This window comes from Onychomys torridus, chromosome 14 (assembly GCF_903995425.1).
Source record: "Onychomys torridus chromosome 14, mOncTor1.1, whole genome shotgun sequence".
Classification (NCBI taxonomy): Eukaryota; Metazoa; Chordata; class Mammalia; order Rodentia; family Cricetidae; genus Onychomys; species Onychomys torridus.
The window spans coordinates 14656064-14728152 of record NC_050456.1 but is presented as its reverse complement, the minus strand read 5'-3'; the positions used below and the strand labels follow the sequence as shown (position 1 = coordinate 14728152).

Genomic DNA, 72089 nt, shown 5'->3' with positions numbered 1-72089 from the left:
TCTAACTGAGATTTAGCAATCTGAGCTTTCTCACAATACCCAATAGAGATACCATCGCCCCCTAAACAGCAGGAAGCAATTCTAAGAAAATGACGTCCCTTATCCCTAAGGTTTCATATTTCTCAGGGTTATGGATAATGGTTCTAGGGCTGGGGGTGGAAGAAACTGTTAAACTCAGTACTCTCCTTAAGGAAAGAAAATATGTCACAAAAAAAAGGGAAAAGAAGAAATGGAATGGATATTTATAAGATATTATGATAGACTATCATATACATTAGTAAACAAATTTAGTAGTATAGCAGCCTTTTCACTGTTATGAATTCTTATGTTGATACAAATATATAAACTTTTTATATTCCTATTTAAGATAATTTGTATATTGATACAAATACAGAACTATGTTTCTTATATTGTACACATATTTTTACTCTTATTTGAAATGTTTGTATTTTGATACAAATGTGAATTTATATCTGTCATACTGTATGTATGTTCTACTTCTGTTTAAGATATTCTGTATACTGATATATATTTAGGATTATTATCATATTGCATATTGCACTATACATTCCTACTTCTGTTAAAGATATTTTGTGTATTGTCACAATTTAAAGTCATTGTCCTTTTACTGTACATTTGCTTACTGACTGTTTGCCTTATTAATAGGAAGCCTTATTCCTTAGGTTGTTAAGGTAGATAAGACTTACAGAGTTATTGTCACCTATGCTTGTCATCTCTATAATTATGTTAGGTTATCCAGATTTATAAATACATAGGTCAGATGGACAGGTAATCTTCAAACACTTCATGGACCTAGAGAATATGGCATTTAAATAACTTAGAATTCTGTTGACGTGAGACACAAATGCTCCTAGCAGCACCAATTTGATCCTGAGAGAATGTTGGGCTTCTAAGGCATTTCCATTTGGAAGTTTGTCTTCTTGGCACAAAATGGCCTACTGGGCAAAGAACTGCCCTTGCCTCAACTGCTGACAGTACAAATGCTGTCCTTTATCGACAAGCGGGACACAAGGAAAGTGACCTCTATACTTTGCCAAGACAGGGTAAGATGGTCTTTCAGAATTCCTGCTTCTGAAAATGGTCTGTCAGATACTCTAGGTCTGTAGCCAATTTGAATGCACCAACGATACTGAGAAACATTAGGTGACTGTCCAGGCTGCCAGCTGTCTCTATCTACTCTTGCAAGACTCCCGAAAGTTGCTTGTGTCCTTCTCCCATTTCTCAGGTATTATTATATTCCTTCTCAGGTCTTTGATGAGGTTGAAGATTAGCAGTTATAGTTACAACTTAGTATATATACATATATAATATCTTAGATAGAATATATTAAGTATTAGACTCAGGTTCTTTAGGATAGGACACCTTTTGGAATGATCTTTGTAATATGCCACCTACCCATGCTCTAGACTTCCCTGGATTTTACTATGTGTTTTTTGCTTGATATTGTTTGCACTTACTGTAATTCCAACTTATCTAGGTCATTATTCCTCATTACTCCTGGACAATATTTGATAACCAATTCTTTGTATATAGTCTTGTATTAGGTTGGAACTTTCTTATTTAGACAAAAGGGGGAGATGTAGTGGATAGCCATCCCAGCATTGGCCTGGAAGTTCCAACCCTCATTGAGGCTTTGGTAATTGTCACGCCCACAAGGAGGGGCGGAGGAGGAAGCAGAAGACCCAGGATCGAGAGGAGGGCTCTCTCTCTTGGTTCTGGGACACTGGACGCAGGAGGTAGACCGAGCAGAGTTCTCCACAGAACACCACCAGACTGTGGCATACCTTTGCCAGACCCTACAACCAATCCCTTCATTTGTAAGTTACCCCACAAAATAAACCTCCCTTTTAACTACATTGAGTGGCCTTAATAATTTCACCAATAAGATTCAATATTAATTACATCTTGGATCCATTTCTCCAAGGGTGCTGATCTTGACCTTAATGGCCTAATTATCCTTTTGCATTATTTGTTAGCATTTTCAAAAGCCAGAGATTCAATTATTATCTATCTAGCTTCTGAATTTGATATCACTCTATTTACTGCTGAAGTGCATCTTTGTCAGAAATCAGTGAAGATTTTTTGGGGGCCCTGTGTAACTTTTGTAAATGACTCAATTTTCTTTTGTACTTCTTCAATTCTTTTTAAAGCATTCAAGGCTGCCATGTGGCATAAACCCAGGGTGTGGTCATCATATAAAAACTGCCTTTGTATATTAGCATAATTGCTTTCTCCAAAATGTTGATCTTGGCAAATTTCCATACTGCTAGCTCTACTTCATTGTTCAATGGTCTTAGCCTCATCTTTCTGTTAGGTCCTCCAATGAAATTGGGGACCAGCCTCTAAGACAGCTGTGACCAAATCTCTCTAGTCTTGAGGGGTAATTCTATTACAAGTTGACCATAAATTTAACATCTGCTTCATGAAAGATGTGTGGATGACATATGAGACTATCGCTTCTTTGAATATTCTCAGATCAAACATTTGCACAGGAGTCCAGTCAGCTCTTACAGAGCCTTGAGGATATTTACCATGGGATAGTTCCTGTAAGGTTACTGGATAGATTAAGGTTGGCTGTTTGGAAGCTTTAGGTTTTTTTCTCTGTAATCTTATAATGCAATGTAGAGATTGGTTCTCCTTTCAATTCTTCTGTCTGGGTCTGAATATTTTTATGATCTGTTTTAACAAGTTTTTTTTTTTAAACTTTTATCTTGGCACTCACATTAACCAACTTTTTTAATTTTAACCAAAATTATTCAAACAAATAATGTTTATAATTAATATTACATCTATCCCCTGAACATTAATTGTCCTCTCATTTAATTGTTCCATTTTTAAACCATCAATCATTATCATACTATCAAATAGAGACAAAACTCCAACCATTGTAAAAATGTTTCCCATTTTTTAATGCGGGTGGGGAGGGAAACTTTTTCTTAACTAATTCCTCCCTTTAAGAAATTCCAACTGACTCACCAAATCTGCTGACAGTAATGATTCAGGAGATGGTGTGGCAGCAGCCTGAGAAGGGGGTCTCAAGGAAAGCCAAAACCCACCAGTAGAAGAAAAAAGTAAAAGATCCAGACATCTGCACAGGGTAAGTATATAATAGTGGCTAACTCTTGCAGTTTTTGGAGCCCAAAAATCTATCGAGGTTGCTGCAGAGGGGCTGTAACAAAATCGTAGCCAGTGAGTTAGGGAGTCCAGTCCAGGAGGGGTGATAATTCCAGCCATGTGTAGCTTAGGCCTGAGACAGGGACTGCAAGGCTACAGGCAAGTGGCTTTTTTGTGTATTTGTGCCCCACAAGTTGGAGGCCAGGTGTAACATGAATAGCTAAATGGTGTTTTAAAAACAAACAAACAAACACCCAAAGCCTGATTTGGGGGCAAATGCTGAAAAATTAGAGAGAAAGGAACAAGCCACCTCTTACCTCTAGGACTCCTCAGCCAAAAGACTTCCATTCCTGTTTCCTCATGCCTGATATACCTTTCTCCACAGGCCCATATCATTCCCTGTCTCAACTTTCCTAGTGCTGGCATAAAGGCCTGTGACTCTAAAGTATTGTGTGCCACCACTGCCTGGTTCTGTTTCTCTCCTAGAGTGAGTCAATCTCATGTATTCCAGGGTGGCTTTGAACCCACAGAGATCTAGATGGATCTCTGCCTCCCAAGAACAAGGATTAAAGGTGTGTGCCACCATTGCCTGGCACACAGTGTTTAATCTAGTGGCTTGTTGTGTTCTCTGATCTTCAGGCAAATTTATAGGGTACACAATATATCACTACATTCATCAGGTTGTATTGATATATATTTGTGAATACACATACAAATAACAAATATAATCAAATAAAAATATGCTATCAGTTTGAGAGGAGTGCATGGGAGGGGTTTGAGGGAAGGTAACTGGGAGGAGTTACAGGGAGAATAGGGGTTATGATCTAATTCTTTTTCAATTAAAAACATTTTAAAAATAAATAGAGAACAATAATTTTTTTCTCTAAAATCAGAGTACTATATGGAGAGCTTAAAGAACAATGAAAGCAATTAATTTTGCTTCCCTGAAGTGATTGTTTGCAGGTTAGAAAATGAGATGTCAACAATTGCTGAAAGTAAGAATAACCTCTATCTCACAAGTCTGGGGTCTCATGTGTGCACATTTGTTGTGGGATATTTGCCCACTGTGTGAGGATGAATTGCTATGATTGGTGTAATAAAAAGCTGAATGTCCAATAGCAAGGCATAAAGTATAGGTGAGAATTCAGGACAGAGAGAGCATTCTGAGAAGAAGGCAGAGTCACCAGCCAAACATGGAAGAAGCAGGATGGACAATACATGACAGAGTATAGATTAATATAAACGTGTTAATGTAAGTGGTAAGAGCTAGTTAAAAACAAGCCTAAGCTAATGCCAAGCTTTCATAATCAATAATAAGTTTCTGTGTCATTATTTGGGAACTGGCTGGCTGAACAAAGAGAAAGACCCACTAGCAGCAGAAACTGCAGACATCAAAAGTATCAAAGTAGGAATGCCTGGAGTACCAGGAGTGCACTGATGAAACAAGACTAGACAAAGTGAGAAAAATGATTCCTGGGAGAATATAGCGCATATAACATTTAATGTTGCAGTTCATACCCACTATGATTTGAAAAGTAAGCTAATCTAGCAGGAATGGATAGACTTGATAGGCTTTGCCATAGAAGACAACTGTGGTCTGTGTGGGGAAGAGTTGGCTAAAGTCACAAGAGGCATGTCATCAGAATTAGCTCAAAGGTCAAGGAGAATGAAGAAGATGGAAATATTTGGAATAAATCAATACCCTAGATATTTAGAGGAATTTTAAACCTGGAATACCATGTCAACAGGCAAGGTTTTACTAGAGAAAATACAAGCAAAAATGTCCTGAGAAAGCAGAGGTGGATTTCCTCTACAACCTACCAAGTATGTGCTTCCTAGGGCAGATTTGCAGCTGGCTCTGGGGCTTGGTTTAGTTATGCATAGTCTGCCAGGGGTCATTCTATATAAATGATTGGGATTGCTGCAACAAGTACTTAACAGCTGCTTCCAGTTTGTAAATGATTGAACAAGATTTTCTTGTCACTGCCTGCTTTCCCACGTGGATTCAAGATAGTACACAAACAGTAAAACAAAAAGTGAGACCACTGCAATTTTCTCTGGGTTTATTATCCCAGGAGGCCACGGTAGACTGGAGAATCCTCAAGAGAAAGGTCTGAACCAACATTTCCTCAGGTTGAGGAGATCGGTAATAAATCACTCTGTTATTTCTTTCCAGGGTGGATTAAAATAGTACTTAAGCTCCTGACTATACTGAAGTGTTTGTAGATAAAGTGAAGAGATGTCTGGTAAAATATGAGATATCATACTCACATAGGAGTTGGTATTTTGTAGTAAAGGCAATCTTCTCAAGAAACTCAGGAATAAAGTGTTTTGTGTTGGAGATTATGAATTTTGTATAGAAGCACTCTCAAGAAGTGGGCTGATTCTGATTCTAACTTATATCAGCTATTGCTTCATCAGGATTATCAGTCTATTATTTATTTGGAGTCCTATGTATAATATCTTCCAGTAATATAGCAGTTGGATTAGATCTACCTCTCATCAGGAAGAGCAAGCAGCTACCTTATAATCGATGCTCAGGAAAATAGCTATATTGTACTATATTTCAAAAGAAAAACACCCTAAAATACATTTGTTTGTTTCCCTTTTGTGTTTAAGACAGAAATAAAGTAGAATAGAGTATTTTGATAGTAGAGAGAGATTCCAAAAAGGCAAGATCAACTAATGTGAGAATAAACAGTAGAGGAACCAAAAGGACAGAAAACATGGGACAGAACTATATAAATGGGAATGAGTATAAGACAGTTTTTCATTCAGATATATAAATATTTTGACACACAAACAATATACTTTCTTGGAACTTTATTTTTTACATTATTAATTTTGATATATTGCCTAGCTTTGAATATACCTATATGCATCTATGGTCCCTTAAAAATAGGAATCATTTATATCTCTACAGTTTTACAAAGACTATGTATAGCATACTTTTGGACTTTCCAAGAAAGAAGAAATACTTGTAAAAGGATGGTCTCAAAGTTAATGGGTAGGACACACCTTCTCTATTACTTCCCACCCATACTGTAATAACAACATTTGATTTCTACACCTCTTCACTCTCTTTGGTTTCGTTTATCCATTTTATCATGGTCCTTAAAATGCACATCTCATTTCTTCCTTCAATTTTCATGTGACATGACATCATTTCCTTCATGCCCCTCATTAGATTATTTAACGTGCTCATCTCGTTACACCTTTCCCATCTTGCATCTTATTAGACACCTTAAACATGCACATCTCATTACACAGTCCTTACATATCTCATTACACAATTCCATTTTTGTATCTCATTGTCATTTTATTTCTGCATCTTATTACACTAAAACCTAGTTCCCATTATATCTTACATATTTTGAAAATTTATATACTCTCCTTTCCTTCCTTTATGCATTTAATTAGAATGTTTCTCCTTTATGTGACCAGCTCATTACACTCTCCTTTCACCCATCTCATTTCAGCCTGAAGGATGCCCATCTTACAGGACACTTCCTGAGACATAGCTCATTAAACCATCTCACGTAGTCACCTCATTACAGTTTTTTAACATATACATCTTATTATATAGAACTCTCCATGAATCTCATTAAAATCTTGAAAGACACAAATCTTACTTTTCTTTTCTATCCTATTCATCTTGTCACAGCGTCACAATTGCACTCATTAAAATATTTACTGTTTCAACATAGGCCTTCATTATATATTCCTGACACTTTTCTTGTTAATATTCCAGTACTTTGTTACATTCTCACAATTTACATGTAGCAAGAATAGTCTCATATCTTTAAAAATAGAGTTTTTCCAATATTCAATTTCACATTTCCTTAAGTTATTTTGTTCTTGTATCGATGTTTCTCAAGCTAGTTTCTTGGGTATGTTCATATATATGGAATAAAAAATATTTAAATACATTGGGTTTGGCAAATAAAAGTTTTCAAAGGTTGATAAAGGCTAGTTAAATATCCCCCTGACCAGCTGCAGCTCTGAGGAAAGTGGGCCCTGCTCCTTGTCTGGGCAGTACAGCAGAACTGACAGTTGTTGTAGGTGTGGATGACTCAGCTCCAATGTTGAGAGCTTGAGAGAGTGGTCCCTGTACTTCTCCTGGACAACAGAGTGGAGCTGGCCCTAATGGTGTAGCCCAGGCCCAGAATCAGGATTATGACTTGGTCCAACTCAGTATCCACCCTTATCTATGATCTGCTAGAGCACAGGAAAGGACCTGACTCTCATACCCAAAGCTGCAGGATCTCCACAACACAGGGCAGTAATAAGATATCCAAGTCGAGTCCCAGTGAGGGCCCAGCATCAATAGGGTAGTAGAAACCAGAGGCCTTGAACGAGACCAATGACTCTTTGCAATGAACACTTGCAAATAAAGATATCAACAAAGGGGTTTACTGCATGACTCACTGTGTCACACTGCAGCTCCTAAGACAAGATTTTTTAGTTTTTCCTATTTTATCTAAATTTTGTTTTATTTGGAAGTGGGTGCACTGGTGGAGGGTGGAAGTGAATGAGATCAAAATGCATGATGTGAAAGACACACAGAATAAATAAAAAGAAAGTAAAAGTAAATAGAAACTTAAATTTTTATTTCTGGAATTCTTGGAATTTTTTATATTTTACTGAGAATTATGAATATTTATGAAAGAAGTCAGACCAGCAGCATTTCTCAGATGGGTTGGAAATGCTATATTCATACCCCATACCTTAAACACTTCCTGAACTTTCATCTCATAGAGCACAGTTTGGGGAAGTCTTCATTGAATATTTTATAATCACTTCCAATTAAAATTCTGAATTTATCACCACTTAGCTTGCAACTCTTTATCACCATGTAGAAATAATACCACAAGTGATTCATTGACAAACACTTCATCAAAGTGGCTTTTAAACTTTGGTGTCAGAGATAACCACTTAAAAGATTCAGTGAAAGTACCAAGACCCTAGCCATATGTTTCATTTTAACAGATCTGGCCTTCATGTTCTTTATTTGTTTTCCAGAAAATTCTGAGTACATCAAAGTTTGGGGTAGTGCTTTCTGGATTCCTACTGAATCATGCTCTGTGTGAGAATACAATGAAGGATACATCTGTAAAATGACATCAGCCCCCCAGTCATGAAATCACAATCATTCAATTATAACAGATGCTTGCTTTCTCCTTAGTCACTAAACAAAGATATGCAGATACTTTCTCTCAAGGAGCTGAGCTGCTTATCTGGCAATACACTGGATCTATTCACAGAGTTGGCACCCAAGCCTTGCTATCAGACAAATGTGACTTTGAATTTCTTTTCTATGGATATCTGATTATCTTGGGAAAGGACACTACTGGAGATCTGGGAGTCAGTTTCCTCCACTGTAAAGTGGAGTGATAACACTATCTTACATCATTATTGATAATAACAAAGCAGTTTAGTATATCCACATTCCTTATCATCTCACACAGAGCAACTCCTCACATCACAATGGCTGTTACTGAAAGCATTCCTTTCACCCTCTTACACCACATAAAGATCAGAACGTTTTTTAAATAACTAGTGTGTATCAACTGATCCACAGTTAACAGATGCAGGGAAGTAAGTGAAGACACTCTAAAGTCATGTGACTTTATAGGAGTTGTTTCCCTTCTTGATTGTTTAGCAGCTGTGCAAATGCCACACAGTTAATCCTTGTGACTGTCTGAGGGAGCATCCCATTGAAGCATCCATGTGCAAATACATTACACAAAATAGCTAATCCAAGCCTAAAAAGAGAATTTAGCATTTTTCTGTACTTACCAGAAAAGTTAGCTCCCATGAGAAGCTTGGTTCACTGCACGTGTATTTATAGTATGCCCCCTAGACATCAAACCTGCCCTTTTAACTAATCAAACTTACCATGTGAAGGAATCAGACATAGATCTGTATATTCTGCTTTGTAATACCTTAAATGATGTCAAGAATGATGGTATGTGCCTATATCCCCAAGCATGGGTGGTAGAGGAAGGAAAATCAAGAGTTCAAGCTCATCCCCATCCATATATCAAGTTTGAAGCCAACATGGGCTACTTGAGAGGTTGTCTCTAAAATAAAAAAAAAGAAAAGAAATGAAAGAAACAAAGAAATCCTAATGATGCTAAGACAAGAGTACTTCATAAAAAACAAAGATTCTCTACCCCAAATATGATTAAAGGAAGACTGATATGAAATTCTCTCAAGGAATCATATTCAAACCTGTTTAATCTCCCACAAATGACCCAACATTCATAAGCAAAGCAGACGTAGGAAAAGTGGTAGCTTAATGGTGTCATAGTGACTGTTTGTTGTTTGAATCTTAAATGGTATTTTAATAAAATATATCAGATATCAGAGGGAAAGCTAAAAGATCAGAGAAGCAGAACAGCCAGCCACAAGTTCTTACTTCTATGAAATCCTAAGCCTAAAGAGAGTGAGTTCCTGTTTCCTCAAGCCTAACATACTGCTCAACACCCAGACATCACTTCCTGCGATTAAATGTGTATGTGCTTCCTAGTACTGGGATTAAAGATGTATGCTACCACTGCCTGGCTCTGTTTCTAGTATGGCCTTAAACTCACAGAGATCCAGATGGATCTTTGCCTCCCAAATGATAGGATTCAGGGTGTGTGCCACCACTGCCTGACCTCTATGTCTAATCTAGTGGCTGGATCTGTCCTCTGATCCTCAGGCAAGTTTATTAGGGTATACAATATATTATCACAACCCTTGAACCTACAATTTCCAAATACAGTGACCCTGTGTATTAATGACCCATGCAGTGAGTAGGGCCAGGCATGATTGTAGTCTTTCATTTATTTTCAAGCTCATGATAGGACTGTACTTTGCAACTCATTTGAGAGTTGAGAGGTGAGATTATGTGACACTGATTACAAAAGTATGAACAGAAATAACAATGTCACTCTTGGTGAAGGCTGTAACCTAGTCCACTGTGTACTACTTCGCCACAAAAAATAAATGTGTTAAGGAGGGGTTCCGCACTTGGATCACTAAATAACTACAATGACGAAAGTCCTTAGCCAACCCAGATATACAAAAATGAAACTACATAGCATGTCAATGATGAAGCCAAATGAGCCAAAAATTTACTAAGTGTTCAGATCAGACAGTTTGCAAAAGAAGTACAATTGGCAAAAATTATGCGGCCATTGGGGAAATGTACAATCAAAATTACAGTGATTCCTACTCATGGTGGAGAAAAAGGAACTCTTCCTTCTATGCTATCCCAGAGCAATTCCCTCTTAATTGAACTATTTTCTCCCACTAGTCTGTCCTGGAAGGAGAAGGACTTAAGAGCCTAGAAAACTGAAGTTTACAAGACTTACTAACATCTTCCTAAGATTTTCTGGGGAGATGAGAGTATTCCACCTTTCTAACTGCCTGCAAGTCTTGCAGGAAGCCCAGGAATGCAGCACTCATGTCATCCCCCATGCTGAGTTTTGCATTTTGGTGATGCAGCTGCCCTTGCACCATCTAACCCTTCATTCATAGTCCTGTATTGAACCCCAATCACTTTCTGCTTCTTCCAATTGGACTTTGGTGATACCCTTACTTTGGACTGTTGTTGTTGCTGCATCTGGGTAAGCAGATGTTGTTTGTTTACATCTCTCCAGAAAAAGTAAGATTACACCTGTTCATAGGAAGGTAAATTAGTATAGCTACTTTGGAAAACAGCATGGGAGCTTTCTTCAAATAACCTAATATAGAACCATATAAAAGAGATACTTGCAAACCCACATTTATTGTGGCCTTAGTCACAATATCCAAGACCTGGACCCATCCTAGCTGTCCATCAGCAGATGAATGGATAAAAAGATCTGTTGTATACACACACACACACACACACACACACACACACACACACGTGCATGGGCATACAATGAGTATTATTCAGCCATAAAGAATTTATTTTATTCACAGGAAAACAAAGAATGGAAGATCACCATGATAAATGCAATCATCCAGAAATGTATGCATTGCAGTTTTCCTCCTGTATATGTGTATCTTGGAGGGGAGCAGAAAGCAAAAATATTAAAAGGGAAAGGGAAAAGAAGGCAAGGAAGAAAGAAGAGAAAACTCAGAGGCAAAAGGGAGAGTGGACATGATCAAAGAAGGCTATATGGCTGCACAGGAATTTCATAGTGAAATGTATTGATTTGTACAATTAATAAAAATTAAGCAATGGAAAATAAAAATGTATTGGTTATAAATAAGAAATTGTGATTTGAGGACTATTGTTGATGTTGCTGTAGACTTTTAACTTAGAGTGGAGAAAGTCCTTTCTAGCATTTATAGAGAACAAGAAATAGTGATTGGGAATTATTAGACCATTAGACAGTCCAAAGGTATGGTTGGTGCTGAACCAAAAAAGATACTGGAAAACTACAAACTTAGTCTGATTTTAAGAAGCAGAACACGGTGTAACTGTAGACATTGCGCCATGGGATAATGCTGTTTTGTTTGTTTGGTTTTTTTTTTTTTTTTTTTTTTTTTTTTTGTAATCAACAATCTCCTTTTATTTTGATTCCAGTGAAATTAAAAATAGAGTGATACCACAAAAGTTTCAATACAATACTTGGAAAATTTCTAACTATTTTAGCAAAGCATTCTTAAAAATTCATTGGGTTACTGGTAGCTAGATTGTTTACTTTTTTCTCCTTTTTTATTTATTATATTTGTGTTTTAATTTTACACATCAGCCATGGGTTCCCCTGTCCTCCCCACTTCTTCCCTTGCCCCCACCTTGCCCCCAGTCACTCCCCTCCATTCCCATCTCCTCCAGGGCCAAGACTCCCCTGGGGATTCATTTAAACCTGGTGGATTCAGTACAGGCAGCTCCAGTCCCCTCCTTCCAGGCTGAGCAAAGTGTCCGTGTATAAGCCCAAGGTTCCAAACAGCCAGCTCATGTACTAAGGACAGGTCCTGGTCCCACAGACTGGGTGCCTCCCAAACAGTACAAGCTATTCAATTGTCTTACTTATCCAGAGGGCCTGCTCCACCTGGGTGCTCCATAGCCTTTGGTTCATAATTCATGTGCTTCCATTCATTTGGCTTTTTGTCCCTGTGCTTTTACAATCTTGGTCTCAACAATTCACACTCTTACAGTCCCTCCTCTTTCTTGATATTGGACTCCTGGAGCTCCACCTGGGGCCTGGCCGAGGATCTTTGCCTCCACTTCCAGTTATTGGATAAGAGGTCCAGCATGACCCTTAGGGTGTTTGGCCATCTGACCACCAGACTAGGTCAGATCAGGCTTTCTCTCGATCATTGCCAGCAGTCTACAGAGGACGTATCATTGTGGATTTCTGGGGACCTCTCCAGCACTCTGCCTATTTCTGTTCTCATGTGATCATCATTTATCATGGTCTGTTATTCCTTGTTCTCCACCTTACACCTGTCAGAATGGCTAAGATCAAAAACAGAAGACAGCTGATGCTGGAGAGGATGTGGAGCAAGGGGAACTCTGCTCCACTGATGGTGGGAATGCAAACTTGTGCAGCCACTTTGGAAATCAATATGGCGCTTCCTTAGAAAATTGGGAATCCATCTCCCCCAAGACCCAGCTGTAGCACTCTTGGGCATATACCCAAGAAATGCTCGATTATACCACAAGGGCATTTGCTCAGCTATGTTCATATCAGCATTGTTTGTAATAGCCAGAACCTGGAAACAAGCTAGATGCCCTTCAATTGAAGAATGGATAAAGAAAATATGGTACATATACACAAAGGAGTACTACTCAGCAGAGAAAAACAATGACATCATGAGGTTTGCAGGCAAATGGATGGATCTGGAAAAAATCATCCTGAGTGAGGTAACCCAGAGTCAGAAGGACGAACATGGTATGTACTCACTGATAGTAGGATATTAGATGTAAAACAAAGATGACTAGACTGCTACACAACTCCAGGGAGGCTACCTAGAAAACGGGACCCTAGGAAAGACACAGGGGTCACCCAATGACAGAGAAATGGATGATATCTACATGAACAACCTGGACAACAGTGGGAGTAATGAAGGTCAATGTTCAAGGGAAAGAAAGCTTAGGGGAACAGGAAATCCCAGCTGGATCAAGAAGAGAAAGGGAAAACAAGGGATAATGCTTTTGTACACTGGTTTAATAAAACACTGATTGACCAGTAGCCAGGCAGGAAGTATAGATGGGATAAGCAGACAAGGAGAATTCTGGGAAGAGGAAGGCTGAGTCAGGAGATGCCAGCCTGCTGTCTATGGAGCAGCATATAATGGTACACAGGTAAAGCCATGGAAGATGTGACAACATATAGATTAACAGAAATGGGTTGAGTTTAAATGTAAGAGCTAGTCAGTGGTAGGCCTGAGCTAATGGCCAAGCAGTTTTAATTAGTATAAGCCTTAGTGTGTTTACTTGGGTCTGAGTGGCTGCAGACAGGGTAGGAAACAGTAAGACTTTCAGCTACAACATTATGATTCTACACTGTAACTGAAGCAAAATAAAACATGAAGTGTTAAGATTAAAATATTGTGTTGCATAGGAGTCTCACAGAAACAAAAACAAAAACAAAAACATTGTTTTCTCTTTTGCAAGGATACTACCTATATAATTCTTTGGATTGAAACCAAAGTACTGTTAAAAATGTATAGTCTTTCTGCCTCCTAGAAGCAAGATACTTATGTGTCATGGAAAAGCAAATGGGCCAGGGCCTCTGAAAGAGGCAGAGCAAAAGGAAAGATATAAGAAAAAGTGTACATGTAATGACTTTGGAATCATTCCAAAAGATACAAAAGTGACTGGAGTTAAAGAAAAGAAGGGCAAGTGGAGAGAGAAAAGTGGAGTGCATACAATCAGGAGATGATGTACATGCAGAAAAAACATTAGGAATGCCAAGAAACTAAGTAAGGGAGAAATTAAAGAGATTGTTAAACACCAGCATGCTTTTCTAACAAGCTCAAAGATTTTTATTCTAAGTAGATGAACACAAGTGATATAATGCAATTTGTAAATAACCTGATAACCTACTGCAGCACAAATTGTATTTTCAGCTGACTAGTTCATAATAAATAAATATTCAGCAAAGTGCATGCTACTTGAGATTGGGTCATTTAGAAAGTTCCATTCCATTAAAAGTAAGTTTCATTTGCTTGACAAAGGCCACTAGCTGCAACGTCAATTGCCTGTCTTAATGGATGACACCTGTAAGTAAAATAAACATATTTTTAATGGAATGGATGGTCACAACGACCTTATCTCAAGATAGCATACCCTTTGGTGAATATTTATTGCTGAATTAGCAAGACTCTAATATGAAAAGACGGTGTTCCTCTCCATTACCTTTTCTTGATACATAAAGGCAGACCTTCTTAAGTGCCCAAATTGTTTTCAGAATTTACCATTTATTGAGAAAAAGCTAACACATAATAAACTATATTACTAACCAGAAATCAAACCTCTAGTCTGAATTTTAAGTTTTAATATAATAATATTGCTGATAGTACACATGCAGCTTTTAGCAAAACTTCTTATTTCATTCTATGACTGATACCTTATCAGTATTTATTAAATAAAATACATTTTCACAACATTGTAGTTAGTTTTAAACATATGTTTAAACAATAATAATCAAACCCCAAGATTATTGCTGGTGTGGAAGTAAAATGTCAAGTTGTCTCCTTCAAGTTAAGAATAATCTCAGTGAGATTATGTGTGTTTCAGTCTAAGCTAGAAATTATTTCTACTGGATCTGTGTAGAAGGTCTCAACTGATGACATAAATTAATGACACAAAATATGCTATTTCATGAAATTTAGTGAAAATTACAACAAACCAACAAAGGAAAGGAAATTCCAGATTTTGGAATTTTGAAAAATATATTTAGTTACATTTATGATTCCTAATATTTTCAAATTATGAAGGATTTTTGGATTGAAAGACAACCTAATTTTGAAAAATGTGTTGTCATTCTGCCTCCTGGAAGCTTCTGGGTGAGATGCTTACATGAGTTGGAGAAGCAAATGGGCCAAGGCCACTGGAGAAGGCAGAGCAAAAGAGAATATATAGGGACCAGTATGCATGCCATGACTGTGGACTTATTCCCAGGAGATAAAAGAATATCTAGAATCAGAGAAAGGAAGAGGCATAGAGAGAACACATTGTTCCAGTTTCATGAGTTTACACCACACTGTAAAAGCTCAGAGTTTGACAAGATTCATATCTCATGATGTCTGTAGAACAAGTACCAGATCCTGGGAACAAACTGTAAGGTCTTCCTCCAGGATCTATGCCATGTTGCACAGTACCTACAGATGCCACTTGTACAGAATCACAGCACCTTTCTTCCTGGGCTCATTTTCCAGGGTGGCTACCATCTCATTTTTATTACTAAATCAAGAGTTCTCAAAACACTGTTCTAGCACCCTTGGAGTTCCCAAGACATATGGAAAGAATCTATGGGGTTCAAACCCAATTCATAATAACAGCAAAACATGATCCATCTTTTCTATTTGTAGGACACAGTAGAATGTTCTACTGTTTATAAGACCTGCTATATTATTATCTATCACCAATAAAATCAGATATTAAAGAAATCTGAAAACAATCTAAAAAAATGATTATATTATAACCTATTTTTTGAAAATGTTCTTTGAGAGGTAGAGAGAATGGATGCACAATGGGAGGGAATGTGGGGAGAGACTGGAAGGAATAGAGGGAAGGGAAAGCATAATCGCGTTATATAATGTTAAAAAGGAATCTATTTTCAATAAAAGGGAAAAGACATTTTTGTGCAAATAAAGTATTTAAACATGTCTGTAGTGGTATTTGTTCCACCAGTGACTGGGCTATATGACCCTTGAAGGAGGACATGCTTCTCTATGGAAGTCATAAGTGACCTCTTAAAAGCAGAGGAAAGAGGGTCATGTGTTTTTGTAGTTTGTTGTTATTGTTGTTGTTGTTGTTGTTTTAAACCTGGAATTATTGGACACCTGATGGCCTAAGAATTAAAACCAGGTCCTCTGGAACATCAGTCAGTGCTCTTACCCACTGAGTCACCTCTCTCCTTGAAAAAAAATTACAAAGAGGAGATTCTATTAATTTCTTAGGATATAAGACAGATGTATAAAAACTTAGACCCCAAAAGGTACAACTCAGGAGAGATCAATTGCGGACTCTAAATGATTTTCAAAGATTGTCAGGAAGCATTTCCAACCTACAGACTATCATTGGAACACCTAAAGATAGACTAGTAAATTTGGCCAATAACCTAAAAGGGGACAAGTACTTAAGTAGTCCAAGAGCTGAAGCTGAGAAGGAATTGGATCTAGTAGAAAAGAAAATATGAGAGGCACACGTGGATCCTGTGAATCCAGAACTTAACTGCATTCGGATCATATAACCCTCTAGACATTCCCCTACAGGGATTCTGATGCAGAGGGAATATTGGAATGGATATTTCTGCCATGTAAACTGACTAAGAAGTTAAAGATAAATGTGGAAAAGATCTTAGACTTGATTTTTAAAAGGAAAATTAAGACTTTGTCAGTTGACATGAATGGACCCAGCAGAAACTGTAGTACCTTTAACTAATGAAGAAATTTCCTCTTTATGGAAAGATAACAAATATTGGCAAAGAGCCCGCAGCAATTTTTTGGGAAAGATTAATGATTGTTATCCCCAAACCAAGAGAATAGAATTCATTAAAAAAAAAAAAAAAAAAACCTGAATGGGTCTGTCAAGAAGCACTACTTCCTTCAAGCCATATAGCCCAAGGTCACAGGCAGAGCAAATACCACTACACATGTCTTATCATTTTAGATAAGTTAATAGACATTTTAAAATTTTCAACTTAATCTATATAATCAGTAACAAAGCACACATATGAAAAGACCCTCAACACAATCATGTGTTATAAGAAAGTAAAGTGAACCTGAGAAAAATTATTAGAAGTACCTGTTTTGTTTACAAAAAGCCATGCTTGTTCAAGATGTAAATTGTATCAAGTAAAAAATAAAGATTCTATAAGTGATGGAAATGACAAATAGAAAAGTAATACATAATAAACAAAACCAAGTGTCCCTGTAAAGAACCTCCCATCAGAGGGTGTGTTCTCAGCAAGGCTCATTGTGTAGTCATGCCAAGGGATATTTGGTATGATAATTGTCTATAGATAAATATGATGACCATAAAGAACCAAGGAATTCAAACCAGCAGTGGCAGGGGCCATCTGATTTTCTCTTCTTTTGACTGAAAGCCAGCTAGCTATACGCAGCCTCTCAATTGATTACAATGATGATCAGACCCCCATGCAAATCCCAACAAATCAGATTAGAAGAAACGGCAAGTGCATGAAGATCATATTTCATCATGTCAATTCTGTTGGAAATATTTTCCTCAGATATTGGGTAGTTAATGCCATTTTACTATCCAAAGGAAAACAACCCATAAATAAGGATTTGCACCCAAGCCAAAGCAAACAGCTGTAGTTAAATAGCCATCTTGGCAATTGTACCATATATATTTTAAGTTATCTCCTAAGAAGGACTTCTTTTTGTTAAAACTTAGGTTTTAAAATCAGACAAGACTGCTTCTCCAAGTTTCAACACTGCTAGGTGAACACTGAGGGCCATAGCTTCTGGATCATTTTGTACCTTTAGAAACTGCCTGTCACTTCCCTTAATTCCTCGCTCAGTCATTTAGAACAAAACACAACACAACAAAAATCTCAATCCACTCTGCCAGCTCAACAAAAGGCTTTGTGTGGGTGTGTGCAAGAAAGTAATTATGAGGTTTTTATTTCACTAATTATTCTTCAGCCTTTGAAATGTCAGTGTAGGTCAAAGTAGCAGCCAATGTTTTGAACTAGATCTGAATGAAAATAAGGAAGCCACTGCAGGAATAACAAGGAAAAGAATCAAGACTAAAGTAATTTGACACTATGAATGACAGAAAATGAAGTTCAAGGTCACAGGAACTTCAGAATTTCCATCCAAGAAATTTCAAAACCCCTAATGTCATGCAAAATTTATTGTGTAGTGGTAGTAACATTGACTGCCTTCTATACTCATCATGGTGGTGCTCTAAACATGTATAAGAAGAGAATTAAGTGATAAAATTAATTTAAAATATTTTTTGAATTATAGACAGCATTTTCTTTGAAGTTGCCACTTCTAGGAACTGTGAGTTTATTCCAAATATTGTACAACTTCTTGTAATATGGATAAACTTTCTGAAGAAATTATGTTCTTATGCTAGTTTATGTATTAATTTGAATCTAGGTACTAATATATGATTAAAAAATCATTTTTATACATATTATATTGGGACAAATTTCTAACTTCCACTGAAGATAAGCACACCCTGAGAGGGGAGAATGTGAGTAAAGCAGGTGAATTGATTGATGTGTTCTCTGTTAACTAATATGCATGAATAAGCGGAGTTTCCTTTAATAAATTATCCCAGGAGGTTACTAGACTTAGGTGCAGTTGATTTCCCTGACCCCAAACCTTAGGACCAGCTAAGTTTACACAGTGAAAGCAAACCAGATTGGAGTAAAGTGATTCCATTCATTTCAGTCAGGCCCATGACTGATACCCAGTGTCATGACCAAATTGATCACACAATGGTCTCCATCAATCTTTGCAACAGGAGAATTGAGGAGATTAGTTGTACTGTGGCCTGTTCATTGTACCTTCCATAGATACAGCTCAATCTGAGAGGAGAAAGAAGAGTAAGTTAATTAAGGAGACAGGGTTCCCTCTGATAGCTTCTTTTTCCAAATTTTGATGGGTCTAAACCATCCCACCCCTGTTTCTTTAAGTACATTCCCAAAGCTCACTGCCTTACCAACTAACTCTGACTCTACCCTCAAGACCTCTCCCACCCAGCGTTAATCTATATGTTTGGTAATTTGAGAAGCATTAACCTAGCTACTAACCATTTGGAGTTGAATGAGCTTTCACTATTAAGCAAAGTTGTTTATAAGATCTGAGAGATTCAGATAGTTTGAGAGTGGTACTTAGAAAGAACAGACTGAGGCTTGCAGAAAGTCTGACTTCAACCCTCTTTGAAAGGCTAGCTGTGACTGAAACAAAAGGACTCCTTGAACAGTTACTTCAGTTCTCCTACTTCCTGCTACTCCAGCCCAGGGAGGTTCAAATGTGAGTCACACACTGAGTTTCTACAACAAGAAAGCAAAATAAACAGGAAATGTTTATATTAATACACCTTTTACTAAGTAGTATTCCATTGTGTATATGTACCATATTTTCTTTATCCATTCTTCAGTTGAAGGGCATCTAGGTTGTTTCCAGGTTCTGGCTATTACAAACAATGCTGATATGAACATAGATGAGCAAATGCCTTTGTGGTATGATTGAGCATTCCTTGGGTATATGCCCAAGAGTGCTACAGCTGGGCCTCGGGGGAGATGGATTCCCAATTTTCTAAGGAAGCACCATATTGATTTCCAAAGTGGCTGCACAAGCTTGCATTCCCACCAGCAGTGGAGGAGAGTTCCCCTTGCTCCACATCCTCTCCAGCATAAGCTGTCTTCTGTGTTTTTGCCCTTAGCCATTCTGACAGGTATAAGGTGGTATCTCAGAGTCATTTTGATTTGCATTTCCCGCATAATTAGGGATGTTGAGCAATTCCTTAAATGTCTTTCAGCCATTTGAACTTCCTCTGTGGAGAATTCTCTGTTTAGTTCTATAGCCCATTTCTTAATTGGACTGTTGGGCATTTTTTATGTCTAATTTCTTGAGTTCTTTATATATTCTGGATATCAGCCCTCTGTCAGATGTGGGGTTGATGAGAAAAACAATGACATCATGAGGTTTGCAGGCAAATGGACGGATCTAGAAAAAATCATCCTGAGTGAGGTAACCCAGACTCAGAAGGACAAACATGGTATGTACTCACTCATAGAAGGATACTAAATGTAAAACAAAGATGACTAGACTGCTACACAACTCCAGGGAGGCTACCTAGAAAACAGGACCCTAGGAAAGACACAGGGATCACCCAATGACAGAGAAATGGATGAGATCTACATGAATAACCTGGACGACAGTCGGAGTAATGAAGGGCAAGATTTGAGGGAAAGACAGCTTAGAGGAGCAGGAGATCCTAGCTGGATCAAGAACAGAAAGGGAGAACGAGGAATAACAGACCATGATAAATGAAGACCACAGGAGAACAGGAATAGGCAGAGTGCTTGAGAGGTCCCCAAAAATCCACAATGATATATCCTCTGTAGACTGCTGGCAATGGTCAAGAGAAAGCCTGATCTGACCTAGTCTGGTGATCAGATGACTAAACACCCTAATAATCGTCTTGGAACTCTCATCCAATAACTGATGGAAGTGGATACAGAGATCCTCAGCCAGGCCCCAGGTAGAGCTCCAGGTGTCCAACTGTCGAGAAAGAGGAGGGTCTGCAAGAGCATGAATTGTTGAATCCAAGATTGCAAAAAGCACAGGGACAAATAGCCAATCGAATGGAAGCACATGAATTATGAACCAACGGCTGAGGAGCCCCAGCTAGATCAGGCCCTCTGGATAAGTGAGACAATTGTATAGCTTGATCTGTTTGGGAGGCACCCAGTCTGTGGGACCAGGACCTGTCCTTAGTGCATGAGTTGGCTATTTGGAACCTTGGGCTTACACAGGGACACATGCTCAGTCTGGAAGGAGGGGACTGGAGCTGCCTGTACTGAATCCACCAGGTTTAAATGAATCCCCAGGGGTGTCTTGGTCCTGTAGGAGATGGGAATGGAGGGGAGGGGCTGGGGAGAAGGTGGGGGTGGGGGCAGGAGGGGGGAGGACAGGGCAACCCATGGCAGATGTATAAAATTAAAACACAAAATAAATAAATAAATAAATAAATAAATAAATAAATAAATAAATAAAAAAAAATATACAGCTTTTAACCCAATATGAGCAAATCATTCTTCAATATTAAATCAATATAAAATACAAAAAATGGATTATTACTACTCGTGAGCTACTGCTTACTAAGCTTACTAGTTGTATTAAGGCTTCAAGGATTGCATTTAATTCCTTGAGCGTCTATTGGTCAGAATTAGACACAAGTCTAGCACTCAAGAGATATATATAACAGAACACTAGCTCAAGAATGAGGATCATGGCTTAACTCAATCCAGTGTGTGTTAGTCAGGGAATGGTGCATTTTTACCTATTCAACTTGTGTTTTGATACTAGACTCTGATATTTTATTTTATGTCATAATATTAATGTTGCTTTTGTGTGTACGTATATGTGTGTGTCTGTTTATATGTGTGTATGTGTCTGTTTATGTGTGTGTATGTATATGTGTCTATTTATATGTGTGTGTACATGTATGTATCTGTTTATATGTATATATGTGTTTGTATATGTATGTGCATGCATATATGTATATGTGTGTGTGTGTGTGTGTGTGTGTGTGTGTGTGTGTGTGTGTGTATGGGTGAGTGGTGTTTGTGTGTGTGCACATATAGCTATGTGTGTGCATGTACATGTGTATGTTCCAGTTTCAAGCATGTACAGCAGCATACTTACACTCTGTTAACTAAGCTATTCCCAAGTGAGGTCTGTCCCTTCTGGCCTACCACGTGAGGTAAATACTTCCTCTTAGCATATTTTCCAGGATTACCCCTAGATCAAGGAACTTGCCCTGAATCCCACTTGATGACATAAAACTTCTTCTCCAGTCCTCATTTCTTCATCTGAAAAAATTTTTAAAAAGGCAAATAGCAATGATCCTATCACAAAAAAGTTATTATAATAACACACATGATCTAGCCAGTGCCAGGCATGTAAGGGTTCAATAAATGTTTATTATTACTTCCTGTCTCTCTTCCACTTAAATAACAGCTGAAGAGAAAAATAAATCTGCTGAAAACAAAGAAAAGCAAAGAAACAATGATCCATGATTGATTTATAGACACAATTTACAAGAAGATAAGTAAAATGACAAGCTTTCATATTAAGAGTCCCTAATGCCCAACACTAAACAGGATGTCAGACAGCTACTGTCTTTAGAATAAATTTCGGTATTAGCTAAGCTAGAATAGGCAATAGTTATAAATAAATAAATAAACTTAAATTTTAGGAAATGGTTTTTATTTAGCTCATGGGCTGAAGTTAAGAAGTGACTCTCAGGGACCTCCAAAAGATGGATCTGTGATGGAAGTTATCCTGCATCCTTTGGGTGACAAGTTAAATACCTGGCCTCCAAGGTAAATACAATAGGTTAATAAAGCATGGAGCCTATGGAGAAAGTTGGAAATAGATGCAATGTTTCCAGCTGTTTTCCATCAGTCAATATACAGTTAACAGCTACAGTGGAACTCAGTCTTCCTATAAGAAATTGAAAAGGAGAGCATTGTTTAAGGTACCTGCTGAAATTTTGTATGTCTAAGATATATTGTGAGGTATTTTATAAAATCTTTTCTCCCAAGTATCTGACTGTGTTGATGAGTTATAGAATGCCTGGAAAGGACCAACAAAAGGCAGGTGATAACGTAGTGAAGTCACTGATCTCCATGTGTTCCAGGCAAAATTTAAAGGCCAGTAAAAATTGCAGATTTGTTTCATCTAATGCAGCAGTTCTCAACCTTCCTCATGCTATGACCCTTTAATATAGTTCCCCATGTTGTAGTAAACCCCCAACCATAAAATTACTTTCATTGCTACTGCACAACTGTAATTTTGCTATTGTTATGAATAATAAGGTAAATATCTGATATACAGGATTTCTGATATGCAACTCCTGTGAAAGGGTCATTTGACACCCAAAGGAGTCACAACAAACAGGCTGAGAATGGCTGATCTAATATCTAATGTCTTGTTAGGGCAGTATTGTTTTAAAAGTTATAATGTGCTGGCACGGCCATATCTGAATGAAATGGCAGAAGTCATAAATCCAGCACAGCTGTTTGACAAAGATCCAGCAAAACTGAGCTGCATGATGGCTGCCATGCCACCTTTGGTTTTCATCTCTACCTGTTACATACTTGGGGCACTTTTAATATTTGTACAATTTGGGGATGTTGGATTGATGGAAAATTTCTTATGAATCATTTATTCCTTCTTCCAGGAATGCTGCTTCTAAGCTTACCCAGGAAAGTCCCAAACATACTATTCCCCCCACACACATTGAGGGAGGTATCATTTTCTGCTTGAAGGTCTTCCTTATTCCTTGGAGGTTGTGACACATAAAGAAGAAGCCACAGGTCTCTTTATGAGGCTATGAGACATTCTTGAAACATCTGTCCCTGTACTTACACTGGAACAAGATATTCAAAACAAAGTAAATTCAAAAAGGTCAACAAGATTTGGTGGGCTAGAGGAATTGTCCACAGTTCAGATTACAAGCCTCTTCCCACTGTACACTCAGACAATTACGTGGCATATAACTCTGCCATAGAGACATACTGATGAGCAAAGTATGGAGTGGAAAGATGATAAAAGTATGAGATGTACGGACCTTCCTCTCTTAGAAGTTAGCTCATGTAGAGCCACTACAATGTCATATGACCAAGGAACAACAGAATGCCAGGGTTAGACATGTAGACAAATTCTATAAGGATATAAATATGAATATTGATTGCATTATGCCAGAATTTGAATAATAACTACAGCAGCTTTAGCCTGAAAATTTTTTCTGGGCATTCTAACCACTAAGAGTTAATAATACATTGCTTGAAACATGGCAAAATGCCCAGGGTGGTTGAAGATTTTGTTTTGGTCTAGTGTCCTTGAAGCAACCAAAGCAACCAGCCTGAGCACAGGCTGTCATATGCTTCCAGATTCTTAAAAATTGGGTTATGGGGTTAATGAGTAAGAATAACTCTTTATTAATGATGTCAAAACTTGAGAAAAATGATTGGAAATTATAACTCTGTTCTGTCATAGTTTATTAATGATGACTTAAAGATGAACAAAAGGAAGTGAAACACATGTCCAAAAACAAAAAATGATATGATCTATGTTTTTGAATATCATGAATGTATCTCTACTAACTAAATTCTGTATAAATAATGAAACACTCTGGCTGCTAGTCAGTCAGGCTGCAAGATTCTCCCAACCACCATGGCCTGGCTCACTTCCTTCTCCCACCAACTCCTTACACCCTCTGCAGGACCCATCCACTGCAGGGATGGCTCCTAGCAATGTACTTTTAACTTTCTATCTAATTATCATTTAGTACCTTCACAGATCCCAGAGATATCACCCATATGTTTCTATTAAACAGAAAAGTAAGCTGCCTACTGGTAACTGGTGGTGTCAGAGACTGTCTTCCATTGTTTCTAATTCTGGGTGCCACAAGCACTCAAATACAGCCTCTTATGTAGTCCAATCCTGCTCCAGTGCAGTGTGAGGCATTCATCCACACACTCGATGACCTAAGCACAGGTTCAGTCTGCTATGCAGTGAATCCTCTTGTTTACCAGTTCTAGCTACACAGTTTCATGGAGTATTTCTTACTCTGCTTTGAAGACCATAACATAGGAAAAAAATTATCTTTCCTGTAACAAACATTTTGATAAAAAATTGTTAAACCTATATCCCAATCCAGGTTCTTAGATATGTCTTAAATTTTACTGCTTATTCTTTGACCTGGTATTTTTAGTTTGTATGTTATATATAATAATTGAATAAACATTTTAAGAATATCAAATTCAGCCCCTTTCCTCCTATAGGTTTGGTCCTGTACTAAATTTTGTGATTTGTTTGTTGTTTTTAGTTTGGGATTCATGCATTAGTACTGTTTTGTGTCATTTCTACTTCCTTTTCCTCCTCTTCAGTACTTCCTGTGTCCCCCATCACCCTTCTCCAATGCATGACCTCTCCTTTATATTCATCTTTGTTCCCTGTGTCTGTGCACAGGTGCGTAGTTTCCCTCTCTCCCACTGTAATAAATCAACATCCCTCTAGAAACTCAATGCCTATAGTCAGAATTTGTACAGGCATGCCGTCAGAAACTGCAGCTTCTCTCAGTTCCATGGCCCCTGAGCGTCAGCCTTCACCTTCCTCGTTCAAGGCCTCTTTCTCACTCTGCTCCTCAAAATTCAGGACCTCTTTAAAGTAAATCTTCAATAAAATCTCAACTTTAGCATCTATATTATTTTAGATTCCACAAAAGTTGAAACCTAATCACTTAACAAGGCCCCGAACTTTAGAGAAATTCTTCTCATTGAACAGAATCTTGATAAAAATAAAAGCACATATCCTGTATTCAAACATGGAACAACAGAATACCAATGTATGCTTCCTGAAGATAAAAGTAATGTGTCACTCTGGGTTTTGCTCACATGGGGTGGGGAGCATATAAGAAATAGCCATCTATTCAGTCTTGTTGACAATATAAAATTACTTTTAGAAAATAGTGATTTTTTTCTTTAGGGTAGGAAGAAGGCAAAGGGAAACTAAGACCAGTTTTCTTATAATTAAAATGATTTTCTTTTTCAGCTGCTTCTAAAGAAACACCATAAATTATTATTATTATTATTATTATTATTATTATTATTATTATTTGGTTTTTTGAGACAGGGTTTCTCTGTAGCTTTGGAGGCTGTCCTGGTACTCACTTTGTAGACCAGGCTGGCCTTGAACTCACAGAGATCCACTTGCCTCTGCCTCCCGAGTGCTGGGATTACAGGTGTGTGCCAACACCGCCCAGTGAGAAACACCATAAAATTTTTTTAAAAGATATGGTTCCATCTTAAACAGATATATAAATAAATCCTAAATACATACACATCCACAAAAGTTCCCAAAGAGCCAAAACAATGTTAATGAAGAACAAAATTGGATGTATCACATTTTCTTACTTCAAAATATACTGCACAACCACAGCAAAGCAGCTTGAGGATAGCATCAAACAGACGGATTGACTAAAACCCACACACTGCCAGCATATTGATCTTGATAGAGAGGTTAAGAATACACAATGAGGGAAAGGCTAGTCTCTTCTATAAATGATGCTGGAAGAACTGGGCATCTAAATGCAGTGGGATAAAATTGAATCTTTATCATGTGCTATGAATAAAACCCAGTTGGAGTGACACAGAACAACTAAATCCAGAATATTCCCAAAACAGTGCCAGATGTGACTACCAACCCCTTGCATATTATCCAGAAAGCACAGGCAACAAAATCAGAAACAGAAGAGAGGGACCAATAAAAAACAAAAAATAAAAATAAAATAAATTTAAAAATCTCTGTGTGCATATAATTGAGGCATAACCATAAAATGGTAGAAAATAGCCACAAATGATTAGCTGCATGAAAATTAATGTCCATAACATCACTAAGCAGCACAATAGAGACAACCCAGGAAAAGGTGTGAAATACTTGTCACAAAGACTACATACAAATGATTGATAGACCAAGAAAACTCAACATACTAGTCAGCACAAAAGTAAAAATAAATCTCCCTTATGTTTGCTATGATGCCAATTACAAAAGAGATGGACGATCGCTGCTGAGGTACCTTCATAAAGGAATCATAGTACACTGTTAGCACCAAGGGTGATCAGCATAAGAAAACAGTGTAGAGTGGGGGCTCCCCCAAATAGGAATACCTTATAAACCAAAATTTCACTTCTAGAAGCTTACCTGAAAGACTGAAAGTGCTACCTCAAAGACGTCTTTGCATTCTTATCTTCAGGATGCGTTATATATAGTGCAAAGCCATGAGAACACCTGGAAGTCTAATGCAGATAAAGCATATGTATACAATGGTATACTACCCAGACCAAAAGAAGGAAACCCTTACATTTGTGACAGATAATTAAGCTTGAGGAGATATGCTAAACGAACAAGACTTGTATACAGTAATAAATACCACAGGACATCATCTACATTAAGTCTGAGAGTTGAAGTCATAGAAACAGTGTAGAATGGTAGTCCCACTCTGGTTTTGAAAGAAGAAAGAATTAGAGAGGAGTTGGCACAGAGGTCGCTGGTTTCCATGACACAAGACAAGAACAGAGCCTCGCTGCATGCACTTTATTGCAAAGTAAAGTTTTCTTATGCCAAATTTTCTCATCAATTTAAAAGGAGGAAAGAATAAAACGTTAAGAGATAATGGCCAAGTGTGGTGATATATTGTGTATCCTAATAAACAGATTTGAGGATCAAAGGACAGAGCCAGCCACTAGATTAGACATAGAGTCCAGACAGTGGGGGCACACACCCTTAATCCTATCACTTGGAGGCAGAGATCCATCTGGATTTCTCTCTGTGAGTACAAGGCCACACTGGAAACAGAGCTAGACAGTGGTGGCACACACCTTTAATCTCAGCACTTGAGATCTCATGTCTTTGCTTGGGAAGGACACACCTTTAATTCCAGGAAATAATATGGCAGGACACAGGAAGGTATATAAGGCATAAAGAAACAGGAACTCTCCTTTGAGACTGAGGATTTCATAGAGATAAGAACTTATGGCTGGCTTGGTCTGCTTCTCTGATCTTTCTTTCAGCTTTACCCCAGTGTCTGGCTCTGGGTTTTTTAATTAATAAGACCTTTTAAGATTCATGTTACAGTCAAATTTGTGGCATTTATTTATATTGACAGTTTCATCTTTAAATTCATCAAGATATATACATTCCATCCTTATAGTCATTAGTAGGTTAATGACACTTCTATAAGCTATGTTATTGTTAAAAAATCCTAGATGGCAATATATTTATTGAAAACCATTTTTCTTTACTCTTTCAACTTTCAATTAACTGTATCTGTTATTTGCATAAGGAATATACTACTGATTGACACATAGATGATCCTAAAATTCTCTTCTAAATCCAAGTATGTCAAAATTTGATTTTTAAATAAATATTTGCATTCTATTGAAAACTCTTTAAACATGAAGAATAACTCATTCTATTACAGAGAATATCAGCACTCACAAAGTTATTTTTATTTTTCCCCTTTAAAAAAATTCTAGATATTATAAAATTAGAATTGGTAATGTGTTTGAACTAAATCCTTTTCTGTGCTAATGTTATTTTTGGAGTATTTTGTAACATAATATTAAATTACCTTTGCAATTATAGTATTTCATAGCATTGACTATTCCATTATAGGGATAAAAACAGAAAAAGTTTTCTTTTTATTCATTTTTTTTCTTTTTTTGAGACAGGGTTTTTCTGTGTAACAGCCCTGGCTGTCCTGGAACATGTTCTGTAGACCAGGCTGGTCTTGAACTCATAGATATCTCTGCCTGCCCCTGCCTCCCAAGTGCTGGTATTCCAGGTGTGCCCCACCACCGCCAGGTAGAAAAACATTTTTTTTTTACACATGTGGCCGACCTGAATCCATGTGCTTATTTTCCATGTAGCTGTAGAAACCATTAAAGTGTCCAAACACTTTGTTCCAAATGTACCTTGGAAAAGAAGGAACGCGTGCATGGTAGTAGAAACCTTTAGAGACTTTCTTTCAGTTGTTCAATCTCTATTTTAGTTTAGTTTCTACTTACCAAGAATCCAAGACTGTGCCATAAAGGTGATAAACATGGCAATGAAACAGCCATGGTCTGTACTTTCAAGTTCAGGGGTCCAGCAGGGAATCCATCACATAAGTAAATACAAAGCCCTCACGAGACTGTAGGGCAGCCTCTGCAGGGCTGAGCTTTGCACTCAGATGTTGACTTCATTGGACCCAGACGTTAGGAAGCCAACTCTCACACTCCTGTGGATGTGTTCCAACTTGCTAATGGAAAAGGAAGGGCCTGGGCCAGGAGATAGTTCGTCACCTATTCGGTTCTGCAGTACAAACACAACACATGTAAAACACTGGACCAAATGAGGCGTGTGCAGCCTTTAGAGTTAAAACAACCCAAAGGAAGCTGTTTTCAAACCAACTCCACAGCAAGGGCAGCATGGTTCAGTATCTAAGTTGGAAAGGCAGTCAGTCCCACACCAGGTTATTATTAGAGTATGGAAAAAATAAAAACCAGAATCCAGGAAAGGAGGATAGGGACATACAGAATGCCTCAGAGGAAGGAGACAGAAAGGTCCCTTGCTTCCCAGGAGCTATTCCCCACAACTTAGAACAGAGCCAGTCTTCTCATGAGATGCCTAACTCACCTTCATTGCGAGCATCAGGCAAGCCAAACTGAGTGTGCCAAGTAAAGCATGGATTCCAGTCAAGGACACAGGATCCCCTATTTTCCCAAGTCAGATCCTTTATGACCTTCCAGTTTCATCAGAGCAAGTACTGGAAAGTAGCTAATACCAATTAAAGAAACAAGGAAATGATATTCCCATTTACTGAAATGGTTTTCAAGTAGAATTGGATTTGTGCGGTGAAACATACAGTAGTCTGCTGCTTCAGAAAGGCCCCACTTGATTGAGTTTGTGGCTTGGAGCATGTTGACATACGGGGGCTGGAGAATGATAAACATTAACTACTATAATGGAAGTTTACGTCTGACCTCTTCCTCTGTCTGCAGCAATATTTTATAGGGAAAATAATAAATCTCAAATCTGCTATTAGCTAGAAATTTTGGATTTTCTACTGGTCATGTTAGTAGGCAAATGACTTCAGGGACACCCACAACAACCTGCCAGTCTCCAGAAACCTGGTAGAAAATGTGAGATAGCCCTCCAGCCTCATTAGGTTAGTGAAGATGCCCGGCCTTACATTGGGTTACTACAAACAGGCTATTTCATACCCTGAAATATCAGCCACTGCCCACATTGTTTTTCCAAGTAAATGGTCTGAGGACAATCAGACTTTACACAGCACATTTCATGAAATTTTAAACCCCAGTTCTTGAAAAGAAAACATTCCTGACTTAAAAAAATCTTTAGTTAGCATTTCATTTTCTGCCCCTCAGCACCCAGATTAATTTTTCCTTTCCTTGGTTTCATAATTAGGTGAAATTTCTGCTCTCTCTTAAGGACATTTAAAGAGGTGTGTGTTTCAGGCTTTTTTTTGTGTATACATCTAAAATGCAAAGAGTGTTGTGTTAATGTATTTGATTTTTCCTAAGAGTCAACATTCCCTCCGGCATCTAAATAAGCTGCAAACCAGAGCTCATTCTGAGGGCTTGTTCTGCCTCTGCCTGGCCCTACCTGCCCTCCAAGCACCTCTTCCACAGACCCCGACTTCAGCAAGTGAATAAACAGTGCAGGTTACTTGTAGCACACCTTCTGATTAGAACCTTCTTGATGATTTGCAGGGAAAAATCATGCAACTCCAGACCTTCAGCACAACACAGAGTTCCAATAATGACAGGTTTAGGTCACTGTTGAACTCTGAACAGCTCTGAAATTGCATACACAACAGTCCACACAGCATTATACTAAGAGACAAGCACTTTCTTTGAACTCTAAAATAATTGTCCCCCCAGCTCTGGAACCAAATACCCATGCTTTTTATTAAATATGAAGTTATGGGCTTACAGTTTGAAGCCTGTTGCAGGGAAAATGTGTTGCTTTGATTCTTGCATTTTTAGCTATCACTGTGAAGGACAAGTTTTCTGAGAGAGTCACTGCTGTTCTCTTGCTCACCTGAGTTCATAAGTGTGCTCTTCCAGGACTTATGATCAGAAAGAACAAGGGACTCACCTACATATAGCTAACTGACCTCATTGTGGGCCCTCCCTTCCATGGACCTAACTCCCTTCTCCTCCTATTTGCTTCCCTCTGTGCCCAGCGCTTTCATCTATGTAGAAAGTGTAAAATTGAATGTTTGTGCAGTGATCACATGATGCCTCTCCACTGGGCTGCAGCAAGAGTGCTTTGTCAGGCCAATATTACTATGCAGCTCACAGAACTGCAGACATTTTTCAGCGAGAGAAGAATTAGCAATAACCCTGTAAAGTGGTTTCTAAATTATATTTAAGAAGCAGGATATTTGGCTTAAAGAAAATTCTACACAGCATCATGATACCTGCAGCTTATGGAAGCCAAGCTGTTCTAAGAAACAAAGAAGGGTAAAAAGTCCCTTATCAGCATCCTTCCTCTTACCTTTCAGAAACCCTAGTCTCCTCAAAAAATAGTTCAAACCATATGGTAACTCTAGCCACACCAGAAAGATCAAATACTTTAGCTCAGGTCATATGTCTATTAATTGACAATAACACAATTGAAACCTAGCTTTCTGCATCCAGGATTATAGATAATTTGGGTCTTACCTTTTAAAAAGTGTGACTCTAATGTGGAAGAAAATAAAATCCTTTAGTAAGTAAGGATTTTTTGTGACTACACACACACACATACACACACACACAAACACACTTACTTATCAGTTACACTGTTCTAGGCAGGTACCAGGTATTCCAAATACAAAAAATATTTATTCCTTCCAGGTGCTTAGAGCTCAGTTGAAAAGAACATGTGAAAAGCAGAACACAATGAAGAAATGGTCTTCAATCTCCCTTATACTGTTCGGGACTGCTTAAGGAATGTGATAGCTTTTAGACAATGATGTGGAAGCATGGAAGATGCCAGGAAAGGGACATGAAGGAACAAGATACCGCTTTCACACACATGAAGGACAGAGGCTGTACAGTCACCCAGGAACATGAAGCAGGGAAGTGTGGGACATGGAGAGGATAAGAGGATGGTACACAATGCAGCTGTGCGGTGGAAAGGATGGCAAGCATGGCCTGTGAGACTGCCAGAGAATTCAAGATTTCTAAGTAGGGAAATGACATTCCTAATTAAACAAATAAAGCCTGTATAATGAGGACAACGCAAATTCATACTATGACCTTGAGGATAGCAAGGAAATACAAAGTGAAAAGGACTTAGTTCCATGCTGGGTGTGATTTGTGAAGACAGAGGATAAGGAAGGGCAGAGTTGAGTTTGGACCATCGGGTACAGGATCACTAGGTTCTGAACTGGAGATACAGGAGGAGTTCAGATTTTAGGCTCAGAGTAAAGAAGGATTATTTGGTGTTGGGAGGCTTTTCTGGTCAGAGGCATAGTCTATCATGGCCCAGCCACTTTCTCCAAAAGCTCAGCAACATGGGGACTCCCTCCTCAGTGAGATCTTCCTGCTTTCTACCTGCCCTTTTCTGGAGAATGCCCCTGGGCCCACAGGACTGACCTTATCTGAAAGCTGTCTCTAGGCCTGGATGCCTGATGTATCTTTATCTTGACCCTTGGCATAGTCCCTTGCTGGAAGCCTTTCCCCTGCAGCCCATATGGTAACCAAGACTTGTACTAGGAGCTTTGCTATAGGATCCTGCTGCCACATGTGAAGCCTTGTGATAGGACTGTGCCACTTAATGAAATTAGAGTTTGTCCCCAGGTTCCCCAATCCTATATATTCCTATACCCTGGAAGAAAGCTGAGCTGATTTCACTGAAGTCATCTCCCAGAGGGCTGTCTCCATCGTACCCACAGCCATCCAAACCCTGTTCCCTGCTTCTGCTTACTCCACCCTCATGAACCAATACACCAATGATCCTAAGGAAGAAGCATAGCCACAGTTTGGGTTTGAATATTCACGGTTGGAAAAGACTTGAGATCCCAATAGAAGCCACGTGTTTTCAGGTAAAACACTAAGAGACCCCAAGTAAAAAATACTTGGAAAGAGAGAAAAGCAGAAGACAGTGGCAGCTTGTATATAGTAATGGAAGCCATGAAAATGAATTTGCTGAAAACAAAGACGGCAGATGAGAAGGCGTTGAGAACAGAATCACCTAAGTGATAAACAGTTTACCTGTCTAACAAGAATGAGAAGGGGCCACAAAGAACTAGACAGATACAAATGGAGAGGGAGAGGAAGAGAGAAATGTCATACAATCAAAGAAGGAAATCAGGGAGAAAAAATAACCAACCAGGTCACACTGGAGAGAATCGGGCAAGTTGAAAATCACAGAGTGTTTTGCAATGGGAGGTGGCATATTGTGTTTGCAGGGTAATGATGTAACAGACAGCAGAAGCCCACCTTTGTTTGAAAAACAATTATAAAGTGAGAAATCTAGTTGTTGTTTTTTTGCCAAGGAATATTGTTAGAAAGGCAAGTGAAAATAAAGTGTTTAGTTCAACAAAAAAGGTGAGATAAAATTAAGACTATTCATCCAGTAGTGGTAACATACACCTGTAATCTCAGCACTGGGGATACTGAGGCAGGAGGATTAATCTGGGCTGTACAGTGAGCTGAATACCAGGCTGGGATGAAAGAGTCTTTGTCTCAAATAAAATAAAATTTAAAAAATAGTGACAAAAACAAAGTAAGAATATCTTTTATGAGAGCCACCATAAAATATTTTTAGAGAACCACCAGTCAGCTATACCTGGGAAGGTAAAAAAGAGAAAGGAACAGAGCCAAGAGGAATCATAAGTCACCCTCAGTCCCAGGAGACAATTGCAGTGTTGATCAGGTGGAAGATGGTTCCAAACTGAGAGGATGGAGTCAGCCAGTACACTTAGTCAACAATGAGATGCTGTGAGATGAGAGGTACAGGGCAGGGCAGCATCTGGAGACTTCCCTGGATGCAAAGTTGAAGGACAGGAACCTGCTCACTGGAGCTTGTGTTGAAATGGCCCATTGGTGTGGCAGTGTGGTAGAGCTTAGAGGCATGGGTTTCTGGTTAATTTTGGGTTCCAAAAGAATGTCCACTCTTCATTCTGCCCTTGTGGTTAGGGGGGATGTCAAGAGGGTTAGGCGTTGAAGCAGCTTGGACCTGGGTGCAGAAGTGAAGGAAAGTGTGCTTCCTGGGAGTTTCCAAAGTTACAAACTTCTCTCCTCTCCCTAAACACCTCCCACCCCATGCCCTTTGGACAGGGAGAAGCTACATTTTTCTTCTGCTTCCAGGCACATAATCTCACTACTCTGAACCTCTTTTCTATCTAGTTTACTGTGTCCTTAAGACTAGCAACAACAACAGCAGATACTTCTTGTATATGGAATGACTGTGTCCACAGAGGCCATTTGCAGTACATCAGAAGGCAGGTATGTTATCTCCATTCTGGGAAGATTATGCAGTATACATAATCACCAACACTCCCTATCTCTTTATGGTCAGTTAATAACGATCTGTCTTCCCAAGGACCTCAAGGAATCCAGGAGCCATTGCCTCCACAGTATTTTCACAACTGAAATTGCCCTTAGAGACAGTAAAGGGAAAGATCAAATTAAGCCATTTCCCTCCCACCCTTTCGCTACCTGCTTGGAAATCATTAGTACAAATGATAGTTAGCCCAGCCACAGCAAAGCAATCAAAACAACCCCATCCATCTCAGTGAGCCATGTCCCAGCTTCAGTATTCCAATGGCTACTAATTAACAGTGACACACATTAATGGCCCCAGCAGCAGGGTCAGCAGCACAGCACTGGTAGTGTCTTAATGCCAACAGAAATGATAGATATTAAAGTTTTTTTTTTCCCCTAGCCTCTAGAAATGGGGAGGGTGGATCTGGAAATCACTTGACAACAAGAGATACCCCAAGGAAACAGCCTTTACAGCAGCAGCCTTTTTGACCCCAGAGAAAGAGGAAGTGTCATCCACAAAGAAGTCTCTGCATTTGGCTCTCTGGAAGAATTTATAATTAGTTCAACAGAACATGAAGTTTGTCCTGAACAAATAGGGGTATCACCACATAGGGTTAGCAAGAAGCTCTGGATTATCAATATTTGTATTCTGTAATGTTTCTGGTGGTCTCGAAACTGATTGTTCCATTAATAATGATAACGGTAATAATATAAAGCCCCCCACATTATAGTTTGAAAGGATAAACAATAGCTCTCCAGAAGGAGCCATGGAGGCTTCCCTCCTTACACACGGATCCTTCCAGAGTCTGCTAAGAGGAATGGTGTGAGTTGCCCACGATTCCCTCAAAAGGGCTCTCATCCATGTGCCCCCAGAGCTTCACTGCTGCAGAAAACAGCAGTGCTCATTAAATATTTGTTGGTGAAATGAATAAACACATACCCAATTGTCATTAATTGAGTCTTGCCTGGTGATCAGAGAATAGTTCACACCTATCCTTGAGCAATGTTTAGTTAAACTAAAAGATGAGTTAATGACAGATGGTCTAGAGGGGAAGCAGAGCAATGTGAGGGCCTCAGGCATGTGCCTGGAGAAAAGATGGACCGATAAAGGGTGATGCAGAGACAAAGGTGCCCTGGGGAAGCTCCTAGGGCTACAGGGGAGCCTTTAACCTGCACAGAGCAGCCAAGTCCCAGTGCCTTTCTCCCAAGCATTTCTTCCCTGCCTCCCCTTCCCCAGTCTCCAAGGGAAGCAGCCTGTGTTTATTTGTTATGCACAGCTCTGCGGTACACAAACAGATTGACATAAATTTGTGCCAGCCTTTCTTGTTTAAAACCATGAATTATTCAAGAAATATTACAATATTAATTAGAAATCATTAAAATACGAGTGTTGGGGGAGGGAGGAACGAGATGGTGCATTAGCAGAATTGCGTTTAGCCCAAATATGAAGTGTGCCAAAGCTGCTTAATCATTGTTTTGATAGTCAAAATACCATAACACCAGTTATACAGTGCAGGGAAAGGAAGCCTCTTGAAAGCTGCTGCTTCCCCTTATTATGGGGGGAATTAATTATTTATGGAGCTCCAGCAGTGTATTGGGTGCTCCAGAAGACACAAATAAGGCTTGGATTCTGCCTGGAGGGCAGACGAGTGAAATCAGAGCAGCACAGACTTCTGACTCACTCCCAGTCAGTGATTAATATCTAGAGGAAGAGGCACTTGTGCGCTGACTTTTCAGTTTGCTCAGTGTTTTACATTGGCAATCTTTAGAGGAATCACAAAGTGAATGTTTTTGCTGAAGAATGCCAAAGAAGAAGTAAACCACCAGGAGCCCTACAAATGAGAAAAATATATTAGTCTCAAAGGTCGATGTCACATTCTCCACCTGTGGGAAGCAGCAAGCTGAGATTAGATGCTGAAAGCAGCTGACTGAATTTAGTGATCCAGGTCCAGGGGAGTCACCAATGAGGATGATTATTTACTGCTTATTATGGTATCTGAAGATTACTATGGTTAAACAGTATGCACACATGGTCAAACTTCTGCAGTTGTTAAAGTTTATAGCACTGGTAAAATATGTATCTCATGTACATAAACAGGACACAGGCACTGACTTGGGATAATCAGTTAAAAATCACTGATGATACCTTAGTGCACTATCAAGGACCAGGAAATGCAATGAGTCAGTTTATGACATTTGAAGTGGGGCCATTTTGGCCAGCTGAATTAAGCATTTCTTGGTGGTAGAGCACCATTCTGTTGTTGTTGCCATTAAAGACAAATAGAATTCTTATGACCTAGACTGGTTACAGAAGCTTCCAACTCAGCACCAGCAGATGAGCAAGTGCCTACCACATCCTCCAAAACATGAGCAAGAACAAACAAAAACAGAACTGCCAGCAGCTCCTGTTGGAAGCAATCCATCCTCTTAGCCCATTTAATTTAGTTTATGCCCAGCACAATGAGCACAGTGGATTTAATGTATAGGCAGACCTCGGTTAATGTAGTCCCTCAATTTTTCAGTCAGTTGTGTGTAGCCACATTGTTATGACCTCACATCAAACCAAGGACACACAGGCTTCACTGTGTTCAGCTCATTTAAAATATTAGCTGACGGAGTTGCAAGATAATGGCCCAGGTCTACACTTCTGAGAGACCAGGGACTTGGTCTCTTGGCTCTATACATATCTTTTCTTTGTATTAAGAGGAAGAGATGGAAGGTGAGATTTGAAGCTGGTCTTCAAATATAGAGTCAGTCAGTGTGTCTGAGGTCTAAATAAAGTCATACGGTAGAAAAGCAAAGAGAAATCTATCTAGATGCAAAAGATAGACAATCAAGGAAAAAGAAACCAGAAAAGTACAGGCTCCAACACAAGCCAGGGATGAGCAAGCACTGCAGCTTGAAGTTTTGGGAATGTCAGTCACAAAAGACAAGCTGAGTCAAAACAGGGACACTTTTTTCCCTTCTCATGGCTCTAGTGGCTGTGTCTTTTCCAGGAGTTCCTTAAAGTTCTGACAGATTCATCTGACACCAAGTGTCAAGCTCCACTATGCTTAAATATTATCTTCAGGATGAGTAACTTCATGCTTTTTTTTTAATCGTGTGACTAACCTAAACTTGTACATAGCACATCCTCTTTCATATATCAATTGACCAGGGTTTAAAAGGAGAGCAGACGTAGGCATGGGCAGCAACAACTGGGGCTACATATAAAACTCAAGGCTGAGTCCATCAATTAAAGCATTTCATGGCATGGCTAGCCATCCAAACTAAGTCAACAACCCCCGAACAGTAGCTAGCTTATGATATTTGCATTGGTTCCTAGCACACTGCCCAGTATTGCCATGCTGGAACTGGCACATTCCTTTCTAGTGAATGCAAGGTGAACTTTGCCTTCAATCACTGAGTCCTTTAGAACAGGCACCATCTGCTAACCCACTTTGTTTCTTTTTTTCACGTCCACATTCAGACACACACAACACACAGACACTGAAATATTAACTTTGTCATTACATTTACTTGTTTTCTTTTTTTCTAAAAGAAATGTCTCTTTTAACGTCTAGGAGTGAAAATAGGAGTTATTTTTAAAACTGCAATAATAGGCTGCGATAATAGGCCAGAGAAACAAGCAGCAGAATTAAATAAAGGTACAAATGCATTGGAAAGAAAATACAGTGTAATGAGATACTTGACCCCACAGGCATGACCTCTGTAGCTGATCAAAAGCATTGTGCTTTCCGAATCATCAGGATGCAATTTAATACCATAGAAACTGCCCAGGTTATAAGATCAACTGTCACCATTTGGGTGTGCTTGCGTTCACGTTTACAAGCGCTGAATATCTCTGCAGAATAAAACCCTCCCCAAAGCGTGACTCCACTTGAAGAGTGGAGCTTTCTAGATTCTTCTGTGTCAGCTCACTAACTGACCAGGCATTTAGGCAGAGTTTATATTTGTCCTTCTAAGGCTCTGTTTCTGCTACCAGTGAGAAGTACAGGTCCAGAGGCAGCCATGACGATGATCTTACTTCAGAGGTCATGCTCCACTATACTCAAAGACAAGACCTTCTGCCCTATACTTGTCCTATGGGTATCCTGAAGGCCAAAAAGAAGTGTGACAACTCTCAAAGAGCAAGAGTTTAAGATGAGCAGAAATACACACACACACACACACACACACACACACACACACACACCTCAAGATCAAATTCTTTGTGAATATACATATTCCTCAAGAGTTAGGTGCTAGCTGAAACTGTCAGGAATGTGTGCTCCAGCATAATCCATTGAGATTTTCTGCAGAGGAGAAATATATTCCAAATTATTTACCTAAACATTGAAGCATCTTGACCTAGGGGTTAGCCAGCCTACCTAAATCTGAACCTCCTCAGAACCTCCTTGGAAGTGTGCCTCTGAGAAGAGGTCAATTGCAGAGATCAAAAGAACAAGGGGAAGCCACCTTCTAGCAGCCAGACACTTTTTACTGTGTCTCAGTGGAAACAGAACTCAAACTTAAGAAATCTCCATCTTGCTGAAATACTGTCCACAGCACACCATCAGATGGCTTGTTTTTAGAAAATTATTCCCTTTGCATGGCCAGGAACACAACGACCTCTCCAAACTTCTGGTAGTAATATACTGTGCTGATACCACAATGTAAGGCAGAATTACTGCACTATGAAGAAAATAGTTAATCATCTTCAAGTAATACCTCATTCTGATTTCTCTTGCTACTTCTGTATTAAAAATAATTTATATTAAAAAAAAAAAGATTCCCTCAGGAAATAAGCATCTTGCTCACTGCAAAGGCTCCGATAGAACATGCATGCATGAGAATTAGTATTCAGTTTGGGAGGCCTCAGAACACAAAAGTACAAAGCCTGCATAGAATAAGCCCTTCATACCAGAGAACTACACTCCCCTAAAATTAAAGGCAAGCAACCAGAGCCGAGGAGACAAGTAAATATCCCCTTTCCCTGTGGCACCTCTGGCTAATGGGAACCGGAGCTAATGATCTGAATCGAAAGCAGAGCCGTGTTTTATGGAATGCTCACTCTTTGTTAAGCAAAGCTGTTTGGGCAAAGGACCATTCTATTGATTTAGAAATTGATTTCTTTTTTCCTCCTTCATATAACTAAAACATGACTCACAAATCACAGCTCTTTTATTCTTCTGGTTTCAACCGAGGCTGAATCTTTCCCAACCTACTCACCCAGGAACATGTGATGGGGGTGCAGGAGGAGAGATGGGGACATCGGGACAGAGATTGTTCAAGATTCTATTAAATGTTTCAAGTGGCTTCCTTTGAACAGAGTCCCGTGGTGTAATTATTGTAATTATCATTAATCATCAACTTCCAGACCCAATCGAAACGCAGCACATTAGAAAGGTCAAAGCAGTGGCGAATTCTACTATCCTTCACAGAAGACACGAGGCATTAACATTCTGATGCTCCACCTGTGTGACAACGATTGTAATGGAAACAGAAAATAGCACAAGATTAATGTGTTCTCACGATAAGAATTATCATATGGAAAAGAGAAAGCAGAGCGTACTTAACCCATTCCTGGTACAGCAGCAGAGTGACAGCAAGAGTAAGGCCAATGGAGAAGCAGGGGAGTTCAAGCTTGCCCTACTGAGGATCACTGTGTCTTCTTCTGCCAAACAAACAAACAAAAAGCTAACTGTGGGAGCATGAAGGTCACATTTTGTATCATTCACTGGATCCCTGGTGCACTATTTGTCTAAATAATATAACTCCTAGACTACTGACGTGACCTTTAAACCCATAACATAATGGTCTGTCATGTGCCCGAAGAAAATCCACCTGTATCAACTGAAAGGGAATTCATCCCCACATCCTTAAACCAAGTTCACCTCATTGGCACAAAAGAAGACATTGGTTTTTGTGTTACTCATCTCGGAGAGTCTATTTCTGGTCACTCTAAAGAGAGTGGACAATGACAGACTGGAGAAAGATTCCACCCAAGTCTAGGCTAAGGAACCAGTGATTTGATCCAGGTTATGAGCAGGCACATGGGTGAGGAATTATTTAGAGGAGGGTGGACAACTTAAGATAACTACGGAAACAAAGTCACTACCTCCCAGCAATTGTTAACCTCTTATATACCTTTGGAAAGGAGAGCAGTGGAGCCTCTTGAGACTCAGAGACCTGCTAAGCTCCTTGCAAAGGGAATGCTTATGGGCTTTATCTTCCAAGAGCCTTATAGAAGTAATCGCAGCTGCTCCAATTCAAGACTATAAGCCACATAACATATACAATGTAATAGATCTGAGTGTGTACACCCAGGTTCAAATCCATTTTGTCATGTACTAAGTGATTTTGGGGGAAAACATACATTCTTTTCTGGGCTTCCATAGGTTGCAAGGTATGCAACCTTGAATCTACTCCAAGGTGTTAGTTACATTACAGATAAAACAATATGCTTAAGACTATTGAGTGTACAATGAGTGCCCAACAAATATCAGCTATTTTTAAAATTAAATGTTTACAATTATAAAATTTGCCCAATCATCTCTTAAATGAAAGTAGATAAATATGCAAATGACTCTATATTTATCGATTTCTATCACATTCAGACAAGTAGGAGAGTGCCAAGTCCTGTCAATTTACCTTAAAATCTCTCTCTGTGTCTCTCTGTCTCTGTCTCTGTCTCTCTCTTTCTCTCAATTTCTTTCTCTCTCTTGTTTGTGTGATTATTTGACCACCTGAAGTATGAAAGAGGGCTAGAGTGACAGTTCAGCAATTAGGAACACATACAACTTGACACCAGCCAGGGAAGCAGGTAGACTAAGTGCGGATCTTCTCCTCTCTCTCTTCTCCTGAATATCCAGTCCCCTAGTCTCATCTCCTGCTCTGAAGCAGACTACTTGTTGCCTCTTCTAACACTGTCCATATTTCCAGGAGACTAAGCAGATTCTAATGGAACATCCTGCTTTCCTCCCTCCTGTAGATTCCCAAGTCCACCCCTCAGAGCCCATCCCCATTGCTATGTGTCAGCTCCAAAAACCTTGAAACACATTTTACCCAGAAACACTAATAGCCACACTTATTAGGATCCCAGAAGAATTTCCTACTGGGCAACACACAGCCAGCGCACTCTCCTAAAAAGCAGAAGGCAACAAAAAACAAGAAGCAAACCACATATTCAACAAACAGAAGAACAAATTTCAGTATCTAGAATTACATTCTTCCTAATCCCAGATGTCCACACACCAGTCTAAAAACACAATCAGGATAACAGCCAGGATAATATATCTCCACTAAAGCCTGTCAGCAATTCCATAGTAAGTCAGACATGAGTATCACAACATTGTTGAAACACAAGATGAAGAAATGAGTCCTTATGTTTATTTATAAAATATTTATAAAAAATTTAAAATGTATTATATTATATTTACATAAATATGCAAACACAAGCGTTTTAAATATAAATATATAACAAATATAAATATTATAAAATATTTATTTAAATATTTATAAAATAGCCTTTATGAATATTATATAGGTCCTTAAAGAATAAATGAATAAAATTCCTTAAAGAAATCTATGAAAACACAAACATTGGAAGGAAATTAGCAAAACAGTTCAAAACCCTGTAATTGGAAAAAGAACCAATAAACAAAACCCAAACTAAGGGAAATCTGGGAATGAAAAATTAAGGAACTTAAATAGGAACCTCAGAAGCAAGCCTTACCAACAGAATATAAGAAATGGCAGAGAGAACCTTAGGCACTGAGAACATGAGAAACTGATATGACAGTCAAAATGGATACACTAGGAAACATAAAAAGCAAGGAATAAATAATCCCAGACCAGCAAATCAAAAGGGGCACACACACAGAGAACAGCAACAACAACAATTTAAGCAATATCTCTCTGCAAATCCAGCCATACAGACAGCACAAGAAGGAAAATTCCAACATTAGAGGTTACTCACACCCAAAAATGTACAAAGAATAAATGATCCCAGATCAGCAACCCAAAAGAGGGACACACACAAAAACATGAACAAAAACAACAGGACTCAGTAATTATGAATCATCGATATTTCTTAACATCATATGGTCTCAATTATCCAATAAAAAGATACAGATAACAAAATGGATACAAAAATAGGATTCATCCTTCTACTGTATCCAAGAAACATGATGCATCCAAGAAATATGCATTAGCAACAAGGATAGATATCACCTCATGGTAAAAGAATGGAAAAGGTTAACCCACACAAACGCAGGTAAGAAGCAAGTTAGTGCAGACATTTTTATGTTAGACAAAATAGATTTCAAACCATAAGAGGTAGGAAAGAATACTACATATTCATGAAAGGAAAAATCCTCCAAGAGGACATTGCAATTCTTAATATTTATGCACCAAACACAAGAGCACCCAAGTTCTAAAACAAAACAAACCCAAAAACCAAACAAACAAATTACTACAATTTAAATCACATATTGAAACTCTCATTCCGATAGTCTGAGACGTCACTATCCCACTCAGCAATAGACAGGCCCTTCAGACAAAAAAGGGAAATTCTGGAACTAAAGTTATAAACTAAATGAACCAGCTGAGCTCTAGTGACACATGCCTTTAAAACCGGCATTCAGGAGGCAGAGGCAGAGGCAGAGGCAGAGATAAATGGATCTCTGTGAGTCTGAGACCAGCCTGGTTCACAGAATGAGTTCCAGAACAGTCAAGGCTACACCGAGAAACCGTAATGCAGAGAGAGAGAGAGAGAGAGAGAGAGAGAGAGGGAGGGAGGGAGGGAGGGAGGGAGGGAGGGAGGGAGAGAGCGAGCAGAAAAAGAAAAAATCAAATGAACCTAATAGATATTTGCAGTACTTCCAAACACAAAAGAATATAGCTTCTTCTCAGCACCCCAAGTAACTTTCTCCAAAACTGACCATGTGCTCAGATACAAAGTAAGTTTCAGTAGATACATGAAAATTGAAATAACACCCTGTATTCTATTTGACCACTGTGTTTTAAAACTGAATATCCACAACAAAGCTTTCAAAGTCATGGAAAATGAACAACTTTCTAATGAATGAAAAGCAGGTCTAGAAAAACATCGAAGACTTTCTAGAATTGAATAAAAATGAATACATAACATGCCAAACATATTGAAAACAGTTCTAAGAGGCAAACTGGTACACAGTTCTAAAAGGCAAGTCTGTACTAATAAGTGCCTACATACAGAGACCTCATAGAGTAACTTTATAGCACATCTGAAAGTTCTAGAACAAAAATTAAAAAAAAAAAATCACACACAAAAGGAGCATTCAAACTCAGGGCTGAAATCAACAAAATAAAAACAAACACAAAAATGCAAAGAATTAATAACACAAAAACTTGGTTCTTTGAGAAGATCAATATGATCAACAAATCCTTATCTAAATTAACAAAATTAGAAGTGAAAAGGAGGACAGGACAATAAACACTAAGGAAATTCAGAGAAATATAAAGACATACTTTAACAAAACAAAACAAAACAACAACAACAACAAAAAACCTGTACTCTACCAAATTGAAAAATCTAAAAGAAATGGATAATTCTCTTGATACATACCCCTCACAAAAGTTAATCAAGATCAGATGAGCATTTAAATAGACCTAGAACCCCTGGTGAAATAGGAGCAATAATTAGAACAATGCTAAGAAAGAAAAATCCTAGAGCTAGATGAATTTAGCACAGATTTCTATCAGAATTTCAAAGAAGACTTAATGCCAATGATCACTAAATTATTCCACAAAACAGAAACAGAAGGAACATTGCCCAATTCTTTTTAAGGGGACACAGTTTACCTGATACCCAAACCACATAAAGACCCAATAAAGAAAGAGAATTATAGACCAATTTCCCTTATGAACATATGTGGCAATATATTGTGTATCCTAACAAACTTGCCTGAGTATCAGAGAACAGAGCAAACCACTAGATTAGATATAGAGGTCAGGCAGTGGTGGCACACCCCTTAACCCTTAACCTGGGAGGCAAAGACCCATCTGGGTCTCTATGAGTTCAAGGTGACACTGAAACAGAGCCAGGCAGTGGTGACATACATCTTTAATCCCAGTACTGGGAAGCACACATGCCTTTAATCCCAGGAAGTGATGTCAGGGCAGAGAAAGGTATATAAGGCACAAGGAAACAGGAACTCACTCTCTTTAGGCTGAGGATTTCATAGAGGTAAGAACTAGTGGCTGGCTGTTCTGCTTCTCTGATCTTTCAGTTTTCACTCTGATATCTGACTCTGGGATTTTTATTGAAAGACCATCTAAGATTTGAACAACAAACATATTTGCAAAAATTTTTAATAAAACATTTTGAAAACAAATCCAAGAAAGTATCAAAAATATTAACCACCATGATCAAGCAAGTATCATCCCAGGGATACAGGGATGGTTCAACATATATAAACAGGTAATTATAGTCTACCATGTAAACAAATAGAAAGACAAAAGGCACATGGTCACTTCATTAGCTGAAGGGAAGGACTTTGACAAAAGCCAAAACTCCATTCAGAAAAAAAGTACTGGGAGAGATTAGGGATGCAGGGGACCTATCTCAACATAATAAAGGCAGATTACAGCAAGCTCATAACCAACATCAACTTAAATGGAGAGAAACTCCAACAAATTCCATTAGCATCAGGAACAAGACAAGGTTGTTCACTTCCTCCATATATAGTCAACAGAGCACTTGAAGTCTCAGCTAGAGCAATGAGACAACTGAGGAGACCAAGGGGAGACAAATTAGAAATGAAGAAGTCAAAGTGTTTTTACTGGCAGATTATATGATTGTATATATAAGTGACCCTAGAAATTCCACCAGGGAACTCCTATAACTGATAAACACTTTCAGCAAAGTAATTGGATACAAAATTAACTCACTAGAATCGGTAGCCTTCCTATATATAAATGAAAAACATACTGAGAAATATATCAGGGAAACACCTTTCATTATAGCCTCAAATAATATAAAATATCTTGGAGTAACTCTAATCAAATAAGTGAAAGACTTATATGATTAAAAACTGTAATACATTGAAGAAAGAAGTTTAAGGAGATATTAGAAGATGAAAAGAGCTCCTTTGCTCATGAGTTGGTAGCACTAAGGTAGTAAAAATATCCATTCATTCTGCCACAAGCAAACTACAGATTCAGTGTAATAACCATCAAATTTTTAACATAATGCTTCACAGATCTTGAAAGAACAGTCTTCAGCTTCATGTGGAAGAAAACAAACAAAAACAAAAAACTCAAGATAGCTAAAGCAATCCTGAATAATAAAAGAACTGTGGGAGATATCCCTATCTCTGATCTCAAATTGTATTGAGAGTTTAAATGATAAGAACAGTACAATATTGGCCAAAAACAGATTGATCAATGGAATTGAATTGAAGATCCAAACTTAAATTTACACGTCTCCTTAGATGTCTAATTTCTGATAAAGAAACAAACAAAAAAAAATACACACTGGAAAAAAGACAGTCTCTTCAATAAATGGTGCTGGTCAAACTGGATGGTTGCATATAGAGAAATGCAAAAAGTTCTGTGCTTTTAACCCTGCACAAAACTCAAATCAAAATGGGTCACAGACATCAACATAAATCCAGATACACTGAACCTGATAGAAGAGAAAGTAGGGAATAGCCTTGAACTCATTGGTAAATGAAAAGACTTTCTGAATAGAACATTGTTAGTACAAACACTAAGATCAAGAATTAACTAATTGAACCTCATGAAAATGAAAAGCTTCTATATAAAAAGGAAACTATCAATTGGAGAAAGAGGCAGCCTACAGAATGGGAAGTCATTTTTACTAACTACACATCTGATAGAATGCTAATATCAAAAATATATAAAGAATTCAAGACTAGATATTTAAAATAAAACCAAATAACCCAATTAAAAAATGGAGTACAGGTGCTGGATAAATGGCTCAGCGATTAAGAGTACTGGCTGATCTTCCAGAGGTCCCTTGTTCAACTCCCAGCAACCACATTGTCGCTCACAACCAACTCTACTGGGATGGGATGCCCTCTTCTGGCCTAAAAGTATTCATGCAGATAGCACTCACGCATAAAATAAATAAATCTTTTAAAAAAATAAAGGAGTACAGACCTAAACAGATAATTCTCAATTGGAGAAACTAAAATTGCCACAAATGTAAAGAAATGTTCAACATCCTTAGCCATCAGGGAAATACAAATAAAAACCACCTTGTAAATTTATTTTACACCTATCAGAATGGCAAACATCAATAAGACAAATGACAGCCCATGCTGGTGAGGGTGTAGAGTGAGGAGATCACTCATACATTGTTTTTGGGACTGCAAACATGCACAGCTACTATGGAAATAAGTGTGGCAGTTCTTCAGGAAGATGAGAATTGACCTATCTCAAGATCCAGCTATACTGCTCTTGGGCATATACCCAAAAGATGCTTCATTCTACTGCACAGAGACTAGCTCACCCATATTCATTGTAGCTCTATTCATAATAGCCAGAAATCAGAAACAACCTAGATGTCCCTCAAGAGAAGAATGGACAAAGAAAATGTCATAAGCAGGCATGGTAGTGCATGCCTTTAAACTCAGAAGGCAGAGGCAGATAGATGTCTTTGAGTTTGAGACCAGCCTGGTCTACAGAGCAAGTTACAGAACAGTCAAGGCAGTTATACAGAGAAACTCTGTCTTGAAAAACCACACACAAAAAAAGAAAAAGAAAATGTGAAAATGTGGCACATTTACATAATGGAGCATCATTCAGCCACAAGGAAAAAAAAAAAAAAAACCTAAATTCTCAGGTTAATGGGTAAAACTAGGAAAAATCATCCTGAATGAGATAACTCATACCCAGAAAGAGAACTATGTTATGGATTCGCTTCTTATGCATGTTAGCTATTAAATCAATGATAAGTAAGCTACAACCCACAGAGCCACAGAAGATAGGTGTAGAATATGGGACTATGATGTAGAGGCAGATAGATCTCATTAGGAAAAGGAAAAAGAGCAGAAAGTTAGGCATCAATGCAGGGATGGGATTGGGTTGATCAAGTGGAGGGAGTGAGAGGAGAGGGGGACAAGGGGGACAATGAAGAAAGAAAATGCTAAAATTTAGGCCATTTGAGGGAGAATATTGAAAACTAATACAATAGAAGCTTCCTAAAACACATACATATATAAAAGTGATCTAAGTGAAATCTCCAAATAATGGCGGAGACAGAGCCCCAGCTGGCCCTGTCTTGTCACCAAATCAAATGTTTAGTTCTGGGAATCTCATTATAGTTAACTGAATTGTTGGCCACCATGATATGGAACCCATACCCAATACTGCTTGGTTGAAGAAGAATTTGAGACTAGATATTTCAGGGTTCTCCATAAAATCAAATACAATTATTCTAAAAAACTGCAAAACAAAACATAACAAAAATACAGAAAGCAATAAAATGACTACTAATGACATTTTGTTATTCTCATGGATCAGTACCTTGGTTAACCATCATCAGAGAAGCTTCCTCCTTCATCATATGGGAACAAATACAGAGACATACAGCCAGACATTATGCAGACAGTGAGAGACCCCAGAACACACAGCTCTAAGCAGTATGTATCAGGGAACCCCAAAGGAGAAGAGGAGACAAAAAGAGTGAAATAGCCAAAGGGAATGGAAGAACCTCCCAAAAAAACAAGGCTGCTGAACTCCACAAGACCTATGCACACATGAATTAACAGAGACTGGGGCAGCATGCATAGGAACTACACAGGTCTGTACCAAATGAGGCCCTAGAGCTGGAAGGAGAAGAGGATACATTTCCCCATCCCTACCCAAGAAGCAATTTCTGTTTGACAACCACTTCCAGATGGATGGTTTATTTCCTCCAAAGGAATCTCACTAGGACAACACACTACTCTTAAGTATAATTCCCAGCAGTAAGAAGCACATGGGCAACAGAAAACAATCTCAATGGCATCTATGGCTTTTTAAAAAAAAAAAATGTTTATCTTATTGTTTTTATTTATGTTTCTCTAATCTCTCATTTTACCATGCATGTCCTTTGCATATATAGTATCACTTCCAGTTGAGTGTTTTTATGGGATTCCTGAGTTTACAAATGAGTGGGTCTCTATTTCTTATGACTACCCTTTGGCTCTTTTCTTTCTGTTTGTTTGTTTTGTCTAATTCTGGCTTTTGTTAGCTTTTGATTTGTATTATTACATTTTACTTTATGTTATTATTACCCATTAGAATCCTGTTTACTTTCTAATGAGAGAGACAGAAAAAATGGTGGTTCTGGATGGAAAATGAAGTGGGAGAAACTATGAATAGTAGAGTGAGGGGAACCATACCAGGATATATTATGTGAAAGAAATCTATTTTTGACCAAAGGGAACAATGAAGCATGAAAGACACAGCCTGGGTGAGGTAGCTCACACCTATAGTCACATCACTCTGGCGACTGAGTATTGCCACAACTTTGAAGATGCCCAAGACTATTTTCTAAGTTTTAGACAAATCTAAGTGATAGAAGTCCATTCTGCTCAAAATAAAAATCACAAACATGGGTAAGGAAACCTTCATAAAGCCAAATATGTTTGACATCAGTATAAGGTAATGGCGTATTAACTTTTCTCTGGGAGATATAAAAAGCATCTATGTGGATTTTTGACTAACTTACAGAGTATGGGTCAGGGTTTACCTATTAACCTGTTAGAGTGTGGTTGACCCCAAAACTGCTACATCACTGTCCAGTCCTGCCTCATCATACATGATGACATCATGGGAGATGTATCATGGAGTCCCTCATTCTGTTAGACTAACACCTCTGACATACTCTAGCATCTTGTAGCACCATTTTCAGCTGAGGTGGGTGCAGGATGAGTAATGAGTGGGTGCAATCCTAGGTGAGGATTGTGATTTTCTCCTCTACTTTTTATTCAGAAGTATAAGTAGCTCCACTGCCATTACCACAGACCTAGCTGCCACTGTAACTACTTGCCATGGCTACCAGGCCTATGTAATCTGTACTGCAAGATGGAGATTGAGTTGTGTTGAGCTCAGGCAGTTCCCTGATCTAAGTTATTCCATATTATGTGAAGCAGAAGTTTTTCTGATTGTGCCATTTTACAAGCAGCTTTTGAGTCCATTTTGAAGATGGAGGATGGCCAAACCTGGGTAGACATGTAAACGATATCATTAGTTCAGTACCACCCATCAGTACACACTGATAAATGACTTGCTGGGAGTAGAACAGGTACCACAAGCTTATCAGGGTGAAATGAAACAGTGGGGACATGTAGGGGTACTGATATCATATCAGTGAAACCTGGCCCCAAACTTTACTGAACATCCCAGATCAGAGATAGGATGTAGCTACCTCATTCAGACTGTAGAAAGTGAGGGACACTTACCACTCTAATAGCAACATCCCCACTGACCTGGTATCTAAACACTGTTGAAGATAATAAAAGTAGACACAAAATTTTTTTCTCCAGATGCAGTTTACTAGGACAAAGGGCCTTGAGATGGGGAAGAGAGGCCTTCTTTAAAAGCTGGAGGATAACTTCATTGTAAGTGAGAATGATAGACAGAGGGGAGAGCATAAAGGGGATAGCGAAGTGGAGATGGGGCAGAGGAGCCTTTTGACAGCTAATATTGGTTGTTAAGCACACATCTGGGAAGAGGGAATCTCAATTAAGGAATTTCTTCCATCAGCTTGGCCTGTGGATATATATGTCAAGGGAACATTTTCCTGATATCTAGTAGATGTAGGGTGGCTCAGCCCACTGTGGGCAGTAGCATCCCTAGCCATATGGGTCTGAATAAGAAAGGCAGCAAACAGAACATGTGCTTGAGGGATCAAGCCAATAAGCAACATTTCTCCTTTGCTTCTGCTTCAAACTACTGTCTTGAGTTATTGCCTTGACTTCATTTAATTCTGTATTTGCTCTTGTCCAGAATATTTGTCACAGCATCAGAAAACACACAAGAACAAACCTCTTCAGAAAGCAGCCTGCAGAGCTTGGACGAGCCCAATGTGATAAATTAACAGCTGTCAAGCCACAGCACAGCTTCCTAGCTCTGTCCCAGGGAGAGACAGCCCTGATACAGGGAGGAGCAGCCCAATCTCTTGGGCTGTGGGATCTGGACTTTGAGAGTGACTACTGTCTTTTAAAGGTGTAGGCCTGTGTTCTAACACCTCAACCCAGTGTATGCATAAAGGAGTAACAGGCAGAGAACTTCTGACTGCCACAGGGGCTTCAGTTCAGCTTGGTCCTACTGTTTACACAGCCTACTCAGCTTTCCCCTGCCCATCCTCCTCTTCCTCTCTCTAGACACAGCATCCATCTCTGTGCCTATTCCTTCATCTAGGCCACACCCTGTCCTTTTGCCCCTGCAGGGGACTCGACTCTCTGGCTTCACTTTCAAGCCTATGACACACAGTAGCCTGACAGAAATCTACCCTGCCAGTGGCTTCTCTAGCCCCTTCCCTTGCTTGCCTCGGGTTCCTTACCTTACAAACCTATCTATGTCCCAGCTGTGCAATTCTCAGGGCTTTTGAAGTGCCTAGCCTCTTTGTCCCGTGTAATCACTCAGTATCCTTCTTATATACATACATGGAGAGAGATTCTCAAGTGCTGGGAAAAGTCTTTCCTGGGAGTTAATTCTATTGAGTAAGATTGAAATAAAAACAACAACAAATTTGTGTTCATATAAGCCAGGTTTACCAAGGAAAACAGTAACATCTGGCAAATAGCTGCCCCTGAAATCACTAGACCTTGTACATTAATTTGGATTCTATAAAGTATCATACTGTGGAAAGACACAAAAGTGCTAATCAGTTTCTTACAAACCACATTCATGACAGGGGAGCATGTTGGGAGTAATGGGAAGCTGTACATCAATGCAGCTGAAATTATCAACAAGATCCAGAAACCAAAGATTATATCCCTCTGATAGCTTTTCAACTTTCTCTGTTTCTGGGACCTTAAAACTCTTCCCTATATTAATTTAATGATTGTCTTCCTGTCTCTACCCTTGAAGCCTTCTAAGCTTTTAGCCACGTGGAAGTCAAATTTTCAAATGGATGGACATCATAATAATGGCTTTCTCTTGACTAAACCCATAAATGGCTTTTTGGAAGTTTTAGCTATGGGTCATATTCCTTAGGAAGAAAGGAAGTCCCTCTTCATTAGAGCCCGAGTCTCCATCTCCACCATCATTCTTATGTAGCACCTTCACATCCCCAACATTGAGATTTGCCAAACTTCCTACCATCCCATCATAGTCTTCAGGCTCTCTTCTGCCATGCCCTCGTTAATGCTGTACCTTGTCCTTTTCTGCCTAAATTTGGAAAACCCTGATAATCCTTAAATGGCTCAGGCAGCAGCATCACTTTTGGATGCTTTTTCTAAGCCTTTTCTCATATGTCCTAATAACACTTACAGTGTTCTTTTCTCTGTATTTATGTCCACATACTAAACCAGGAAGTGTTTTCATCTCTGTGCCTGGTACATTTGAGAAACTCAGTAAATTTTTTTAACATATTCAGACATCTTGCATTCTCTTGCTATCAACAACTATAAATGAGAGAGAAAGTGAAATAAAATTCAACTAATTCTTTCTGGCTCCTTATTAACCATCAAGGTGTGAAATGAGTTGGAAAATTTTCCTAAAGTTAAGAGGAAAAGATAGATGGTGAATTATCTATACATTGCAATGTTACTGGGGGGTTTCCTTTTGCATTGCCTACTGATAGGACACAATGGCTCTCCTACTCAAATGCACAGCCTACAGATAATTGTAATAATTTTCTAAAACGTGACCTCATATAATGAGGAAAGGAATAGAGAATCATTGCAAAGGCAAAAACATTTTGAAGCTAGCTTTTTATGAGAGCAGTACTGCAAGGGAATTGTACTATATAACCAGTTTTCTGGAGTTACGCTAAGGAAGTCAGTAGGAAAACCATAAAGGATAATAATTCTACTTGACAACCTGAAGGTATGGAAGTCCAAGGAGTCAATTACAATACCCTGCAGAGGGGCTCTAAGTTTATTTTACTGCCAGAACTAAATAACCACCAGGAAAGCAGTAAATCCTATAGCTATCCTTACTTGAAGACTCCTCTCTAGACCTTTATTTCTGTGGAGGGGTGATACTCCCTGTAGATGTGAGGTGGCTGAGATCGACTCAAAGGATTTAAGAGAGTTCCTCGAGCAAAGAGGATGGGCAATGTGCCAATGGGTAGTCTCTGGGGCTGAGCTAACCAGGGAACCTGCATACTGCTAGGCTGTAACACTGGAGAAAACATAAGAAAAACCAAGGCATAGGCAAAAACAGGTAGTTATGAGGCCTGGGGGCAAAACAGGGTCAGGAAATGACAACAACTCCAGAAGTTGGAATCTGGTATGAAATGAATCAGGGCAAGTGAATCGTGGTGACGCTATAGTTGAAGCCAGAGAGCCTGGGGGCAGACTTTCATCTGATACACTGCATGGAGGGCCAACAGCTGAAGTTCCAGGGGCTGCTAAGGATAAAACCCCAAAACTCTTTGATAGAAAAGGGTAAATATTAAAGTTTACTTTAAGTACACAAGTTCATGCCACTATATGATTGAGTGATGGACGGTATACTGTGAAAGGAGAAGGACAATAATTCAGTGGCGGAAGAGCAACACGGTTGGCGACCTGACTTTGTCAGCAGGTTTATAACCACTGACCTATATTCATTGTAAAAGCCTATATTTATTAAAGGCCTGTAGTTGGTGATAGAAACCTAGACCATGCAATAGGCAGGCTAAACAGAACATGATGCACAGAGAGGTAAGTCAGAAGAATAAGTATGTTTAAGGCCAACGGGAACTAAGATTTGGACTAATAAAAGATGGGAGTTATAAACAGAGAATTCTAAAATAAGCAGTAGTATTCCAGTGTCCATATGAATTAGCAAAAGTATTTGTATGAATCCGTTCTCACCATGTTCATATATCAATATAAACTGAGTCATTGTCAACATGATACTCTTACCACATTTCAGTAATTTAGTGTCTATTTCCTATACACAAGGGCATTCTTTTACATAAACCAATCCAGAAGACAGGTTTTTTTCATCACAGGTTTCAGTTGGTCACCTCTGTGGCTGGAGCTGGCCTTGGGGCAGAACCAGCAGATTAAAAAAAGAGAACAATATGGCCATACTTCATAATCTTTTCCACACAGTTCTACCAACTAGGAAACAAGCATTCAAACATTTGAGCCTGTGAGGGCCGTTCTCATTCAAATCACCATACTGACAGACACTGAAAGTCCACCTTCCTTCCTTTCTTTTTCTTTCTTCTTTTCTTCCTTTCTTTCTGCCTTCCTTCCTTTCTTTCTTCTTCCTTCCTTCCTTCCTTCCTTCTTTCCTTCTTTCCTTCCTTCCTTCCTTCTTTCCTTCCTTCCTTTCTTTCTTTCTTTCTTTCTTTCCTTCCTTCCTTCCTTCGTTCCTTCCTTCCTTCCTTTTTTGTTTCTTTCTGTCTGACTGTCTGTCTGTCTCTGTTTCTCTCTCTCTCTCTCTCTCTCTCTCTCTCTCTCTCTCTCTCTCTCTCTCCTTCTCACTTAAGGACAATTCTATTGGAATTTTTTTTTTAAAGCTCCAGGTTGGTAATCTATAAATCTCAGCATCTGTGCAGAGGGGAAAGATGGAGCAGAAGAAGAGAAAAGGCCATGCCAATACACTTAAGCTAGCAGATGGCCAAGGAACCACCTGGTGGGTAGAACTTTAGAGAAAGGGTGAAACCTAAAAAGTGCAGTTGAGTTTTCAATTTCATCTAAAAAAAACAAAAAACAAAAAACAAAAAACAAAAAACAGAAGTAAAAGAAGTCAAAAAGAAAAAAGCAAGCCTTTCTATGACAGGATTCAGAAAGGTAGGCTGACCCCACAGAATCTCAACACCGTAATTCTCAAAAGAGCTGCACTAAGGGTAGGAATTCTGGGAAGTAAAATATATTACCTCATGAAAGGAATAATTACACTTCCTCTCTTTAACATGGTTTAATGTAAACTTGCCCTCCTTGGAGTTGGTCCCATGACCAGGTGATTGATTGACAAGCCTACTTGGATTAACTTTGGTGTGTTGCATAGTAGTTTAGAATGTTAAATCTCCATCCAGGCCAGAGAAATAGCTCTCTTTAATGGGCCTCCATAGATCCCTCATAAAGGCTATTGTAATATCCCTTTCTCTGAAGAGGTAACCATAAAATCATTAACCATACCATGGATTGAGACCCCCAAATTATAGCATTTTTGGCCCCCATTCCAGGACCAAGACATTTTTGGTTTACAATCACGGAAATAAATGAGGCCAATGTCCCTAAACTGTCCCATTTCTATGGTCGGTTCTCATCATTGCCCTTTCTGAAGAGGTTACCTTTATCATAATTTAGAAATTTGGGGCAATAATTTAATCTAGCTTCTTATGGCTGGGTGGGGTCATCAAGTGTGGCAGTGGGATTACCTCCCAGTGGGCCTACCTAAGGTCCTGGAAATCACATCAGTTTTTACATTTGTTTAACAGCCAGGTGTAAGGAGAAAGCAAGTAGCTGGCTAGTGCTTGGAGAGAGATTTGAGGGAGACGTGAAGGCAAGAATAATTAACATTGCAAGCTGTAGGCAAAGAACCAAGAGAAGCCAGAACAAAGGAGATTTTTAATGTCTGAATTACAGTGCATCAGGGCCTCTTTGTAAGCTCATTCTCTTTATGAATGCAATCATTTTATGGACATCTATTCATTGGAATCTTTTCCTTTTCTTCTTGGGGAATTTTCTTTTGGTCTCCCAGGCTGGACTCCAGGTTAATAAACCCAGTAATTTCTTTCAGGCAGGTTGATTGCTGTAGAAATGGCTAGAATCCACATGAAGTCCCTTCAAGGTGGCTTCGAGAGGGGAAAGTAAAGAAGAGATTGGACCATCATTTGGTTTTTAGGCTAAGACCACAGCTGCAGGGCCTGTCTAAGGGTTACAGTTTCAAAACTAAGCCATAGCCATCCTGTCTTATATCTGGGGAGGATCTTCCTGATCAAGAAGAAAATCATTAGAGATAAATATTTGTCTAAATATACCCTTTCATGTGGATTTAAGTCTAATGTCTAGGAAGCACGATAACTTGAATTGTTAAAAATCAAACAAACATACCAATCATTTTAAGCCTTGGTTATATTTTCTGTTGTGTGTTTAAGACATGAAATTAGCCAAAAACAAAACAAAACAAAACAAAAAAAAACAAACTTTTTTTTTCTTACATCAAGGCTGTTTGATAAAACAAAAACCATTACGCTGAATATGGACAAGGCAAACCACAGAAGGGAAAGAGCCGAAGAGGAGGCACAAGAACAAAAGACCCACTTGTTCACACACTTGGGATTCCCATCAAAACATAAAATGGAAGATATAATAAGTGCCAAGGATCTGGTGCAGACCAATGAAGGCCCTGTGCTCTCTGTTTCAGTTTTTGTGAGTTCATATGAGTTTTGCCAAGTTCACCTAGAGGGCCTTGTTTTCCTGGTGTCCTCCATTGCCTCTGGCTCTTACACTCTTTCTGCATCCTCTTCCACAGGGTTCAATGAGCTCCACAGGAAGGGACTTGATGGAGATATCTCATTTAGAGCACTGGGTGTTCCAAGGTCTATCTCCCTCTGTGTAGTACCTGGCTGTATTTGCTCCCATCTGCTACAGGAGGAAGCATCTCTGATGATGGCTGAATAAGGTACTTATCTATGAGTATAGAAGAATCATCATTAGGTGTCATTTTATGGTTAAATTTTTGTTTTATTTAGACCAGTAGTATTTGGTTTTACCCTAGGTTTCCGGGCTAGCTAGTCTCTGGTTCTTAGTCATCCAAACAGTATCTAATATGAGTTTCATCTCATGGAGTAAGCTGTAAGTCATTGTGCTGCCATTGCCCTAGCATATTTTGCATGCAGGATAGGATTGGAGATCAAAGAGTTTGTGATGGACTGGTGTTCACTTTTCTTTTTTGGTAGCTTTATGAGTACCTCCTGGTACCAAAAACATTAGAATGTACAGTAAGGTTCTGTGTAGGCATCAGCTTGACTTTTCCATGTCTAATGAGTTGTGTGGGCATTGTCTTCAGCAATATGACCTTGCTGTTAGTTTATGGAGAGCAACATATTACTTTAGCAATATCCTAGGTTGTTTGGGTATTTCCATGGCATTTCTTTGGTCACCAACTTAATTTGATATAACCTAGTCCCAGTACTAGAAGACTCATTTGTTGATAAGAGATGGCCAGTTGGGATTCTTTCTCCCCCATTATTTGGAGACTTCATTAAGCTTGCCTTAATGTATTTTAGGAAGTTTCCACTGCACTATGTCTCCATATCACCCCTCAAATAACCCTCTATTATACTCTCCCTCAGCTACTATGCCTTTCCTCCTCCTGCCTCCACCTAATTCTGAATTTCCCTTCCCCTTCCTGACCCCAATCCACCCACAAAATTTATTCTAATTCTCTTTCCCAGGGAGATTCGTGTGTTCTCCCTAGTCCCTTCCTCTATATCTTTTTTACCTCTCTAGGTCTATGGATTGTAACTTCATTACCATTTTCTCAATGGCTAATATCCACATACAAATGAATGCATACCATATTTACCTTCTGCAGTTTGGGTTAAGACACTCAAGATTATTTTTTTTTTCTGGTTCCATCTGTTTGCCAGCAAATTTCACGATTTCATCTTGTTTAACGGCTGAATACTTAATCTATGGTGTGAATGTCCTACATTTTCTTTACCCATTCATCCATTGAGGGACATATAGGTTCTCTTACATTTCTGGCTATTATGAATAGAACAGCAATGAACATGTTTAAGCAAAGGCAGTTTATAGGAGGGCAATAGCCAATATGAACTTAAGGAAAGAAATTCAAAGTAATAATCAGGAATAAGACATGTTTGTCAATTCTCTCCATACCTATTTGATATAGTACTTGAAGTCTTAGCTATAGCAATAAGGCAACTGAGGGAGGTGAAGGAAATACAGATTGGAAAGGAAGAAGTTAACATATCTTTATTTGCAGATGATATAATAGTATACGTAAGTGACTCTAAAAATTCCACTAGAGAACTCCTACAACTGATAAACATTTTCAGCAAAGTAGCTAGAAACAAAATCAACTCCCCAAAACAGTAGCCCACCTTCCACCCCATATATATATAAATGACAAATGAACTATGAAAGAAATCGGAGAAGCAGCACATTTCACAATAGCCTCAAATATTATAAAATATCTTGGGGTAACTCTAACTAAGCAACTGAAAGACTTGTATGAAAAAAAAAAAAACTTAAGTCTTAGAGGAAATTGAAAATATCAGAAGATGGAAAGATCTCCCATGCCCATGGATTGTTTGGATTAACATAGCAAAAATGGCCAATTTACCAAAAGTAATCTACATTTTCAATGCAATAACCATCAAAATTCCAACACAATTCTTTACAGATTTTGAAAGTACAATTCTCAGCTTCAGTTGGTGACACAAAACAACCAAGAGAGCTAAAACAATGCTTAACAATAAAAGAACTGCTGGAAGTATCACCATTCTCAATTTTAAGTTGTACTACAATGCTATAGTAATAAAAGCAGCATGGTATTGGCATAAAAACAAACACATTGATCAATGGAATTGAAGACCCACACATAAATCCACACATGTATGGACACATGAGTTTTCATAAAGAAACCAGACATATATACTGGAAAAAAGACAGCATCTTCAACAAAAATTGCTGGTCAAACTGGATATCCTCATGTAGACAATTGCAAGTACATCCATACTTATCACCCTGCACAAAATTCAAATACAGATAGATCAAAGATATCAACATAAAGTCAGATACATTGAAAGTTATAGAAAAGAAAGTAGGGAATAGCCTTGGACTTATTGACACAGGAGATGTTCTGAATAGAGCACCAATAGTTCAGGCACTAAGACAAACAATTAAAAATGGGACCTCATGATACTGAAAAGCATGCATCGTTCTTAATATTCTCTATTGAAAATAATCCAGTTGAGTGAAAATGAATGGCTGCTTAAATGTCTTTGCTACTGTAACTTCTTTGTATTAGCCAAGAACTTACATTGAAAATTGTGAAGTGGAAGGAAATGGAAAGATAATAATTCCTTTGTAAAGTATGTATCTTCTTCTAGTTATTCCCCCTTTGAAAGCATTGACTGAAAGCAAGAGCTAAAATAAAAACAAATTTAGTTAGTTTCATATTACACTTACATTCTTCTGGTTGAAACCATATGCAAAATACATAAGAATATGAGTTGTGTAATTTCAGATTCTACATACCAATTAAATACTCAAATATTCTCATTTAAAACTGTGATATATAACATGGTAAATGGTAAAAGTTAGGCTGCTGCTTCAACTTTATTTTTTATATAGAACAACATTAGAAAGTGAATAAAATATCATGACTATGTGGAGAACCAGAGCGTAGAAGATTGCTATTTACTACTTTTATGGTATTTCCTCCCCACAGTTTTGGCAATAAATATAGTCATCTCTTTCAGAGAAGTATATAATCATCCATATTTATCAGTTTTAGCTTGAATTTAAGCCTGATTTTCTCCTCATGATTTTTTGGTATATTTGTATCGTGATCTTCCTCAGCCAAATGTTTTTCTTCCCCACCCCTACCACAGTAACAATTTTAGCCTGAGAGCTAGGACCCAGAACATACCAGAAATAAAACAAGACAATGAAACCCTTAAATACTCTTCATATACAAGTAGTGTGTATTGTTGAAAATATATAATTTTTTTTTATTTCATTATATTTTCAGACAAATGCACAGCCCTGTCAACCAACATGTGAGGAGTAGTGAAATGCACAAATAATTAGACCAAAAGAAGTTGTATGTGTCTGCAATGAATTTTCTTTATGGGCATATTTCAGGTGGGAAGACCTACCCTAAATCTGGGTCACAACTTCTGGTGGCAGCCTACATAAAAGGACATGACAGAAGGAAACTTTTGCTCTTTTGCCTACTCTTCCTTTTTTTCTGAATAATTCATTTATCCTATTGCTAAAGCTGATATTAGAACCATCTTCCAAATTCCAAAATTGACAAGACCAGTAGCTCTCTAGGAATCCTCCAGGACCTGAGTAGCAGGTTGGAACTGCTGAGACCTCCAGTCTCATAGAATGAACAACTATTGGATTCATGGCCTTTCCATCAGGAGGCAATCATTGCTCAGTAGCCAAACCAGAGCCTCTAATCACTAATAACTCTGGTGTGTGTGTGTGTGTGTGTGTGTGTGTGTGTGTGTGTGTGTGTGTGTTTGTGTGCATTCTATCAGTTCTGATCCTTTAGAGAAGCCTAACTAATACAGCATGTAATTTAAAATTGGTTGTTTTCAAGTATAAAACTATAGTAGCAACACCAGCAATCATAAACTCTTAAGATTACATAACATTGTATATAGGTCTATGTAAAACATGCTTGATAATGCACTCCTTTTTGCAAATGATCCACCAGATAATTAGGGATCACTGTCTAGTTAGCTTGATGAAATTTTTAATGCAGTGTATCACTTCTTCCACATGGAGAGAAAGTTTTGTTGCTGTTGAAAATTGTGTAATGAAATACTGCATACTAGAAAACTATGTATAGGGCTTATTGGGATAAGAATGTTCAGGAAAGTTCAATACATACCTTGAGTTAAACCATTTTCCTGCCCTTTATGTCCTGTTTTTACTTTTCTCAAAACCTAAAACCTGAGCATTATTTGATCACTGTTTTTAAAAAATGAGAACTTATCAAATTCTGCTCCAGTGTTTCCAAAACTCTTCTGTATGTTCACTGTTATGCCTTTCCCCACCTCTGATCAAATCAACTTACAGAAATGTCTTGGCTTATAAAATTCATCAAGAGGGCTTTCCTCCTCCATCGTGCAGTGGACTCCTGACTTGGCTTCTCACCATGTCTTCTCACAAGACTTTCAGAATCAAGCGATTCCTGGCCAAGAAACAAAAGCAAAATCAGCCTATTCCTCAGTGGATTTGGAAGAAAATTGGTAACAAAATAAGGTACAACTCCAAGAGAAGACACTGGAGAAGAACAAAGCTGGGTCTGTAAGGATTCACACAATGGCAAGACAGTTTATACTGAATTGTGGGTCATCAAGCAATCCTACCACATGGAGTTCAACATTTTAACCTGAAGACTTGGTCACACTTTAAGTTGGGGGAGTAGTTCTTCCAGTAATAAAACATAGAACCTTCAAAAAAAATTCATCAAAAGGAGTGTACTCAGTGCCTCAGGCATGATAACCTTAGAGGTGGTAGTCCTAGTGAGGAGAGTGTTACCATTTCAGTTTGAGCAAAAGGATCTTTCAGTGGCATATAATGAAGTACTAAAATTATGTCAATTAGCCCCAAGTCATTTCACATATAATACTTTAAAAAACAAGTATTTCCCAAGAACATTACTTGTCAATTGCCTGTCAAGTTTGTATTTGATACACAGAGTTAGTATACTAAAATGAAAATATGCAAACATATAGACATTTGACTTCCCTTTCATTCACAGTTTCAATTGTAATATCTACTTTGTCTTAGGTTCCCTATAACTTTTTCAAGACAAAAGAAGTGATACAGGCTTCAAATAGTAAGAACAAGTCTTATATATGCAAGCAGATGATTTATGTGTATGTAAATTCAATTTTTGGCAGTTATATCTCAATTATTTATGATACCAAGGGACAGGGATGGCACATATGAAAGAATCATAGCATCTAAGGCTGGAAGTGCTTAAAGGTCAGACCATTCAATCACTCACATGATGGCTAATTTACTTCTCTGGCTCTTGCACCAGGTAGACTTCCACCATGTGCTGAAATACCTTTAGCAGTGGTGAAAGGCTAGGTCATTTCATCCTTGAATAATTCCATTAAAACTTGGCTCAATGTAAAGGACAAATCTTTCTATACATCTGTAATCTTACACTTATTATTTCATGATGGGATACAGCCATGTTAGTATATCTTTGTATTTCTGTGTTGATTCCACTGCTCAACTGACATATAGTACAGTTTCATTAGGTTTTTATTGAATAGAATTTACATGTAGACATAAAAATTGTGTCACTCAGGCCATCTTCTCTCCAGATCAAACAGCATGGGTTCTTTAAAAGATTCATTAGTCATGAGTTTGAATTTCCTTATCACTCTGATGCTTTTCAATAAATGAATTTGATCATCTTTTTCAAATTTCCATTCTCCAGCACAAAATAGAACTCTGATAGTCTGTTTTCATACGAACACAGCATACTGACAGCTCCATTAGACTGAAGATGCTGTGTCTACTAATCTGGCTCACTATTAAAGTCCCGTCATCTGTAAACACCTTCCTGTGAATGACATTGAAGTTAAACAAACCCTCTCCTAAGAGCAGTACCATGATCCTCTGAGCTACGTATTTTATATTAATTTTGTTGAAATGAGCCCAGAAGTTCAGTATGACCTTATTTAAGACTAGAAACTTCTAGAGTCACTGGGTACCAGCCCAGTCCAACCTTAGTGCCCACCCTGCTCTCTATTTGCTGAGGATCTTATCAATGATTTCTTATTTCTCCCACCTTCTTTTCTCATTCTTAATGGAAAAAATATCAATTACTTTGGAATTCTTTCTTGGCATACAATGGGAAACATGGAGCTGTTATTACTGTACCGTGCAGTATTAAAGGAGATATTTGACAATGCTTGGATAAAAAACATGATGTTCAAAGATTTGTATACATGCTGGACTGGATGCCTATTAAACAGTGAGCTCAGAGTATTGAGGACAATGGTGAAAATACATGCCAGGAGAAAGAAAGGACTAGACTGATGGTGGGGGCTGGGAAGCTTATAAATTAAAAGAATTAGTAAACTTCAAAGAAAGTGAGATTAAAGAGGTGTATAGTTGTGTTCTCCAAAAATGGAAAGAAAGCAACAGACACCAAGAGAAAAAGACCAGTGGGGTTGGCAAGACAAGTTTTTTTTGTTTTGTTTTGTTTTTTTAATTTAATTTAATCAAAATATAATTACATCATATGTTAGCTAGTCTTATGTCAACTTGACACAAAAACTAGAGTTATCTAAAAGTAGGGAAACTTAATTGAGAAAGTCTTCATAAGATCCATCTGTGAGGCCTTTTTTAAACTAATAATTGGTAGAGGAGGGGCAAGCCCATTTTGGGTGGTTTTATCCCTGGGCTGGTGATTCTGGGTTCTATAAGAGAACAGGATGAGCAAGCCATGGGATGCAAGACAGTAAGCAGCACCACTCCATGGCCTCTGCATCAGCTCCTGCCTCGATGTTCCTGCCCTGTTTGAGTTCTGTCCTGACTTCCTTCAATGGTGAACAGCTTTATAGAAGTAAAAGCTGAAATAAACCCTTTCCTTCCCAACTTGCCTTTTGGCCATGGTGTATATAGCAGCAATAGAGACCCACCTAAGACACATCATTTACTCCCTCCTTTTCTCTCCTAGCCTCCCATATATGCCCCAAACCCTACTCCATCCCAAATTCACAGGGCTTCCTTTTCTAGTGTATATATACAAGCATACATACATATATATATATATATATATATATATATATATAGAGAGAGAGAGAGAGAGAGAGAGAGAGATAGTATAGATATAGAGATGGATAGATAGATATAGAGATATAGATAGATAGATGATAGATAGATATGTGTATGCATATATATATGTGTGTATGTGTGTGTGTATATATACACATATACACACACATACACACATATATGTATGAACAAACACATGCAGGTAATACTGAATAGATTAAGCAGATTATATATATATATATATATATATATATATATATATACATATATATATGTACAATTGTAGGTATGTATATACACATATGTACCACCTGCTTGGTCTATTCAGTGTTACCTGCATGTGTTTGTTTCTAGCGATGACTACATGGTATTGGGTAACCCCACAGGTTTCATTAAGATCTTAATTACCATTCTCTTCTCTAGGATCCTGCTGAAAGATTGAGTAGTTTGTGGATTCATACCTTATCTACATCACCACTTCTGCTAACTTAGGCACTGGAAGCGCTCAAGAACAGAAAAAAAATATTATTTTAGATCTTGATTCAATCATTCAAAAATCTGTGTTATATATTCTAGCTTCAAAAGTCTGGCTCAATTACAGACATAAAACAAATGACAGGCATATAAGAAGTGGCTCTTTAAGGCTGAGGTTGTTTAACTAACCACCTCCCCTTTCATGTGGCTGCTGGAGCAGTTATGATAGTTTTTACAGTGTATCTGCATTTCTCCCTTTTCTTCAAGAAGTAGCAAAGAAGATTTGAATCTTTTCCCTGATGCTGAATCATTTGCTACTTGTATTTGATATTCCCAGGTACCAGGCATCCACCTGGTACAGACATACATGTAAGCAAAACATTCACATACATTAAATAAACAAACAAACAAACAAACAAATGAATAAATAAATAAATAGTAGGCCCCACACTCTGGAATAACCAACCAATACAAAATGGATTCCATTTTTTTAAAGAGAGAGAAATGGAGAAAGACAGAGGGACAGAGATAGAGAGAACATTTAATTAGGGGAGAATCTGGGAGGCATTCTGGAATGATGATTAATAGGATAAAAATATATTGTATAAAATTCTCAAAAGAATAAAAGAAATATTTTTAAAATGCCAGCATAGTTTGTTCATTCTTGCATTCTTAGCAATGGGATTGTAGCGATAGAAGAGCCTTCAGTCCAGCTTAGCCTAACTGGATAACCCCAAGTATTAGTGGGAGACTGTATCAAAAAAACAAGGAAGATGGCTACTGAGGAGTAACAGTTGAAGTGGCCCTCTGGCCTCCACACCCATGTGCACACACACTAATTAATCAAAAGTACATAAGAGGTTGACTAGAACAATAACTGGAGAGTAATGCAAAAGACAGTATCTTATCATTTCCTTCAGTCTGTGGGGCTCCCAGTTCCTTTTTCCAAAGGTCACACTCTTCATAGAGAGAAAAAGCAACAAGACAAGTATAAGATGGCTCTCTATTTCACCCACCCTCCCATGCTCTGTCTTTTTCTTTCAATGTTTTGTCAGTGTGTTCCCTGGAACATCTTTCTACATTATTCTACTTGAGTGTCTGCCCCTTTACAATCTTTAGTGTTCTTGATTTCTTTTTAAGTCAGAGCTAATAGTACTAAGTAAAGAAAATATTATTTCCAAAATGTTTAGTTCCCTTCCTTCTTAAAAAGATTGTGTTTTAGAGTTGTTATGTAACTCTCAAAAATGCTTTCTTGACCCAATTATCCATCCGAAGCATCGAGAATGCATTGCAATATTCTTTGAACATTCTGAAAGGTAATATAACTGAATCCGGTATACATAATTGACTATTTACTTTGAGATCACAATATGTTGAACTGTGGTATTTCTTCCAAGATTTCTGTACTTCTGTTTCATTGATTAATTTAGGTTTAGAGAAAGAGGCTTCCTTCTCCCTCATTCATATTGTGAGGGCTGGCATGTGCAGCAGTCAGGTATGAGGCTTGTAGTGTGACATGCACTTAATGGGGACTTCCAATATATCCCAGCATAATTAGAGTCTCCCATCTATTATATCCACCAGATCCAGGCTTTAGCATTCCAGGTCAGTGTTGAAGTATCACTTTCTTTCTATTGATCAGAAAACTCATAATTAGTATAAAGATAGTGTTGCCTGGTTATTGACAGCATGTGTTCTCAGGCCAAATGCTTCATTTAACATCTGTTTTTATCACCTTACAGGTATGCTTGTTACTGCCCATATTTCTGTCTCCTTGTTTTAGAAGAAGTAGATAGTTGGACACATATTTCAGAGAATTGTTGAAAGAAATGGATAAATCCATTTGTATAATAATCCTGACCTAGGGCTCAAGATATAGTAAGAAGTAAATTAATGGCATCTGTAGATAAATTACCCATATATTTACAGCTAGGGCTTTCTTTTTAAGAATGTTATCATCAAGCATTTCATAAAATATGGTCGCTCTAAGACATCCAATTCCATGTATTACTCTCTGGCAAGAGTCAATGGAAAATACAAGACATTCAGATGTTCAAGTGCTAATTTCTAATTAATGTTGCTTGTATATATCTTGTATATATACATATGTATTTCTTAAAACTTCCTACAGTATCTTATTCTTTCCTCTGACCTCTGCCTCGTCTGCAGACCTGCATCTAAGTGGCCATAATTCAGTCCTGGATGGTGGTACCTATAAGTAGATTTCTTTAATTTGTGTTTGCTCTCCCTTTGGTCATTGTGGTCTCCTAAGCCATTGATCCAGGGTAGTGTGTTTACAGTATCTACTCAGCAGGGTCTAATACACCTGACTTCATAGCCTGGCTCTTTTGTGGACCAAGAAGACAAACATTTTTTTATTGCCATCTTCTTCACTATGGTACTCTCCAGTCTTATTAATTTACACAGTTTCCCTAGATATTCATATATAATTCTGTCATTCTTCTTTATTTCACAAATCAAGCTCCTTCAATTTTGTAGTATTGTGGTTGAAACAATATCATGTGCTCAACAGCTAACACCTTTCTGAATTATCGATTTTATTGCCTCTTTTTTTTTTTATTTTGAGAAAGCCAAAAGAAGAAGATCCACAAATATCAAACCAAGGACTTTAATGTTCCTGAAATACATTGAGAGTAAATTGCTGGCACAAATGTATTAATTCAAACTCAGTGAACCTGAAACATAAGAAAACTGAAGAGAAGTATACTCAGATACATTATAGGCAAACCATAGAAAATCAAGATGAGAAAAATAACTTGAAAGCAGCCAGAAAAAAACAGACATTACAAAGAGAGAAATAATAGCAAGCTTCTCATCATAAATCATGGAAATTAGAAAACAGATGAACGAACATCTTGTAGTGGATAAGAACAGCAAAGAAGTAAGCTATCACACAAAATATTTCTAGGAATGAAGATTTCTGTTTCCAATGAAAATATCCTCAGGATTAGAGGTGAACTAAAAGCACCTTCTTTTAAAGGAAAATCAAGGGAATTTATCATGGAAAATGATTTGGTAATAAACAGACTTATGTCTTCTTGCATTTTTTAGGCTTTACAAATTCAAATCCCATACACATCTATTTTCTAATTTATTATTATTAGTTTTTGAGATCAGATCTTACTATGTTGTCCAGACTGGTTTAGAATTTTCTGGGTCACATAATCCTGCTGCCTCAGTCTGCTGTAGAGCTGGAATTACAGGCAGGTGTTACTATTATTCATGACATTAAAAATTATATATAACACCATCTGCTACCCAAATATATAAGGGACAGAATAAAAAGAAAAGAGTAAGTTGAATAGAGGCGACTACTGACTTCTATAATTTATTGAAACAGTAAAATACTAATTACTTAGAAGTTCGGTTCGTATGCTATAACACTTTGAGCAAGAACAAAAACTTGAATTTTAAAAGACACAATCAAATACCGAATGGATTCATAAAAAAAAAAATATATATCAGAAATTCTCAGCTAGTCCAAATGAGGACAAAAAACAGAGTTGGAAAGATGCAAAACAAAAGTCATAGAGCAGAAATAGAGATGTTAGGAGGCTGAAATGACTAGGCTGAAGTATAATTGCATCAGTAAGCCCTCTGGATATAAATGTTCTTAACTGTACCAATAAAAGGGCATCATCAGAATAAAAGTAATATTAAACTTTACATTACCTATAAACCCATTTTCATTATAATGACATAGTAAAGGTGTTTTTTAAAGGTACCATGCAAACATCAATAAGACTAAGTTCCATGGTTTATATCAGTAGGATAAAACATGGATTCAGAGTGAGCAAGCTTTGCAACATTGGAGGGAAGCCTTACAAAAGACGGCAGGGCATTCCAGCAAGGCAGAACAAATCTGACAAACCCTGAGCTCCGAACACCAGAATCCTAACTGATAAACTGTGAGAAAGTATGTGTTGACATTTTAAGGAAATACAACTGACCAATAGGATACTGCTCTTTTTATTAAGGATGCATCTTCTTATTAATCCAATGATATAGTTTTGGGTATAATGTAAATTATTATGAGAACTTGCAGATTATTACCATCCTGGTGTTCAGAAGCTAACTGTCAACCAATGTGGCTTCAAAGGAGAGAATGTTTTGTCATCTGGACTAGTTGTTACTTTCTCTGACCACAGTGATCCTGTGATAAACCCTTTCTGGAGAGCCCTCCCATCTGATACTGAAGGCCATCATTAGCACATACACCTTTTTGATTAATAACAAAAGGAGCTGAAAATGCATTTTATCATCTTCAGCTTCCTGGTGTCTGTCAAATACTCTTGTTTTACAAGATGTAGTTTTCCTGCAGGGCTATAAGTATGTCTGCATAATTTTTCATCAAGGCAATAACGTGGGATCCTAAATCATAAACATTCTTTGCAAGTCCCTTAAGTGTGGTGTAATTTGGAACAGGCAATCCATTTCAAATTCGGAAAATTAAAGGGGAAATAGCCAAGCACAAGTTACAAGAGCAGGCCTGACTCCCACACCTGCAATCTCAACCAAATGACATAAAATGCCAAGCCATTATTCTTCCAATTTAGCTTCCTCAGCTTTCATGTTCAAAACCAAATTCATTCTAAAAGTAATCAAATCAGATAAGGACTGCGGCTGTGGAGGGGGAAATGCTAACGATGCAGTCAGAAGAGTGGCTGGAGGTTCGGTGTTTTAACATTCAGGTTCTTTTATGGAGCATATTTTAAAATGATTTTTGCGGGTTAGTTTAATTGGAGTATCAGAAATCCTTTCATCTGTTTTGACAATTGAAATGATGATGTGCAGCCGGCACTGTGTTTATACTGTTAGAGGGGAACATCCATATTGATACTCCAGCTACTGAAAATTTAAAAGGACGGGAACAGCTAAGGGCCTACGATTAGCCATGGAGAACATTAGCTTCGATACTTTTTATGCAGAGCCAGACATTACGTCAAGCATGACAAACCACTCTAGCATAAAAGTATTAGCGGCCTCCAGGTCTCAGGCTTACCCTAAGTTATTTCATTAAAATACAAAATCATGTTGACCTAATTTTTTGACAGGTTTCAAAGAGAGCAAAGATTTCCTTGTTTGCCCTGCCTCCCACTTCCTTCCTCTGTCCTGCCATAACTCTAGGGAGTTTGCCAGTTTCGACTCATTCAGAAAGCCAGTTCCTTCTATTTTAATCAAGGTAGAAGCTCCAGCTTTGAATGCTTTCTCCCCTCATCTCCAAACACGTATGCGGAGCCTCTTCATTGGCATGAGAACTTCCAATCTTGGTAACTCTTACTGTCCTTGGGGAGAGCAAAGCTACTCAACATTCAGTGGAGACGCTGGAACTGCCTGGATTGGCCTCATTATGTAGGCCATATGCAATAAGCCACCATACCTAACAGCTGCTGGTGCTAGGATTAAGGGAAAAATATTTAATTTGATGCTGGAGCACGTGCGCTGGTTTTCAGCTCTAGTGCCTACCTGCTCCCCAGGGCGTGTGTTAGATATATGATATAACTCAGAAATCATTTAATTGTGTCAACACAATGTTGGGATGTTTGTTTAAAGTAAAAATTAGTTTTTGCAGTATAAATTGATTAGTTGACAGGCTATTTGACTGTCAAAGAACTACTGGATACAAAGAAAAAATTGGCTTGGTTAATCTGAGCAAAGGGGAGCAATTCCTTAGAGATCACAGGAAAATACAAGCAATGTAAATTCAGATTAGCCTTTGTGTTCTGTAAATCAATAAAACAACAGGGAAGAGTGGAGAATAGGCTGGATCATCTATCAAACTGCTTTTTATTGTGTTTCTATTTCTAGTTCTAGTAAACATGAGCCTTCAGTTTCCCATGAATAAAGGCATTTGACAAAGGAATAAAAAATGGACTGGAGGGCACTGTAGATACAGTGCCAGTGACAGAAGAGAGGTATGGGAGAATCAGAAAGACTGCTTCCTCCAATCTCAAAGCTAGATCACTCTAAAATTCTCAGGTGACAGGTGGGGAAGTGAAGATAGATTCTATGTATCTCCTGCAATGAGGACTGTGTCTTATGACGAATACTAATCAGAGGTTGTTCTTTTTTTTCCCTTTTAAGGCAACAGCATTGTCCTAACAGACTTAAAAGAAATAGAAGTGTACACACTCACACACACACAAATGAAATCACTTAAGGAGACTTATGCAGCAACCAAGACTTCTCCCCACCAACGACTTTCAATCACAGAAGAAATAACAAAGGTGCTGAAATAAGAAAATGCTAATTTTGTGGCCCAGTGAAGGGTCTTGCTCTTTTTAAATAGTCCTCTGGTTTCGTAAGCCCTTTCAGAAGCAAGGATTTCATGTGATTGATTTAACGGAGAGAAATCCTTGTATCTATCTGTATTGACAGTTTGTATTGCAATTGTATTTTACCTTTTGGTGCATACAGAATCCCATTTCAAGCTCGCCCACCGCAAGCTGCAGAGTGCACTGAGATCCTGCCGAGAACGGCACAGATTTTAGAGCCCAGGCACGTTGCACTGCAGTGGTAGCAGAGAGCCATACGGAGCAGTACAAATTTTCCCTTCGAGTGTGTGAGAGATGGGGGTGTCTTTGTGGCATTATCTTCCCAGGTGCCCCAGATGGCACAGTGTATTTCTAATGGAAAACCATTCATCTGGCCCTGGGACTGTACCTGTTGTACATCACGATGGTTCACGGAGGACACGCAAGCAGTTTAGGCAGAAGGTACGGAGCACGAGGTTGTGAAGTCATAATGGAAGAGAGACACAAACGTGCAGGAGGATCCGTCAGATGCAGGGGGAAAGGAGAAGGCTGTGCCTCCATGTAATTGCCCAGGAGCCACTCCTATTTAGGCTGGCAGTGAGGTAAAAAAAAATATAAAACACAAAAACAATTCAATTTGAAGGTGGTTCAGGGTAAATGAACCAGGGAATTGAGCGGCTGGAATCTAATTAAGGACCCCCGCCCCCAAATTACTACAACCTGCCCAGCAGAAAAGTCAAATGACTACAGCAGCTAACAGAGTTAAGGGAAGTTGGCAGGATAAGCAGGCCAGAAGGAGGTGGTTTGCAAACCTCCCAGTTGCCATATGTAAAACTCTTGGAAGTGATTTTTTTTTTTAAATGCTAATACCGTTGGTACAGAACATTAAGGAGCAGAGGAATGGGGCCAGAAGGCCATAGGTATAGGATCTTGAAAGCTAAAAGGCAGGCAGCTTTGTCACATTCCCTGGGAAAAGCTGAGTCTTGCACCCTCCCTGCTTTCCCAGAGCATCTCTGAAACAAGCTTCAGGAAAGAAGAAAGGCCGTCTCCCTCCTGAACAGAGAAGCTGCTAGTGCCAGCAGACTTAGCCCGACCCATAGAGGGGAGATGCCTAGGATCTGAACTCAGCTTGCTCCTGACTTCCTCACATCACAATCTTCATCTTCTGAGATCTGTATATTCGGAGGGAACCTACCTGTTAGACTTGTGTATTTTTCTATGGGCATAAATCTGGCAAGATCTTGGAACACGGTATGTGGAAAATGGAACCAGACGTGTACTGAAGACATGAGATGTATCCCTGATGCTCTTACTAAGTTATGTAACAAAGAAGCTGTGGGGTGTCGCTTTAAACTCGTTTGTGAAATGAGAACTTGGGCTAGAAAATCTTTCGGATCGATTTCAGCCTCTAAATCTTAGCATCCCTAATCAAGGCACATTTTTTTGTAGTGTTTTCTCAATTAAAAACAGACCTACTTGGTACAAAAAACATGGAATTAGCCCCTAGAACAATAAAGGACACAGCAGCTGCTGTCATCTTTGAGATTGGTTTCCGGGGCTCTTGCTTCAAATCCTCATTCACATAACAATAAGTCAAAGTTTACATAAAAGGCCAATTGTGCTTTTATTTACTGTATGATTGTCTCCAATGCAGCCACCGACCTCTCCCGGAAGCCTTGGATAGTCTCCCCATCTCATATGATCTCTGAGGGCTGCAGAAAGCCAATAAATCCTAAGGAAATAAGTGGGATGGACTAGGTTACCCCTTTTTGCATTAGCCAGGAAGGTAAAACTTACATTTCAGACCCTCAATTAAATAAGCATCTGGTTTCCCCCAACCAAATAGACAAGATTCTCATCCCAAACATTGATCAGACATAGTGACAGAATATGACAGCAAAAATAACAAAGTTAGGTAACCGTGACACACTTAAAAAAAAAAAAATAAAAACCATAGATGCCTGTGTCTCAGTGTGGGACTGTCACATAAGGACTATCAGCGTAACTCCAAACAGATCTCCTACACAGGTTACATGGCTGCTGATACTATCTGTGGACAAGAAACTTTGGAAATTTTTTTATTGCTCTCCAATACAAACATACTTAAGTAGAGAGTTTGTCAGGGGTGTGTTATTCATCCCCCAAATTTGAAATGTACCCATTCTTTGGATGAATAGTTGTCACTTGCCTATATAGTATGTATACTGACACTGTAAAATGACAAGTACATTTGTGAAGTTTTCTTTCTTCTTCCTTAATGTAAAATAACACATATGGGATTGGAAGTTACCAGTAGTTCAATAAAACTGGAACGCGGCAAGTTAGGGAAACTGGGAGTCACCACCATTCCCCATTCTACTAGCTAAGTCGGTCTTTGTCTTCACACAATGTTTCCAGACACTAAAGTAATCCATTGAGTTGTAGGAGAACAATCCATATGAAAAAGCTGCATTTAGAGAACAGGGCAGCCAAAGGGGCTAGACTCTTGAGCACAGCTTACATCACGCCATCACAGACACACCACAAATCTCAGCTGCTGCTGGGCAGTTCTTCTAATTAGTAAGTTTAGTCTG

At 38.4% G+C, this 72089-nt stretch overlaps 1 protein-coding gene and 1 long non-coding RNA gene across 2 annotated transcripts; one reads left to right on the top strand and one right to left on the bottom strand.

Moving 5' to 3' along the window:
* Positions 1-28655: 28655 nt before the first annotated feature.
* Positions 28656-39747, bottom strand: LOC118595202. Its single transcript, XR_004946488.1, has 3 exons — positions 39666-39747; positions 39318-39562; positions 28656-28917 (listed from the first exon to the last, which is right to left on the bottom strand). It is a non-coding gene; the product is annotated as an uncharacterized LOC118595202 (long non-coding RNA).
* Positions 39748-60099: 20352 nt separating this feature from the next.
* Positions 60100-60275, top strand: LOC118595783 (60S ribosomal protein L39-like). Its single transcript, XM_036206578.1, has one exon. The coding sequence runs from the start codon at positions 60120-60122 to the stop codon at positions 60273-60275; it is 156 nt and encodes a 51-aa protein (XP_036062471.1). The 5' UTR covers positions 60100-60119.
* The last annotated feature ends 11814 nt before the right edge of the window (positions 60276-72089 follow it).

Bases quoted from the DNA above. Each gene is read 5' to 3' on its own strand.
- LOC118595783 (XM_036206578.1), top strand. From the start codon at position 60,120: ATGTCTTCTCACAAGACTTTCAGAATCAAGCGATTCCTGGCCAAGAAA.